At 40.5% G+C, this 69,843-nt stretch overlaps 7 protein-coding genes and 1 pseudogene across 12 annotated transcripts; 6 read left to right on the top strand and 2 right to left on the bottom strand.

Annotated features, from left to right (window-relative positions):
* The first annotated feature begins 19,053 nt into the window (after positions 1–19,053).
* Positions 19,054–22,428, top strand: LOC141657851 (ADP,ATP carrier protein 1, mitochondrial-like). The gene is made up of 4 exons (XM_074465226.1): positions 19,054–19,144; positions 20,059–20,548; positions 20,883–21,254; positions 21,831–22,428. The coding sequence occupies exons 2-4, from the start codon at positions 20,072–20,074 to the stop codon at positions 22,125–22,127; spliced, it is 1,146 nt and encodes a 381-aa protein (XP_074321327.1). The 5' UTR covers positions 19,054–19,144; positions 20,059–20,071; the 3' UTR covers positions 22,128–22,428.
* A 4,891-nt stretch (positions 22,429–27,319) lies between these two features.
* Positions 27,320–31,023, top strand: LOC141657849 (pentatricopeptide repeat-containing protein At2g22410, mitochondrial-like). 2 transcript variants are annotated; one of them, XM_074465224.1, is made up of 6 exons: positions 27,320–29,655; positions 29,822–29,857; positions 30,008–30,083; positions 30,245–30,304; positions 30,408–30,474; positions 30,568–31,023. In XM_074465224.1, the coding sequence occupies exon 1, from the start codon at positions 27,663–27,665 to the stop codon at positions 29,634–29,636; it is 1,974 nt and encodes a 657-aa protein (XP_074321325.1). In that variant the 5' UTR covers positions 27,320–27,662; the 3' UTR covers positions 29,637–29,655; positions 29,822–29,857; positions 30,008–30,083; positions 30,245–30,304; positions 30,408–30,474; positions 30,568–31,023. The 2 variants fall into 2 exon arrangements, with proteins under 2 accessions (XP_074321325.1, XP_074321326.1); XM_074465225.1 differs by lacking the exon at positions 30,008–30,083.
* On the top strand, positions 29,993–32,049 carry LOC141655745 (pentatricopeptide repeat-containing protein At2g22410, mitochondrial-like). Its single transcript, XM_074462808.1, has 5 exons — positions 29,993–30,007; positions 30,245–30,304; positions 30,408–30,431; positions 30,568–30,707; positions 31,611–32,049. Exons 1-5 carry the CDS (start codon positions 29,993–29,995, stop codon positions 32,047–32,049), a joined length of 678 nt encoding a protein of 225 aa, XP_074318909.1.
* On the top strand, positions 31,961–33,806 carry LOC141657850 (pentatricopeptide repeat-containing protein At2g22410, mitochondrial-like; annotated as a pseudogene).
* Positions 33,807–34,399: 593 nt separating this feature from the next.
* LOC141657848 (pentatricopeptide repeat-containing protein At2g22410, mitochondrial-like) lies at positions 34,400–37,330 on the top strand. The gene has a single exon (XM_074465223.1). It carries the CDS (start codon positions 34,669–34,671, stop codon positions 36,805–36,807), a length of 2,139 nt encoding a protein of 712 aa, XP_074321324.1. The 5' UTR covers positions 34,400–34,668; the 3' UTR covers positions 36,808–37,330.
* Positions 37,331–39,161: 1,831 nt separating this feature from the next.
* LOC141657847 (1-acyl-sn-glycerol-3-phosphate acyltransferase PLS1-like) lies at positions 39,162–43,457 on the bottom strand. 2 transcript variants are annotated; one of them, XM_074465220.1, is made up of 11 exons: positions 43,163–43,457; positions 41,864–41,986; positions 41,659–41,698; positions 41,424–41,497; positions 41,191–41,250; positions 41,003–41,080; positions 40,762–40,920; positions 40,322–40,447; positions 40,024–40,116; positions 39,836–39,922; positions 39,162–39,726 (listed from the first exon to the last, which is right to left on the bottom strand). In XM_074465220.1, the coding sequence occupies exons 1-11, from the start codon at positions 43,241–43,243 to the stop codon at positions 39,496–39,498; spliced, it is 1,152 nt and encodes a 383-aa protein (XP_074321321.1). In that variant the 5' UTR covers positions 43,244–43,457; the 3' UTR covers positions 39,162–39,495. The 2 variants fall into 2 exon arrangements, with proteins under 2 accessions (XP_074321321.1, XP_074321322.1); XM_074465221.1 differs by having other exon boundaries at positions 41,864–41,967; positions 43,163–43,252.
* Positions 43,458–47,489: 4,032 nt separating this feature from the next.
* On the top strand, positions 47,490–52,449 carry LOC141657845 (polyadenylate-binding protein RBP47B'-like). Of its 4 annotated transcripts, none has more exons than XM_074465218.1 (8): positions 47,490–47,791; positions 49,571–50,054; positions 50,388–50,464; positions 50,837–50,967; positions 51,200–51,296; positions 51,413–51,568; positions 51,820–51,917; positions 52,137–52,449. In XM_074465218.1, the coding sequence occupies exons 1-8, from the start codon at positions 47,636–47,638 to the stop codon at positions 52,228–52,230; spliced, it is 1,293 nt and encodes a 430-aa protein (XP_074321319.1). In that variant the 5' UTR covers positions 47,490–47,635; the 3' UTR covers positions 52,231–52,449. The 4 variants fall into 4 exon arrangements, with proteins under 4 accessions (XP_074321319.1, XP_074321320.1, XP_074321318.1 ...); XM_074465219.1 differs by having other exon boundaries at positions 47,536–47,791; positions 51,823–51,917; XM_074465217.1 differs by having other exon boundaries at positions 47,544–47,791; positions 51,386–51,568; positions 51,823–51,917.
* A 614-nt stretch (positions 52,450–53,063) lies between these two features.
* LOC141657841 (aldehyde dehydrogenase family 3 member F1-like) lies at positions 53,064–57,417 on the bottom strand. Its single transcript, XM_074465189.1, has 9 exons — positions 57,139–57,417; positions 56,965–57,033; positions 56,232–56,328; positions 55,928–56,134; positions 55,533–55,660; positions 54,483–54,757; positions 54,272–54,362; positions 53,672–53,821; positions 53,064–53,500 (listed from the first exon to the last, which is right to left on the bottom strand). The coding sequence occupies exons 1-9, from the start codon at positions 57,316–57,318 to the stop codon at positions 53,240–53,242; spliced, it is 1,458 nt and encodes a 485-aa protein (XP_074321290.1). The 5' UTR covers positions 57,319–57,417; the 3' UTR covers positions 53,064–53,239.
* Between the last annotated feature and the right edge of the window lie 12,426 nt (positions 57,418–69,843).

The raw sequence follows: 69,843 nt of genomic DNA, 5'->3' as shown, positions 1-69,843 counted from the left end.
AAATAAAGCAATTATCTAACTTCGATCTTCGTTTTCGACCCTCTTACTGTTTCGGCCAAATCGATGGACCTTAGGACCCGTTGTATGTTAGTTTAACTTCTGATTGTTAACCTATGACGTAATTAGATGACTTTAAATCAATTCAATAATCTAATTAGACACTTTAGGTGGCTTCGACGTAAGTTATAAAATCAATCGACGATTTCTGTAAATAATTGAATGCATCTCCTTCTTTCACCTAATTTCTCGCTAGTATAAGAGTGCGTGATTAGCACCTTCTTATTGACACTCGATGAGTTAAATTAATTAGCGAATTTAACCTAAATTGGACCCTTTAGGCCGTGTAGAATGCACCCTTGCGCGACAATCAATCGACATCGTGTTTTTACTCGTTTTCTAACTTGTTTTCGATCCCTTTTCGCAATCATTCGATCTAATCAATGAATCTAACTTAGGAACTAGGTTAACCTTATCTTGGCCGTTGGTTAGGGCCGTGTGGTGGCCGTTTTCTGTACCTTTCTCGTTTTGTTTTATGCCGTTTGTTTTCTCGTTGTTTCATTGTTTGTAATTTATTGTTGGTTTATCGAGTTGTAATATTTCAAGTTTGTTTTCTTTTATCGAGTCAAATGATTTCTAAAAACCTTAGTCTTGTTTGATTAGACGGTTGTTCCCAATGCTTGTAGAGGCGTAGTAAACCGCGTGTTGTCTAAAGCAACATGGCCCGGTTTATGCTAATGCATGCTTTGGTGCGTAGCCCTATGTCTAATTCGATGAGATTAAGCGCGAGCACGCAATACGAGGATGACCCAAGGACCGTGGGTCATGTGAGCCATGGGCCACCCTCATGTGCACGGTTTTCAAGGCCAATTGGCCGTGTGTTTTGTGTCGTGTATTGTTTCGTTTGTAGCAATTGTATTTAGATCGAGTTGTATCTTTAATTTGTTGTTGTGTCGGCATGAAATGCCTGGTTTGTAATAGGTAGATCCCAACGGCTCCCCATTCCCCCTTAAGCCTTGTTTGCTTTGTTTACATGTTGCTAGATCAATCAACCCACATGCTAAATTACAACTTTGACAAAGTTAGTTTAGTTGCATCTAAAACGACATAGAAATTGTTGTCACATGATAGGGTTAAAACAACGTTTGCATTACATACATCGCAGTAGCTATGACCTTGTTTGAAATCCGACACTTGACTTAGTAGAGGCCGTTATTGACGGGCGGGGTTGGGTGTCCTTATGGGCTTCCCAACACGTACCCTCACCCCTTACTCAAGATCTATGGTTTGTGGATCCGTCTAAATACCATTGGATTACGAGAGTCATTCAAATCGAGTGATATAGGGTACAAGTCTTTATCTTTAATCACTCGTAGTCGATTGGCTTTATGCTTTTCGATGAAAGGTGTAAAGTTGACTTGAACGGTTCCAAGTTCCCAAAAAACTTGGTGGCGACTCTAATATGTCTTAATTCGATTCGAAAGAACCTCGAGTCGATTATGTCAGGTGTGGATCCCCCGGACGCAGTTCCCGAGGGCCTTGTCCCGATTTGGCGACTACATTTGGGGAAAAGAGGACTAGTTACACTTTGTGTTTCTAGGGTCTTTTCCTCCGAGGTGAAACTTGAAAAGAAAGTGTTGGAAAAGTAAAACATTACTCATAGTGCTACGATTCATGCATAAACCCTTAAGGACTTGCCCGGGCCGTCCCAGCGTTTCTTCGTGATGCGTGGGGGGCGACGTCCCACTATGCCAGGAAGCTGCACATTGCTCGCTTCCACTTCGCCTCGCGTGGTTCTTGGGAATGGGGACGATCTTCTAGGTACTTTACCTTAAGACACCTCGCTTTATAAGACCGCAAAAGGATGGAGGGCATAGACCTTCTTGTAGAAGACTTGCCGAGACTTAGAGATGTCTAAGAGCATACATCCTTATAACATGAGAATGACAATGTGCAATATGTTTTCCGAGTCCTTTTTTGAAAATTCCAAGTCCTTTTCAAAACCGAACTTTTGAACAACTTACTTTCAAACCTAGCATGATTTTCAAAACGCGGAATGCTGCCCAAATAGGACTAGAATTTTGGCCCAAAACAAGCTTTTATAGCCAAGATGTCGCCCATTTCAAATCTCATTTTCAAATTAATCCTTCATTTTTCAAAATCAATCCAAAATGTTTCTCGAACCTCAACCAAGCATGAAATGCGTCGAGTCGTGTCCAGGTCATGGCCGTGTTAGGCCGGGTTTGTTTCAAGAGTCTAGAACACGACCTTGTCGGGTCACCCAAACTCACCTCTTGGGCTTTGAGTCATGTTGGTCGACCTTTTGGTCTAGAATAGTCCACAAAAAACGTCCAAGCTAGGCCTTATGGACGTTTCACTCGAACCCCTGGGCTGTGTTAGCCCAATCACGGGTTTAGTCACACCAAGTCCAGTTTAGAATCGAGTTATGACAGTTTGAGTCATGTCGTTTTGTCGAGTCTAAAATGAACCGATGTCTAAATCAAACCGTGAGTTGAACCTTTGGTTATTCAATCTCAAGTCAAGTCTTTGTTTGAGTCAAGTTGAGGTCGTGTCCTTAGGTGTGCAGGGGCTCTTACTTTAAATATTGACTCAGTACGGGGTTTTCTTGTAGAAAGGCCGCCAAAAACCCGACGTCAAGCAATGGAAGATGCTGTTAACAAGCTCACTGAGGCCGTGAACCTCATGATGACCCGAATGGATGTGATCGAGTCTAAGTTGGTTGAAGATTCCTCTTCATCTACCCCACCTCTGACTGATTTGGAGAAACGGTTCAAGTTCATCGAGGACCGTTTGAAGCTCTCCCAGGGGAAGAACATTCACTATGAGAATGCTAGGGCCTATGCCCCAGTTCAGGACAAATTGCCCACGAACATGGTACTCACTGACATCCCCAAGTTCAAGGGCACTGAAGATCCAGTCCACCATGTTAAGGCCTATAAAGGGTACTTAGCACTAAAGGGAGTACCTGCTGATATGCTCTCTGAAATCTTCGCCCAATCTCTGGGTGAACACCCAAAGGCTTGGTTCTACAATCTTGACCTCAAGAACTTCCCCACTTTCGAAGATATTACGGTGGAGTTCTGTAAGCACTATGCTGACAATGTCGAGATCCAAACCAACATAAGAACTTTGGAGGTTATGACGCAAAGGGAGAAAGAGGGCTTTACTGAATTCCTCGCAAGATGGCGCGCTGAAAGCGTGAAATTAGCTAAGAAGCCTGATGAAGTTGAAATGGTAGATAAGTTCGTAAAGAATCTACGACCCATTTACCGTAATGCTCTGAAATACCAGAATTTTGGCTCTTTCAAAGAATTGATAAGAATCGGGATAAAGGTAGAAGATGATGTCATAAGGGCAGAGGCTGAAAAGCCGAAAGGATACCAAGGGGCCTCGTCGTCTAAGGCCAAGGCCCCCGCAACGACCCATATTGATGAAGGCATCAATCTCTTAGAAGGGCAATCGAAGAAGTCGCAGCGCCAAACACCTAGGGCATTCACCGATATCGGATGCACTTATACATATGCTCTCCAAAGGCTCATAGCCCAAGGAAAGCTGAAGCCTATTGGTCCAACTCCGGACCCTCCCGCTGATCAACAAGGTAAATGGTATAAACCAAATGCCTACTGTGCCTTTCATCAAGGGAAAGGCCATGATACTGAAAGGTGTTATCGACTGAAGCACGAAATCCAAGACATGATTGAGAATGGAACACTCCCAATCCCAACTGTTAAACCCAATAACATCACCAATCCATTTGGTGATCACACCAATTTTGTTTCTGTCGAAGACAATGTCGATTATTCCCATCTTATCCGCCCATGTCACTTGAAAGGGGCGTTTATCGGGAAAATATTTGTGGATTGCTTTGAATTCTTGCCAAACCCGAAGAATGAAATTCAAGTCGGGAGTCTTGCTCTAGAATGTACTCCTCTCATTAACGAAGTTAATAAAAGACAATTCGATTCACCAACCTCCATCACTAGCGTAGATCCTCAGAGGACTGCCTCAGGATGGAGGCCGACCATCAAAGGGATCAAAGACAAGAGCCGAGCATCTAAGCTGACAGCTGAACAAGAGAAAGCTCATGACCAGATTTGAAATTATGAGTCGGGATCTGTTTTCTTATTTTAGTCGAGTCGAGTCTAGGACTTTCTTTTCTTGAAGTTGAGTCGTTTGTTCCGCGATGACCTAGGGTGTGTCCTAGGAATCGTTCCTTCGAGTCTTTTAAGCATTTGTCATCCCAATAAAAGTTGCAGTTTCGTTTCCAAATATGCCTTGTTTCCAATCCTCAATCATTCCGAAACACGATAAAACGCACAACACACTCAAAGGCATCCCTGGGGTAGAAATATGTCCCGTTTCAAAATGTAAGGTACAATAGGATTCCGTGTTTGATTCCTTTACCTATTCCATGTCTGGCGGTAGAAAACCTCCATCTGAACCAATGTTTGTGATAAGCTTTTAGATGATTCTATGACAAACCCGGACTAGCTCCTTGTTTCCCCTACCGATGATGGAAGGCAAGCCTTTTCCCCAACAAAATCATCCAATCTCGAAGAGAGAAGACATCAACCCGTTCTAACAAGGAATAGTTAGTTCTTACCCAAATTAGTTGGCGAAGCCCATTTTTCAAGGTGTATCCATTTTTGACTAAGAGAATGAATCGAAGATCATTTTCAAAGAGAAAAAAAAAAAGAAAAAGAATGAAAAAATGAGAAAAAGAGAAAAATTGGAAAAATGAAAAAAATGAAAAAATGAAAAAAGAAAAAAGATGAAAGAAAAAGAAAAAAGAAAAAAGAAAAAAATGTTGAAGTTATTGCGGAATGTTTTTTGGTTGAATGTCGAAGTTACGGAAGCCAGAAGTCAAGTCAAGTACCCATAGTTGAAGTTCAATGGGCGAAGCCCAAAAGCTTAAGTAGCAACCTCTTTACCCTCTAAGTCCTTCCTGAGACAGTTACAAGGGGATAGTCGGGAATTTTGAGAATCATTCCGCTTGTGTTGTTACACCCAACCTTTAGGGTCCAGACATGGAAATTTGAACCCACATCATTTTTCAACCCATTTGCACTCGTGGTTCATCAAACCCGAGACACCCATTCCAACCACATCAGCAGCCATAACCCTTGGCCTTAGCACCACAAAACAAACCTTCAGAATGATGGTTAACCATTCCAACTTGTTATTACCAAGCTCCACATCCCAAAAGATCCAAGCCTTTTACACCTAACCCCAGACACGGGATTTAACGGTACCTTACAGGCTGGAATGGGATACGACATGATACCTTAGGTGAAACCTTCGGGTGTGTACACACAATCAAAATGCCATGTTTATGCACCATGATCGAACTACGTCGGATTTGATTTCGCTCCACGCGAATACGTAGGCAGTCCTTCAGAATAAGGGATTCAATCCATCCATCATCCAAGTTGTCATCTTGTCGGTTTCTTACGGGTCTTAACCAAGTCCAAATGAAGCCACCTTTGTTTGAGTCGGTCTTAGCACTCGATGTAGGCTAGGATAAGGATATAGGTTCAGATGAATAGTATCAAGTCTCGAAATGAGCTTTATCTAGCGGTTTAGGCAAAGATCGAGTCATATAGATGTAGGTTTGTGTTGGGAACAGAAAATATGAAAAACCCATTGAAAAGAAAGAAGGCGTGGAAGAAAAATAATAAAAGCCCGCTGAAAAGAAAGAAGGCGGTGGCAAGAAATGATGAAAACCCATTTGAAAAGAAAGAAGGCGAGGAGAAGAGTGACAGAATGTTCCCAACAAGAGTGATGTGTGATGTCTAAGTGTTCTCATAAAATGAGTCCGTGTTTAGTGTCTGAGCGAAGCCAACGTTGTTGCTCCGTGAGTTTAATCCACCTTGTCAATGTCAAGTGATCTTGATTCCCATGTGCCCTCGGGAGCACGCCCATGCCATACGATACCTCCGTCCCAAGTTCGACGACCTTGTGATTCCCATTTGCCATCTTTTGGCACCAGAACGGCCAATTTACATTTCTACCCCCAGCAAGTCCATAATTGAATTAAAACCCGTGCACACTTAGGGTTTTATTTTCTTTTTTTGTTTTACGGTAGCGGGCTACGCCCACGTTTGTTTACGGGTCATACAGAGTGTCCGAGTCGTATTTCATGCTCACCCATCAAGGTTCAATTTCAAAAGTTCAAAATTCCGAAATTTCAAAAACTTTTTATGATTCATTTCAAATTCAAATTTCGGGTCGATGGCCCAATTATTCAAAATCTTCAACATGTTCAAATTTTGGGTTGATGACCCAATTTTTTTTCAAACTCAATTTCGAAGGGTCGATGGCCCAACATATTTTCGGGTCGATGACCCAATCATTCAAAATTTTCAAATTCAATGTTCGGGTCGGTGGCCCAATCTTTCAAATAATCCAATTTCGAGATCGATGATCCAAATGTGCTTATGTGATGATTATTGCTAGTACGTTTTTGTGTTTCAAATGTAGCAGGTTATGCTTCAACTGGGGGCTCTAAAGTCTTCGACTTTAGAGCCATTGCAAACTGGGGGCTCTGAAGCCGTTGGCTTCAGAGACCATTATCAAGATGTAAAGGATGATATCCACCAAGAATTCAATTCAATACAAGAGTATGAAATGGAAGAATTCCGTAGCTGAAAGCAAATGATGAAAGCGGCGGCAACCTCCTTGGAAAGTCCCGTCCCGTTTGGACAAATGCCAGCAGATGATAAATTTTGGGCAAATGTCAGCAGATGATGAATTTTGGACAAACGCCAGCAGATGATAAACTTTGGGCAAGTGTCAGCAGTTGCCGAACTACGACGCGGGTTTGATTCCGTCAGAAACGGATACGTAGGCGCCCGAGGATAAGGCTCAACCCACCATTTATGCAATTTATTGGGTCGATGACCAACGATGATAATTCGACACAACAGAAGCAAGAGTCAATCCCCAACGAAGTTTCAGGTATGGTCTCTTCTTATGGCTGGCGAGCTTATGTACGCAAGTCTAATGGACTATAAACGACCCGAAGAATCCTCAGGTCGAAAGGGACCTGGGGTATACTTTGACTTTCGCCTTGTCCAAGCCTCAGTCAAAGTGGGGGCTCTGTAGATACCCGTATCCGTCGATATTGGAATTTATAGAGAACCCGACAAACACCCGATGATGATAGGACACATGTATTCTTTAGTTGTCATTGTCATTATTTGGAGCTCGTTTACGAGGTAGAATGGGCGTCGTCGATGAAGTAATTTATTAATTTAAATGATATTTAAATTAATGTTTTTAAGTGAGTTCATTTTATTAATTTAAATGATATTTAAATTAAAGTTTGTTTTTTAAAGTAATTTCAAGTTAATTTATCTTATTTTGAATTTATTTTTTCCAAGTTTATTTTATTGAAAATAAAATAAATAATTGATTTGAAAAATCATTTTATGAACATATTTGATTTGAAAAGTCATTTATTTTAATTTATTAATTGATTTGAAAAATCGATTTTAAAAGCGAAGAACTCGTTTTTAACCGTGTGTTTTGAGCTCGATTTTAGCTCGGTTTTTAAGCCCGTTTCCTTTGCGAATTGGCACGAATCTCGAGTACATTAACCCACCTAGACCAATACCCATCAACCCATGTTCGAACCCCCTCACAAGCAGCCCAAATTCTCGTCCCAAACCCCCTCACAAGCAGCCCACGCATAAACCGAGCCCCCTGTTTTGCAGCTCAATTCCCAAGCCCAAACCCGCTCCAAACACTACCAAGACCCGTACCCATTAACCCTAACCCATACCCTAGTATCCTACCCATATTATCCTAGCTTGATCACCAAGAAATCCTCCAAAACGAACCCTAGAAACCCCTCCCAAAGCTGCTGGACAGCAGCTATTCCCAGCTAGCCCGATTGCTCCCTACTCCCTTTTAACCTATTTTAAACCCTTATAAATACCCACCCTTCACCATACATTCATTCCTCTAAGTTCTCCATACATCCAACCATCACATAGAAGCTTTAAACCTCAGAAACAAACCCTAAACATCCTTCAAAAACCCTAAACCAAACCGACACACAAACTGAAACTGTTTGTGTGTCCCCTTCGAAAACCCTTTCGTTCCTCCATCAAATCACCATAAAAATTCGAGTTTCTTGTTCCTAATTAACCATATAACATCCATATACACATTAGATAAAGAATTACGAGCCAAATTGCCCTTGAGAGTACACGAAATTCCTCGAAAAACAGAGTGAAATAACACTCTGTTTTCGCGGTTTTTCCTTGTCTGTCCAGTTCTGTTTGTGCTCGTTTTTCGTGCCCAATAACCCAAAACGAGCAGGGGTTGCTTTAAGATCCCTGTTCTCCTCTCTTTCTAGTTTCCAAAACATCTTTCGGATCGAATTTTCGTCGTGAAACGAGGGAGATATCACTGTTTTAAAACTGCTGTCCAGAAACTTTCCAAAACGCGCGTGTGCTTTGTTCTTCGTCGACGACGGCCTCTCGAGATAAAATCTACCTTCGATTACGACCCAAGACGGTGTCAACGATACATGTAGGTTGAGGGTGCATCAAATCCCCTTCTCTTTCCTTTTTTGTTTCGTTTTTTTTTATGCTTTTTTTTTTAGTTTTTTTTTTTGTTTGTTTTTGTTTGTTTTTCGATTGTTTTAATTTTAACTATGAAACTAGTTAGTCCGAGTATGAGTTAAAGTACCACTATGAACACCCGCGTTTACTTGAGATGGGAAAAGAAACCGCTCCTTCTGTCGGTCGTACACCCTCGTCTCATTTACATATCCTCGTGTTCAAAGTAGGGCATAAATAAAGCAATTATCTAACTTCGATCTTCGTTTTCGACCCTCTTACTGTTTCGGCCAAATCGATGGACCTTAGGACCCGTTGTATGTTAGTTTAACTTCTGATTGTTAACCTATGACGTAATTAGATGACTTTAAATCAATTCAATAATCTAATTAGACACTTTAGGTGGCTTCGACGTAAGTTATAAAATCAATCGACGATTTCTGTAAATAATTGAATGCATCTCCTTCTTTCACCTAATTTCTCGCTAGTATAAGAGTGCGTGATTAGCACCTTCTTATTGACACTCGATGAGTTAAATTAATTAGCGAATTTAACCTAAATTGGACCCTTTAGGCCGTGTAGAATGCACCCTTGCGCGACAATCAATCGACATCGTGTTTTTACTCGTTTTCTAACTTGTTTTCGATCCCTTTTCGCAATCATTCGATCTAATCAATGAATCTAACTTAGGAACTAGGTTAACCTTATCTTGGCCGTTGGTTAGGGCCGTGTGGTGGCCGTTTTCTGTACCTTTCTCGTTTTGTTTTATGCCGTTTGTTTTCTCGTTGTTTCATTGTTTGTAATTTATTGTTGGTTTATCGAGTTGTAATATTTCAAGTTTGTTTTCTTTTATCGAGTCAAATGATTTCTAAAAACCTTAGTCTTGTTTGATTAGACGGTTGTTCCCAATGCTTGTAGAGGCGTAGTAAACCGCGTGTTGTCTAAAGCAACATGGCCCGGTTTATGCTAATGCATGCTTTGGTGCGTAGCCCTATGTCTAATTCGATGAGATTAAGCGCGAGCACGCAATACGAGGATGACCCAAGGACCGTGGGTCATGTGAGCCATGGGCCACCCTCATGTGCACGGTTTTCAAGGCCAATTGGTCGTGTGTTTTGTGTCGTGTATTGTTTCGTTTGTAGCAATTGTATTTAGATCGAGTTGTATCTTTAATTTGTTGTTGTGTCGGCATGAAATGCCTGGTTTGTAATAGGTAGATCCCAACGGCTCCCCCATTCCCCCTTAAGCCTTGTTTGCTTTGTTTACATGTTGCTAGATCAATCAACCCACATGCTAAATTACAACTTTGACAAAGTTAGTTTAGTTGCATCTAAAACGACATAGAAATTGTTGTCACATGATAGGGTTAAAACAACGTTTGCATTACATACATCGCAGTAGCTATGACCTTGTTTGAAATCCGACACTTGACTTAGTAGAGGCCGTTATTGACGGGCGGGGTTGGGTGTCCTTATGGGCTTCCCAACACGTACCCTCACCCCTTACTCAAGATCTATGGTTTGTGGATCCGTCTAAATACCATTGGATTACGAGAGTCATTCAAATCGAGTGATATAGGGTACAAGTCTTTATCTTTAATCACTCGTAGTCGATTGGCTTTATGCTTTTCGATGAAAGGTGTAAAGTTGACTTGAACGGTTCCAAGTTCCCAAAAAACTTGGTGGCGACTCTAATATGTCTTAATTCGATTCGAAAGAACCTCGAGTCGATTATGTCAGGTGTGGATCCCTCGGACGCAGTTCCCGAGGGCCTTGTCCACAGGACATAACCCATTTGTGGCAGCTTTTCAAGTCGATCAAGTTTGTTATGCTCCTTATCCAACCATTAAGAAAGGTAATCAAGGTATTCAGTGGTCCGCGGTTTTTAAAACCAAGGCAAGATCACAAGTTGATGCTCCTATTGAAGAAAGTGTCTTTCAAGAAGATGTGGTTGTGAATGATCACTCAATTTCACCGATTTTGTTGGAAGATACAGATGATGAAGATGTATACGAAGTGACAGTGGAAAGAGGTCAAGGGGAATATGACAGAGACGTCGAAGAAGAAGGGGATGAAGATGAAGTTGAAGAACTTATTAGATACGAAAATGAGGAATCAGAGGAAGAAGTGGGAGTGCTTTTTTCAGATGATGAACCTGTTTTGATTTGTAGTGATAGTGATAGTGAGGAGGACTAGTTGTAATTGTACAATTATTAAACATTCAATAAAATATGCCCTCCGTTTTTTATTACTTGTCGTTCTAAGCTATTTGGTTTTTTGTTTTATACATGTCGTTTTAGCTTAACATCAATAGTGTGTTTCAATTTTCAAGATTTGGTTATAAGAAACCTCTCAATTCACCCAATAAAATGCATTAGAGGCAAGTGGTAATTAGTTCACAGTTTTCCATAGTGTTTTTTTCAATTGTTTATATATACCCTGCAGAAATGGTTGTTTTGAACTAACGATTTGAATTGTTAACATGCAGTGATTATGCCGAACATTTTTCGCCGTATGATTGGGAGCAATAGTAAGGCAAATGCATCTCAACGGAATCGGGAGGACGACGAGGTTGAGGATGAGGAAAATCCTGAATTTCCATCAAATAGACAGGAGAACATGCAGGTGATTCTCTCAGAGGCCCGTGCTCGGCGGATCATTTTTGGTAAGTTTATGTTAATTTTTCTTAAGTTTAAAAAAACTTAACATTTCTGATTTAATTTCAAATATTTATGTGTTTTTCAGGTGGGATGACGAACCAATCAAGAAATATGTTACTTGGTCATTCACCTGTAACACAGGAGATGAGTACTTCACTAGGTGGGGTGAAGCGAGTAACGCACAACGTCGGAAGATGTGGAATTACTTTGCGGTAATTATGTTTTTCAATAATAATTTTCTTAAGTTTATAATAATTTTCTTAAGTTTATAAGAATTTTCCAAAGTTTTATATAACTAATTTCACACTTGTTTTTGAAACAGACTCATGTAAGATCCATCGATCCTGGGTATGATCCTATTCCTGAGTGGCAGGCGAGGGTAACGAGGCGGATTACCACTCTTATCAATGGAATAAAATATAACAAGAAACCGCCAAAGTGGGTGCCTGTTTCTTGGTTGGAGAACCTTAGGAATAGGCCAAATGATGCTACTTTTGCCAAACATTCGAAAATCAACACGGCAAATAGGAAGTCGGGTGGGAAAGATGGGAAAGCATTGGGCACCCACACTCTTGGTCGGAAGAGTTGCTCCGATGCTTTCAAGGAATTGGTAAGTATTGTTTATATTGCTTTTAAAAAGTGGTTAATATATATGATTGACAAAAATATACTTGATTTTACTTGTTTCCATAATAATTTCGTGGTCAAGAGGCCACCCCCCACAAGATGTTCATGAAGACGAAGAAAAATAAGAAGGGCGAGTGGGTTAACCCTCGAGCGGCTGATGTTGAGGTAAATTCTTGAATTTAATTTAATATTTATTTTTATTACAAAGAACGATAATCTCTTTCTTATAAAGATAGGTATATATATATCATTTCTGACGATTTTCTATTTTTTCAGCGTGATTTCCAAGAGGAGATGAGGCAGCCATTGCCACACTGGACAGTCTCCGACGAGATTCGGGCCTACTATAAGGTGTAGGAGGATTTGACGAGAAGAACCGGATGTTTGGGACAGGACCTACCGGGGCCCAAATATGGTATGATCTTCCTCCTAACAAAGCTGGCCGACGGTCTTTATCTTATGCTCTAGCATAATTTCACGACTTTCCACCCAAATGAATGATGAGCGATCCGCTCGAGTTGCTCTTGAAAGACAGGTTCGTGAACAGGCTGAAGAAATGGCGGCAATGAGAAAGGCTTGGGCTGATTTGCAAGCATCTCAACCCCCAAACACGTGTTCACAATTTACTCCACATAGACGGGATGAGTTTGGGGGTGGTGATGACGGGTTTGGAGGTATTGGTGGTAGTTTTATTGACCCTATAAACACTTAGAGCCTTTAAGTTAGAGCCTTTAGGTTAGAGCCTTTAGGTTAGAACTTTAGTTTAGTTAGTATTGTCGTCTAGTAAGTATGAAAGACATGGTAAAACAATTCTCTGTTTAATTTGTAAGACAATGTACAAATTTGACTATGTTTTTATGTAAAACAATTTGCGTCCCCTTCTCTTTTGTTGTCTATTGATTCCCGCATTAGCGGTCGACGTGAAAATGGATTCCGCTTGGCGGTCGCGATTGGATGTGTTTTGCGGGTTTTGTTTATATTGGAAACGATGCAAATAGGCATCGTGGTTGGTGAAGTGTATTTGAAACGATGCAAAAACGCATCGTGGTCGGGCAGGCGAGTCTTCTTTGTTTCCGAGGCCTGTTATTTAATATATCTGACGGAAATTCCGTCAGTAATTTCAAAATACCGACGGAATTTCCGTCACTGCTTTCCCTCTCCATTTTTCCAGATTCAAGAGGAAAGTGCCACGTGTCCCTGGAACTGACGGAATTTCCGTCAGTAAAGTGATAAAACTGACGGAATTTCCGTCAGTGATTTCCTCAATCATATCCCCAGAATTAAAATAAATGTGCCACGTGTCTAGCCCTTGACGGAATTTCCGTCAGTAAAATCAAAAAACTGACGGAAATTCCGTCACTACCCCCTGCTATTTTGATTTCAGAATCTTACGTGAAATGCCACGTGTCAGCGACAACTGACGGAAATTCCGTCAGTAAAATTAAAAAACTGACGGAAATTCCGTCACTATTGACCTATAAATAAGGACGGATTTTCCGTCAAATATCCGTCAGTTTTTTGGAAGACTGACGGAAATTCCGTCGATGCATGTATTTTCTTGACGAAATAAGCGACCCACGATTCGACGGAATTTCCGTCAGGAAAGGGAAATACCGACGGAAATGCCGTCAGTATGGGCTTTATTTTTCCGTCAGTTTCCCGCGTTTTTCCTGTAGTGCCCTTACCTCCTCCTTGGCCTTCTCCTCCGCGGCTTTCTCCTTAACTTCGAGCTTATCATCAAACAGCTCGTCAAATTTGTCCCACGGAAAGGAGCCATCAAGAGGGAAGAGCTCCCCAATCACTTCCCTGGCGGCTTCTTCGGCCAGGTCCCGGTATTGGGCGCACATGTTAGGGAGGATAACGGTTTGGAGCGTCTCAATGTCCTCCTCCCTTTGGGTGATGATAGCATCCTTGTTCCGAACCACTTTCCCCTGGACCTGGAACAAGCCCCTAAATTCGTCCCTCTGCGTACGGTAAAGGTCGGCGTGCTTTTGAACGAGGTCACGCATCTCCAGCAGCTTAGCAGCTTCCGCCGCCGCAGCCTCGGCCTTGGCCCTCTCTCAAAGAAGGACTTCCTTTTCAGCGTCCTCCCGAGTTTTCTCTCAAAGCACGGACTGCCTCTTGACCTCGGCCTTGGCCCTCTTAGCCTCCTTGTTCGCCGCGTCGAGTTCCAGCCTTAGCCGCTCGGCGTGGGGGCTTGAGCCATGGTCTTCTCTTGCTCCATAATGTGGGAGCCGGCTAGCTGAGTCCATTTCGCTAGCCTCTTGTATATTCTCATCCCCTCTGCCACAAGCTCGGTGGGGGAAACCTTCTGGAGTAAGGAGTCGACGGTGACATTTCTATCACCCGCCTTCTCAGGCTGCTTCTCTAATTGCCGCACAGTGAGAACGGCGGCTGCCGACGGTTGATCTACAAAAATTCAATTAAAACATCCATGTCAGTATACATGGACATATCGAGAGCTTGTCATCGAAACGCCTAATGAACCGGCTAAGTCGAGCCACGGGATATATCTCGTACCATGCTTGGCCTTCTTGCTCGGAGGACGCATCTCCTCGCCCGGCAGCGATTGCGGCGATAGCAGCGGAAGCATCGGCGGCGCAGGGTGGGCTCTTTCCTTTACGGACAAGGGGAGACCCCTCCGCATCGGAGTCCTCCCCATTGGTAATATCAACGATCACCACCGTCTCCTTCCGGACGGGTGAAGGGATGGGAGGCGGAAGCGATGTCGGCGACGCCGTCGCCGCCGAAGATTTTGTTTTCGCGTTCGGCGCGGCATGTTACTAGCAACCTTCGCCAGGCCACCTCCACATTCAGGCCTTTCATTGCGATCCATCGGATCATTCGGCGACGTCCTGCGATCACGGGCCAGAGCCTTAGGGTGCAAATCGGCAACGGTCTTATCCTTGTGCGGCCCCATTTCTCGAAGGATATACTCGACAGTCCGGTCCAAAGTGGGTGCAAAGGAAACAAAGTAAGAGTTAAGTGGAAGTAAATCGAAATTCAAGAAACAGAAACATTGAGAGCCAAGATGGGCCTCACACCGACCCCACTCACCCTGTGCTAGGGCCGGTATGAGGCCGACGTGTGAGCGGACTCATCGAAGAATGATCTGCGTTGGGGGAATCCATCTTTTCGGCACCCCACTCTTGTCCGCCTCAAAAGCCTCATCGTGACCTCTCATCCTCATTAAGAGGGACCTTGCGGCGTCCATCTTAAGCTTATTCCGGGTGACCCATTTGTCATGCTCCGCCTTAGTCTCGCACCGCAAATTAACTTCGTCTTTGAAAGGACCGGGGCGCGGATAGTCATCCAAGCACCTCAACGTACACCCACCGATCTTTCCAGTCTTTGCAAGAAGTAAGCTTATCGACGGAGACGTAACCCGGCTCCATTTGCACGCTGTACCATCCGACGCGACCAGGGAATGACGGTCGAAGGTGGTGAAGCCGACGAAATAAATTAACCGTTGGAACCTCCCCCTTGAAGAGACAGAGCGGACAAAGCCGACTATGGTCCTAATAGCCAACGGGTGCGGTTAGCAACGGCGACATTCATGGCTCTAATGATGGCCATAACATAGTCATTCAGCGGAAACCGGAGCCCGTACTCCAAGTGCCGGATGTATACGCCGGTGCAACCCGGTGGAGGGCACAAACGGCCTGACCCTCCTCAGGGATAACAATTTTGTATCCCCTGCCAAAGTAGAAATGGCCCTCGAAAAATGTCTCGCCGGAACAACTGGCAAACTTATGGGTCCAAGCACGGTCAAGGCGGACCTTACAGGCCTCACCGTGATCCATGATGAACTGCCTCTCAATACCAGAAGGAATCCTTTCCTCACCGTCATCATCAAAGTCTTCATCAGCTTCATCGTCATCCTCCCAACCCTCCGAACTTTCGGGTCAACCGGGAGAAGGCGACCTAGGACCCGGACCTTAGCGGGACGGCGGCCAGTGCCTCCTCTTCATCAAGATGCGACGGGGAATCCCCCGGCGCACGGTTACTAGGACCGGCATCAGCAGAAGACATGATTCACAGCGAAAACTTAACAATGAAAAAGTTAAAAATTTGTTTGTTTACCTTGAAGAAAAGTGTTACGCCGGAGTAATGATTCTGAAAGCTAGAGAGAAGTTTCGTCAAAGAGGGCTAGAAAGAAGAAATTTTTTGAGAAAATGAAATTAGTGGCCAATTTCAGGGATTAAGCGCCTATTTATAAGGGAAAGCCCATGAAGAAGAACCAATCAGGCACTGACCCATGAAACGTCGACCAATCGGCGAACGGACACGTGTCGGACATGCAACCACGGAATGTCAATCGTTGCAACAGTTGAACGTCAATCAATGCAACAGTGACCAAGCGTCTTCAACACGCCCCTTCATATCTCTCTGCCTATTCATCTTCCTCAACAAATTCCTAAGTATCTGTTCTCCGCCGGCCACATGATCAACCAAGCGAGAAAGCAAGCCGGGGGCAATCGAAACAACCGGCACTCTCCACCCTGGTCTCAGCCAGCGTCATTGCCTTTTCCACATCGGATGTCCATTACACAACCATGTGGAGAGGGGATATGGTACGGCCATAATACGATCAAGCCGAAGAAGAAGAAGAAGTCGGGCGGGGAAATTTTTACTTGCGCGAGAATATACGCTCAACATACATCGGAGCCCATACCACGGCATGAGACTACTGGCTGGGGCAAATTGATGGGGCATATTCTCGCACCCGTGCCGACCAAGTCAACATCGAGCAAGGTCAAGGATAACTACAACAAGTCAACGACTTAACTGCCCTAACAAGCGCTTGCACTGTCGGCTGTCTCTTGTGCCTCGGCTGAGACAACTAGCCAGCCGGGGCACATATCCGCGAACTCATTTCCAAGGCCCCTCGGCGGCGAGTCAACAAGGCCCGCCGGCCTGCCATGGGTCCCTCGGCCTAGGGCAGATCAGTCTTTCCACCTGCTAGCCACTTGGCCACTTGGTCACTACGTGACAAAAGGTGAAAGTCTATAAATACTCCTCAACTCTCATTGAGGAGAAAATCCACAATTGAACCTAAGAATCACTATTCATCTGGTAATATCTTCCTTATCTCTCTACAATATATACTTCGCCAAGTAACAACAACTTATCTCTCTAAGTTTACTGACTTGAGCGTCGGAGTGAGTTCGCTCGGTCCAAAGCCGAGCCCTCAGTTTGTTCATCGTTTCAGGAGACCGCAAGGAGGATTCAACCAAAGACGTCATTCTACAAGCATGGGTGGTAACAAATAACTGCTCTGGAATTACACCCGGAACAGTTTTCTTTTTACCAAGAAATTAATGATATTATTTTTAGAATATTTTTACTATTTAACATTTTTGTGCTACTTCTTATCATTAAAAGTAAATGAATTTTCATCATGCAATTATTTAAAAAAATAAGTATACAGTTTGTTTATCATATAATAATGGAGATAAATTTTTGTATAATGTGAAATAATATAGAATGTTTTAAATATTAAATTTATTAAAAAATTGTGTCATTTAACCACCTACCATACCTATAATATATGCTAAAAAACTACACTTTATTTTACAAAATATGATTTAGGCGGAAAAAATAAAAGTTTCATATATTCATTTAGTAGATAGGATATTTACCTTAAAGGTTATTCAAAATGTCACTACCTATATAGCGACATTAACTTCTCTCCCTACTTTCTCTCACCCCTTTTTCTCTCTAAAAACCCTAGCCTCCAACAATCAGATTCGGGGCTTCCATCGACCATTAATCGATGGTAAGCCCCATAAAAGTTTTATTTATCAATTCTTAGTATGAAAATTTATGAATCCATTAATAAAAGTCTATCTTTTGATGAGATCCGTTTGTCTGTCTCCAATTTCGGAGTTTTTTCCGTCCTTTATATTATTTTAGGGTTTTGTTTTTTTGGAAATATAGATAAGAGCAATTTGTTGATGATTTGTCATACGACTCTACAATTGATACGCATTATTCGTCGACGATCTATGGTGCCGATAAAAGGTAAATTTTCTCCATCAATGAATCAAACGAAGGATCCCCTTAAAAGCTACATGAAGAGAGCGATATAAGGACGAGCCGAATTGTCATATCATGTTTTGAGATCCCTAGTTTTACGAGAGGAATTTGTCCTTTGGCTTCTATTAAATTTGTTGTTTTCGATTATACCTATCTCTTGTAAGTGTCATTCGGCGATTTATTAATGAATTGATCTTTTCCTTCAAAAAAAAAAATGTCACTATATATTTTCTATTTTACCACTTCGCAATCATTTTCAACTTTTTTTTTATCCCACTAAACTATTTCTCTTGGTTTTTCAAATTATTTGAGTCCAACCAATCAAAGGTTAACACCTATTAGATCACCAAATGAGTTAAGTTCGTCAAAGTAGAACATCACTTACCTCCGTTTAAAAAAAGGCCAATGCTGTTTACATTCTTAGTTGTTTAATTAAAATGATTGTTTACCATCAGCACCACCACCACCACCACCACTGTCACCCCCTATCAATCACCCACCATCTGAAACCGCCATTGATCACCACCGCCTCTCTTGTGTCGTCATTGATTGCCACTATAACTGTTCTTTCTTGCTTAATTTAAGCTCGACTCTATTCAGTTACAGTTTACAGCTTTATTCAATTTAGTTCAACTCATCTCTTCGTAAATTAACTTTTACTTCAACTTCATTTAGTTCAATTCAGCTCCATTTCAATTTAGTTTAGTTCAACTATTTTCAACAAAAAAAATACTCCCTCTTATTCTATATGATTTTCCACATTACTTTTGGACCAATATTTAGTAAGGTGGTAGTATGTAGAGGAAAATAAAAGTAGGAGAGAGAATGTAGGGTCAGACATTAAAATAAGAAAAGTGAAAGATCATTATTTCCGATTTAGGAAATGTGAAAGATGTCAGTGAATAGTAGGGAATACGTAATTTACTTCAGCTCCATTCAATTTATTTCAATTCTATCAAATTCATTTCACAAATTTTTCATCAAAAAATATCCGTAAAATGAATTGAGCAGAATCCAAATTACGAAGGGACAACCGAATGGTTAACCCAAAGTGTGAAAGGCCCAACCAGTAATATGAGAATCGACACGAAAAATATCCAAAGAAATGGGAGAGTATAGTATAGTTCAGCAGTAATATAAAAGAGAGACTCAAGTCAAATCGCACAAACCCTCGAAATTGGTTGGCATTCCGCAGCACTACTCTCTTCCTTCATTTCAACCTCCTATTTCTCTGGTTTCTCTCTTTACTTTTTCTTTTATTTTATTTATTTATCATTTATTATTTATATATTATTAGTCATACATTTTACGCATCCATAATTCTACTCAATTTGATCATTTCGATTTTAATCCTGTTGTTTTAGATCGGTAATTTATTGTTATTTAGTTATTCAATTTTGTGATGTGAATTTTGACGAATCTTTGTTGATTTATGTTATTGGATCTGGAGAGTGGAGATTCAATGTTTCTTATGATATCGGAATTTTCATTTTCATTTGTATATTAGAGATTCACAACAATCGCTCCGTCCTGATCATTTGTTTACTTTTTTTGTCGATTGTGTTTTAAATTTAAACAAATGATCGGAACGGAAGATAATTATTTTTTCGAACATAGATTTGTTGAATTTAGTTTAAGGTTTCTGTTTACTTCTTTTACATATTGTATAGTAGTAGTTTTTACATTTTGAGATTCTAACTGTTAATCGTAATTTTTTCTCAAAATTAACGAGATTCATAACAGTTATTATAAATCTCTTTGTTTTTCCGAAGATTGCGGAATGGGTGAATGTTGTTTTATCGGCAAATTTAGATCGTTTTTAAGGGATTGATTTCAGTCTTTTTAAACTGGTGTAAATTTTTTAACTGTATAACTTCATAGTCAAACTGTATTTGGTTTTAGTATGATCTCCGATTGTTGTTGGGATTTTGAATGTTGAATGTCCAACTGTTAGTTGACTCTGATTGATCTATGGACGCTCGAATTACTTCGTGTATAGCATTGGATTATATTTATTGTTTCTGTGCTATGTCCCAACTCGGAATTACTTCATGATTATGATTTACAGAAGTTCTACGTTATGGACTGTTGTATTGCTCTTTGATGCGTTAAGTTTCATCCCTAATAATGGATTTGTACACAATCCAGGAAAATAGTCGCGATGGCTGAGATAAACAAGAAGACAGCTGGCCAACTTTACTTTCCCAATGGCTTATCACAAGTGACACAATCTCGCTTTGGGGCATTCCAAAACCCAGCTTTGCATCAAAGGCGCGCTTTTGGAAACTACACAAATGCTGCTTTCCAGTTCCCAACCCGTGCAACCCAAGATTTGTCATTTGTTAACAACATGACCAGCCCTGTTGTTGCTCATGCTCCTCAAGAGAAAGGAGTCGGTGCTTTTGCCATTGATTTTCTTATGGGAGGAGTTTCAGCTGCTGTCTCCAAAACTGCTGCAGCTCCAATTGAGCGTGTCAAACTTTTGATTCAGAACCAAGATGAAATGCTCAAGGCTGGTCGTCTCTCTGAGCCCTACAAGGGCATTGGTGACTGCTTCAAGAGAACAATGGCTGATGAGGGTATGGTAGCCTTGTGGAGAGGGAACACCGCTAACGTCATCCGTTACTTCCCTACTCAGGTAGGTTTGATGGCATTTTTTTTGGCGGCTTTATTTCTACTTTTAATGGAACTAGTGACTCACCCTTCTTTGGTTTTGGGGATGATGGAATAAAATTAGGTGACTCACAAATCACAATACCCGATGCATTTATGTCTATTGTGAAGTAGTGTAGTTGTTCACGTCGATGCAATTATCATATTTGGTAATCTAGAGACGTCCTTTTCGTTTGTTTGTTACATAGGAGACCAACAAAGGGGAAAGACAGTAAGACTACATAAAATGTCATTGAATGTTACTGCGTTCATTGTAGATATGTTCTATATGTGCCTGACCCTTTCTAATCCCGTGCCAGGCATTGAACTTTGCCTTCAAAGATTACTTCAAGAGAATGTTCAACTTCAAGAAGGACAAGGACGGTTACTGGAAGTGGTTTGCTGGTAATTTGGCATCTGGTGGTGCTGCTGGTGCATCTTCTTTGTTCTTTGTGTACTCCCTTGACTATGCTCGTACACGTCTGGCAAATGATTCCAAGGCCTCCAAGAAGGGAGGAGAGAGGCAATTCAATGGTCTTGTTGATGTCTACCGTAAGACCTGGGCATCAGATGGTCTAGCTGGATTGTACCGTGGTTTCAATATCTCGTGTGTTGGTATCATTGTCTACCGTGGTCTCTACTTTGGACTGTACGATTCAGTTAAGCCTGTCATCTTGACCGGAAAGTTGGAGGTAAATTTCTGTTTTTAGTAGTTCTGCATTCAAGATCTTGTTTTTTTTATGTCCGTCTTGCTAGACTGACACGTAGGAACGTTTTTAAGCTTGATGTTTTAGCTCTCCGCCTCTTAAGGTTTATATTCTGGCCAATGTAGATTCGATAATGCTAGAATTTCACCTGTGTTATTGTAATTTTTGATCTTATAGTTTGCTGAGTTTCTCTTCTATTCAATTGATCCTTTAAACGGGCTGTTCTTATATTCTGAGGAGTTATCAGTGCAGTTCTCGACTTTATTAACATTACGTGTGAACCGCTTCTGTTTTCAACACTATTGTCAGACTGCATAACTCCAAACCCCTGTTACCCGGCCATCCGCCATAGTTAGGAGCCTCAGAGGTTTATGTTTAATGCTGCTGTGTTCATACGTTGATGTTCTGTATCACGCTTTTATTATGAATTGACATGTTCTATCCCAAATTTAAATATTCATATGTGAAAGACATTAGGTTTTACGGTAATAGTAAAAATATGTATTGTAAGATGTGATTGTAAAGGGGGTTTAACATGCAGTTTGGTTATAATGATTGCAGGATAGCTTTTTTGCTAGTTTTGCTCTTGGATGGGTGATCACCAATGGTGCCGGACTTGCTTCATACCCTATTGATACAGTCCGTAGAAGAATGATGATGACCTCCGGTGAGGCCGTCAAGTACAAGGGTTCATGGGACTGCTTTGCTCAGATCTTGAAAAACGAGGGTGCTAAGTCTCTCTTCAAGGGTGCTGGTGCCAACATTCTTCGTGCTGTTGCTGGTGCTGGAGTCTTGGCTGGTTACGACAAACTCCAGGTCCTTGTCTTCGGAAAGAAGTATGGATCTGGCGGTGCTTAATTGGTTAGCTCAATACCTTGTTGGCGGGTGGCTCGATGGTGATGAAAATTCTTTTTGGGGTCGGGGAAGGCGTTAGAAAGGTTGAATAATGTAGCTTTTTATGTTATTTAGAGGGACTAACTAACCCCCACAATTTTCCGGGACAATACTTTGCTCGTAGATCATAAAACTGTTAAATCTGTGGAGCTTGGTTTCAATCTGATAGCTCCATTTTGATACATGAGTTTAAATTTCTTATATTCGAACTATTGTTGCCTTCCATTGTAATGGAAATGGAATGATTTGATTCTTTTTTGGTTAATCACAGTTTGCATTTGTGCATATGTGATTTATGTTACCTTGATGCATGATTTACAGGATTTAGGACGTTTTGGCATCAACAGCGAATAGGCCGAACACTGATTTATGACTAGGGGGTCGGGTATAGAAATGATTCTGTTTCATCTGGTTTGGCAACACCTCAAGGCTCAAACCTGAACTGAACCTTTTTAGCGGTTTGATGACTCGAGTCAGTAAGATAAGAGGCAAACTCTTTTTTTTTTTTTTTTTTTTTTTTTTTGACAGCTGTAAAGAAAGGTGCTACATTCTAAAGGCTTGCCTAGCCAAGCCGTGCGCTACACTATTAAGCTGTCTTGGAATAAAAGTAAAACATAAACAATGAAAAGAACTTGCGAGTCCATGTATATCTTCCATTACGCTGGCAATCAGATGATCCACTTTGTCGACCCCTTCGATCGCATTTATGAGTTGTAGACAGTCTGACGAAATATCTAAATGCAACCACCCCTCAGATTTCGCCCACATGAGCACATCCCGTACCCCCAACGTTTCTGCCTGTAAAGCTGATTCAGCTCTAGATTTAACCTGCCTTTGCCTACATTCTCGCCCCCAGCTATTGTAAGCCACCCATCCAAAGGCCGCCTTAAAAGTCCGGTCCCACGCAGCATCCACTTTCACTCGAATGGTATCGCACCTGTCCGGCTCACCAATAAGTTGGACTGGACATCCACTTCGTATCTCCCCTCTTCTTTGTTCAGGCATTTCCCCCAGGTCCCTTCCAACACATCTCTTCATGCCCTTTCCTTCTGACTGATCCGTCAAAATGCGTACCCTGTCTCTAACCAATCCGAACAAAAAATCCGCTAGGACATGGGGGTTCTTAGTCATTCCGTCAAACTTGACCTTGTTTCTAACAGTCCATAAACCCCATATTATAGCAATGAAGTTTATGACTCTCGTTTGGCCATCCTCCTGACGCTCAAGATAACGAACCCAGTCAATGAGCCAGTCAGTCATGTTTGCAGTAGTGGCACCAACCACCCTAATGCCTAAGCCTGAACTTGCCCAAATCCTGGCCGATACCTCGCAGTCCCGAAATAGATGTTCAACTGTCTCCATACATGCTTTGTTCTCACCACACAAACCACAGAGAATATCAATCTCCATGTGTCGCCTAGAGAACTCTTTTCCTACCGAAAGTGTGCTTGTGATGATTCTCCATAGCAGAATTTTCCACGTGTTAGAAATTGGGAGAGTCCATAATTGCTTACGGCAGAACATCTTTCCCCGATCCCCAATCCTTGTTCTATCTTTGGCCGTGCCCTTCCTATTTATATACTCGTCGAAGATCAATCCATATCCACTCTTGACCGTGAAAACCCCATCCTTTGTAAATGGCCAGTAAATCTCATCAGTCCTATGCGTATCCCGCAGCCGAATGGCCAAAATTCTCACCGCATGTTCCTCTTTGAACAAAGCCCGGACAAAATGTTCGTTCCACTCACCATTAGTAAGTAAGAGGTTTCTTACCTGTAAATTCGCCAAGTGGACATCATTGAGCCCCAACCAATGCTCCTTTGGATCCGGACGATTACCGCCAACCCATCTCATCGCCCAAACATTTAGGCTTGAATCTCTGCTCGGTTTCCACCCCATGTATTCCTTGATAAATCGAAACCCATGAAGAATACTTCGGACCCCCCACGAGCAACCTGTCCCCTGAACCGGTTTTCTGTTAGGATCAACTGTACCACTCCCAAAGACTTTTTGCCTAAAAACTCTGCTAAATAAAGACATGTCACCAGAGACCAATCGCCATCCATGCTTTGCCAATAGCGCTTGGTTCAAGCATTCGATGTTGCGAATCCCAACTCCGCCCCTACTCTTTGGGAGACTTAGAAAATTTTTACTACACCAGTGAACATTCTTTCCCAATTTACATCCTGTCCACCAAAATTGTGCCAAGAGAGAATTGATCTTTCTTGCCACACTTACCGGTATTTTAAACACCGATAGAAAGTAATTTGAAAGATTGGATAGGACCGATGAAATGAGAGTTAAACGTCCCGCTGGTGATAGGAAGATGCCATTCCATGAGGAGATGCGCTTTGCAATATGGTCCACTAGAGATTGGAAAACACCTTTCTTAGTCTCCTGGAATTCAGCTGGGATCCCTAGATACTTCCCAATACCTCTATTAGATCTAACATTATACACCCTGAGGATTTGTTGTGCCTTTGCAAGAGTTGTACTCGGACTAAAAATGATGCCAGATTTTGTCGGGTTGATCCTTTGTCCTGAGGCTTGACAATAATCATCAATTATGTTCTTTAGGTGAGAAGCAGTTTGGCCTTTGTCCTTGAAAAAGAACACCGCATCATCAGCAAAAAATAAGTGTGTCATAGGCCGTAACCCTCTGCATAAAGGAAAGCCATCAATCCTTCCAATCTCCTGAGCATGATCTATATTGGCAGAAAGAACCTCCATACAGAGTATAAAAAGATACGGAGAGAGGGGGTCTCCCTGCCTTAAACCACACTCTTCTTGTCCGAATTGCGGTAAAGGCTTCCCATTGTAGAGAATTTCATAACTCACTGAGGTGACACAATTCATAATAAGTTGTACCAATTTCACAGGGAATCCAAACCTAGCCAGAGTCCGCTCCAAGAAGTCCCATTTAATCCTATCATACGCCTTGCTCATATCAGCTTTAAAAGCATATCTTCCATGCATTCCAGCTCTGTGCCTTGTTATAGAGTGGATTGCCTCATGTGCCAATAGAATATTGTCACTGATGTTTCGACCCGGGAGAAAGGCATTTTGTGACTCACTAACAATAGACCCCATAACCCTTGCAAGCCTATTAGCAATGCACTTGGTCACCACCCTCATGATCACATTACAGAGACTTATGGGTCTGTAATCCGAGACTCCTTCCGGAGCGTCATTCTTAGGAATGAGCGTAATAAAGGTTCTATTAAGTTCCTTCAAAACTCGCCCCGAGTTTAAAATGGATAAGACCCCAGTAGTAAAGTCACGCTTAACTAGAGACCAGCACCTCTGAAAGAAACACGCGGGGATACCATCCGGGCCTGGCGCCTTAAAAGCCCCCATTTGAAAAACTGCACCACGTACCTCTTTTGCCGTAAAAGGTCGATTTAACCGATCCGCCTCATCCTGAGTCACCCGCTTTTTCAAATGTCCCAGCATTAGATCAATTCCCGCCGTATCCCTCCCATTTCCGCCATCTCTTGAAGACTGATACAGGTCCATATAATACCGTTGGAATTCACTGCTTACGAGGTCGTCCTCATATCTCCACTGTCCATCCTCCCCTTTTATCCCATGAATAAGGTTCCTACCTGCCCTACCCTTAACCCAATTGAAGAAAAACTTTGTACACGTATCTCCGTCCACCGTCCACTTGACCTTTGCCCGTTGCTTCCAGTAAACCGCCGCGGCCACGGCGAAATCACGTAGCTCTTCATGCACTCTAGTATATTCCTCCTCACCACCCCCCATACAAGCGATATTCATTCCATGCTCTAATTTCTGATCAAACTCGTCCCACTTTCCTTGCCATTCCGCCTTTTTATCCAGTGTCCATTTTTTAACACTTCCCCGTACCCTTGCCAATTTCCTAGTGACGCGATAAGCCGGAGACCCATGTTCCACTGTATTCCACGCAATACGAATTCTCTCCAAACACTCCTCAAATCCTAAGGCCCAAGCATCAAGCTTGAAAGGTCGGTTCCCTTCTGTTTTAGTTAAATGCAAGTCCACCTCAATAGGAGCATGATCGGAAATCTGAATTGGGTAGTGTTTGATCCTGGTATCCGGAAATAATGACAACCAGTCCTTGGACCCCAAAGCCTTGTCCAGCCTCTCATACACCCTTTTGTCCCCCTTTCTATTATTGCACCATGTAAACCTCGGTCCCTTGAACGGAATTTCCATAAGCTCATGGGTCTCCGGCTATCTGTCATGAATTTTTATTGGTTGATGACGGCTCAAGGTTCACCCACCCGGACTTGTTCCACTGTCATCCCTTCCCTCGTCTATTCTTTAGATGGCTCAGTGACCCCTTGACTCACCGTCCAGAGGTGACAATTTCGGTCAGGCCTAGTCGGGCGGCACGGTCACCTGTCTGACCCGCCCTGAGTGAACAATGCGACATGGCACAATGCTAAAAAATGGGAAAAAGCGTGCCATGAGACGCGCCACAACAGAATTTTGGGCAACAAGCCTGGCCAGACACCCACCACCTATGCTTGGGTGTCGTGCCAGGTTGGCGGCTAGGCACGACGGGCCGGCACGACCCGACTCGCTGAACTGCCACCTCTACCCTTAAGGAGTGCTAGACATAATATTCTATTTTGACTTAAATTTTTTTAATAATAAAAAATAAAATTATTTTCTTTTTCTCCTCAAAAAATTTTCGTTTTATTTTTTAAAACTATTTCATCTACACTGTATACTCAAATAAAATTAAAGAATACTCGTATTAACGTGGCCCCATTGATATATTTTTTTTCCTTTAACTAGTTCCATTTTACGTATTTTGTACATAATACGGTAGAACTGTTTCATATAAGAGTTTCCTTAAATACAGTATAAACTTCACAAAATTGATTCGACTGTATAACCCAAAGTTGACTAGAAAACCGAGAATGATTCGACCCAAAATGTTATTCTATCAACAAAGCGTCTTGCTTGTGACGGGCTAATCCCGTCACAAGCTGAAGACCTCTCACAAAAAGGGAGAGGGGACATGGTGGGACATCCCCATGTGCTTCCCCACTTGCCTCTCATAGGTATTTTGTGAGAGGAAATGGTATCCGTCCTCAGCTTGTGACGTATATCGCCGTTTTCAATGAGATTTTGTGTTCTATCAAATAGCCCAAAACGGCTAATTTGAAACAAAATCATAATCAAAGGAAAAACTGAAGAGTAAAATGAGGAGTGTGTATGCCAAATTCCGCCATTAATAATAACTTGGAACAATCTGCAGAACTCTCACTCATCTGCCATCATCCAGGTCTCCTCCTTTTTCCCCTTAATTTATCTTCTTCCTAGCAACATCTCAAATTCTTACTTGCGGCCATCTTAAGTTATGACGACGCTCACAATCTTAAAATAATGTCAAAATTGAAGAGATTGCGAGACGTCTTAGCTTGTGACGGTCACAATCAAGACTTGTTTTAAGTCGTAACAACATAATCTAGCATTTAACAGCATCAAACTACATTTAATCTAATGATTAACAACATAATTAACAATCCTAAATCCAAATTACTCTCTTTAACAATCGTTAATTACATCCACACTCGCTCTCTTGCGCCATACAAATCCAAACCCAACAATTGGAACACTAAACACACCTTTGTTAAATCCAACCCACTTCTTAATCTCCTTGAAAAATGTACTTGTATGTCTCAATTGTACCAAATTCAAGCCCAAATGATCACAACTGGGTTGTTCTTAGACGGGTTCGCTTCGAGTCGTTTGATTGCATTTTGTGCAGTTTCAGAAGCTGGTGATCTTAGTTATTGTGATAGAATTTTGAGGGTTGTTCAAAACCCTAATGTGTTTTCTTGGAATGTTGCAATTAGAGGGTACTCTGAGAGTTTGATTCCTGTTAAAGCTATGGTTTTGTATAGGGAAATGTTAGTTAGTGGCTTGTGTCGGCCCGATAATTTTACTTATCCTATGTTGTTTAAGGCATGCGCGCGGTTGTGTTCGTGTTTGATGGGGTATATGGTATTTGGGCATGTTTTGAAATTGGGTTTTGAGTGTGATGTTTTTGTGCATAATGGGGTTGTGCATATGTTGGTTTCTTGTGGGAGATTGGAGGATGCGCGCCGGGTGTTTGATGAAAGTTGTGTGAGGGATTTGGTAACTTGGAATTCTTTAATCAATGGGTATGTGCATTGTGGGAAGCCTTGCGAGGCGTTGAATCTTTTTGAGGAAATGAAGTTGAATGGTGTTAAGCCGGATGAGGTTACAATGATTGGGATGGTTGCATCGTGCGCACAACTCATGGATTTGGACCGAGGGGTGGAGTTTCATCAGTTGATTTGGGAGTATGGATTAGATTTCACTGTCCCGCTCTGTAATACGCTGATGGACATGTATAGTAAATGTGGGGATGCTAAGGCGGCAAAAGTCATTTTTGATAGCATGAGGAAGAAAACCTCGGTGTCTTGGACCACAATGGTTTTGGGATATGCTAAAGTTGGCATGCTAGATGAGGCAAGGAAGCTTTTTGATGAGATGGATAATAAAGATACGGTGCCATGGAATGCCATGATTGGAGCGTATGTTGAAGCCATGCGTAGTAAGGAGGCTTTGATTTTGTTTAAGAATATGTTGGGAGCAAATATTTTGCCTGATAAGGTGACCATGCTTCATTGTCTAACGGCTTGCTCACAGCTAGGAGCGCTTGATGCTGGCATTTGGATTCATGGGTACATCAACAATGCGATGCTACCTCTCAATGTTTCACTAGGCACTGCTTTGGTTGATATGTATGCTAAATGTGGCAATATAGAAAAGGCACTCAAAGTGTTTCAGGAACTCCCAGTGAAAAATTCCCTGACTTGGACTTCTATTATCGGAGGCCTAGCATTTCACGGATTTGCAAATGACGCTTTATCACACTTTGAGAAAATGGTTGAGTCTGGACTCAAGCCAGATGAAATCACATTCCTTGGCGTGCTAGCTGCTTGTTGTCACGGCGGATTGGTCAACGAGGGTCGTAATTATTTTGATCAAATGACCTCCACATACAATCTCACCCCAAAAACTAAGCACTATTCTAGTATGGTTGATCTACTGGGTAGGGCTGGCAAATTGGAAGAAGCAGAAGCGCTTATAATGAGTATGCCTATGGAGCCAGGTGCTATTGTATGGGGTGCTTTATTTTTTGCTTGTCGTATGCATGGAAACGTGAAAATGGGAGAAAAAGCAGCCCTGAAACTGCTTGAACTCGATCCTGAAGACAGTGGAATATATGTTATGCTGGCTAGTATGTATGGGGATGCAGGAATGTGGGATGAAGCTCGGAAAGTGAGGAAAATGATGAAACAAAGAGGGGTTGATAAGACACTAGGGTGTAGTTCAATAGAGATTAATGGGATCGTAAGTGAATTCACAGTAAGAGATGAAACACATCCTCCGTCAGAACAAATACATGAATGTGTTGCTCTGTTGACTAAACAGCTGGAGTGATTGGTGGGCAGGCGTTAAGGTGTGAAATCAATCCCCATTGTTCTCAGTTACTTTAAGCGTTGTTACATCCCTTCGCTGTTACTCTCTATGCAAAGTAGTTTAATTTTGAATGATATGGAGTTTATTTGAAGAGACGGCATTTTACTTTTTCGTAATTCATTTATTTGTAATTTGGGATTTTGCAGATCTACACACTGATAATGAGACATTTCATTTGATGGGTAAGATACGACTCTAAGGACATATTTCCATCCCGTCTTTTTTTGGATGAATAGGTCACTTTTATCTTAAAATTGGTGTCCTGTAGATTGATGCCGTTATTAGAACTTAACTGAAGTAATGGACTTGTGTAATTCATGGCATCATTTCAGGTAAGGAACGCGCCCTTATCTCAAACCACAGAAGTAGATTGGCTCATTTGATGGGTCTTAGAGGCTCTTAGCTAAGGTTCTCTTTCAATTTTAGAACTCATGTTTCTTTTATAGAACGCTCCCTTTTATGCGACTTTGATAGCATTACATTACACCTGTCAAATTTCATCAATCTCCAGCTTCCTGCTTCATTGTGGTATTTGAATCACTGACAACTTAAACATTTGTTTGAATCAGAGAACGGGTTGCCTCGGTTACTCTACTGCTATAATGAAGAATGTCTTAAAATATCTTTCGGTGAGTATAGGCTGGTAGTATTGACATCACTTACTCTTAGCTTGTCCGTGATTTGCTTGTTGTAGCTGTACGTATTGATGAATCACTAAGTGGAATTCTGCAGGTTATAGGTTGGTTGATGTGGAATGTTTGTCAAAAGAAGTTGGGCCAAAGATGAACACGCTCTCAAGGTACTCATCTTTTCTTTTTTTCGGTCACTTAAAGGTAGTCATCAATATGCACAGTTATGCATAATAATCTTTGAATGGGTATATCTTGTACAGTCAGGTTTTGTGAACTTGAAGGATTTTCCTGTTCCATTATGGTTGGCTCTTTTGGTTAAAGGAACTCGCTTCACTCAACAAAAGCTGTTAGATGCTCAGCAATATATGCTATCTCTAAAGGGTTGCCTGTCCCCAAGCAGGTTTTGCTTCCTCGTACAAAGGTTCCTTTTTCTAATCTTTCGAAGAAAGCTTTTTTTTATTCTTCGGCTTTGGAACATGATGATATAAAGCAAATGGCCTGCTAAATTGTGCGAGCTTCTGGTATTGTGAAGTATCAGTTGGTCAGTGGAATATTTGAGTCTGTGACACGTTTTTTTAGCGACTTTTTGTTTCCAGTTTTAACAGAAGCTAAAGACAGTCTTTTTTTTTGGTATTAATATTATTCTCCGATTTTTGTTAGGGGTGATCAAATTTAGGTCCGGACTGAAAAATGCACCAAATTTTTATTTTCCGGTTTGGTCCGATGCTTAGCCCTAATTTTTGTATGGTAGGATCGTGTGGTGGTTCGGGCGAATGTCGATGGTCGGAAAACATAGTCGAGCCAAAACCAAAAACTGCCTAATCTTGTTTGGTTCAGCAAGTTGGAATGGAATGAAATGGACTTTGATAGTATAGTAGTATGGGTTCTAAATCCATACTTGCCTAATCTTGTTTGGTTCACCATAATTTATAGAAGGGGGGAATGGAGTTTGAATCCAAGGTAAGAGGGTGGGTATGTGATTCCAAGGGGTTTGGGTGGAGTTAGAATCCATTGGGTATCTAACTCCATTCCAAATCACCCCAACCAAACACTAGAATGGATTGAATCCATTCCAATCCATTCCAAAAGCTCCAACCAAACACCCCCTAAAAGTGTGACTGCCACTGAATCCGAGACTCAAGTTCTTTTGTTAAATTAGTTTATTTTTATTAATTATTAAATATAAAGTAACCTCATTTAAAGACAATTATAAAAAAAAGCAAATCCCCTCTTTACTAAATGAATAGGCAATGCAATCAAAAATTACTATCCCGCTTTGTATTGCGCTGATGGACATGTATAGTAAATGTGGGGATGTTCAGTCGGCAAGAGTCATTTTTGATAGCATGACGAACAAAACCTGGGCGCTTTCTTGGAATTATGTGATTAGAGGGTACTCTGAGAGTTGGATTCCTGTTGAAGCTGTTGTTTTGTACAAGGAAATGTTAGTTAGTGGCGTGTGTCGACCCGATAATTATACTTTTTTTATGTTGTTTAAGGCGTGTGCACAGCTGTGTTCGTGTTTGATGGGGTATATGGTTTTAGGGCTTGTTTTGAAACTGGGTTTTGGGTGTGATGTTATTCTGCATAATGGGGTTGTGCATATGCTGGTATCTTGTGGGAAACTGGAGGATGCGCGTCAGGTGTTTGATGATAGTTGCGTGAGGGATTTTCTTACTTGGACTTCTTTGATCAATGGGTATGTGGATTGTGGGAAAGCTTGCGAGGCGTTAACTTTTTAAGGAAATGAGGGCGAGTGGTGATAAGCCGAATGAGGCTACGATGATTGGGATGATTAAATTGTGTGCACAACTCAAGGATTTGGATTTAGGGGTGGAGTTTCATCAGTTGATTAGGGAGTATGGATTGGAGTTTACTATCCCGCTTTGTAATGCGCTGATGGACATGTATATTAAATGTGGGGATATTGAGGGAGCAAGAGTCATTTTTGATAGCATGAGGAATAAAACCTCGATGTCTTGGAACATAATGGTTGAGGGATATGCTGAAGTTGGCATGCTAGATGAGGCGAGGAAGCTTTTTGATGAGACGGATGATAAAGATTGCGCGGCTTGGAATTCTATTATCGGAATCCTAGCAATTAACGGATTTGCATATGATGCTTTGACACACTTTACTAAAATGGTCAGTGTTGGACTCAGGCCAGACGAAATCACATTTCTCGGCGTGCTAGTTGCTTGTTGTCATGCAGGACTGGTGATTGAGGGTTGTAATTATTTTGACCAAATGACCTCTACATACAATCTCACGCCAAATCTTAGGCACTATTCTAGTATGGTTGATTTACTGGGTAGGGCCGGCAAATTGGAAGAAGCAGAAGCGCTTATAATGAGTATGCCTATGAAGCCCAGCGCTAATGTGTGGGGGTGCTTTGTATTCTGCTTGTCGTATGCATGGAAACGTGAAAATGCGAGAAAAAGCAGGCTAGAAATGGCTTGAACTTGATCCTGAAGTCGTTGGAGGACATGTTACGTCAGGAATGTGGGATGAGGGTCAACAAGTGTGGTACATGATGAAAATAAGTGGGGTTGATAAGACACCCCCCGGGGGTAGTTCAAATATATTCAATATAGATCAATGGGATTGTAAGTGAATTCACGATACTAGACGGAAAACATTCTCAGTCAGACAAGAACAAATACATGACTGTCTTGTTCTGTTGACTAAACAGCCGCAGTTACTTGAACTTGTTTCTAGTATCAGCGCTTAGTGTACAGCGAGTTTTGACCAGCATTGTAGCTGATAAGTCTCAGGTTCGAATTCAGTGTTCAATTGCGGTTATATCTTATAAACTTTAACGAAATTCAGCGATAGAATCTTGACCCTGTGGTTGAAATCAAGGACGCTTGTGGATGTTAATCTCAGGTTCGAATTTCATATCCCTTGTAATTTCACTGTACTTATGTTCCGTTCATTCACATGAAGCTAATCCATGGCGAGTTGGTTAGATTATCCGGCGCTTTATCTGCTTAACAAATCTTTTCTTTTCTTCATTCGTCTGCTGCACGGTTGGTCGACCATCGCAGCAAGTTATGCCTGAAAGGTTTTTCTGATGATGGTTCACGTAGTGGTGTTGGAGGTTCAGGTAAGACAGAAGCTGTGAAGCAGGGAAGAAAGTGAATTTGGGTTGAAGAATAAATGGAGTGTGTAGGGGTAGATTGGTCAATTAACTAAATTTCTAACAAAAATGAAGGAAACTAAATGAGAAATATATAGGAGAGGGGAGAAATCAGGTAAATTAATTAAATGGAGCTAAATTGCACCAAATGCTAGATGCACGGGGTTAATTTGCACATATTAAAAGTTGTGGGGGGTGATTTTGCACATATGATTAAACATATGGGGCTTATTTGCCACTTCTCTATCATTCAAGATCCATCCTTGTCATCATCTTGGTTGACGTTGACCCACCATAATCAACGTGATGTCAGGAATGGTTGTTTTCAATGTACTTGTATAGTGTTCTGATATTTTGTGAAGGAAGGGAGGAAAGATTTTGTTGTTTTTGTTTATTGTTACATTTACTAAATTTGATAATAATAAACCTAAATGTATATTTTCGATTAAAAATGCTGTTTTAAATTAAACGAGATCTACTCTAGACCCCATAGACATACATGGCAAAACAGGTCAACGGGCCGGGTTCGGGTCTGGGCAATTCTGATCGAGTCAGCTCGGGTTTGTCACATTATCGGGTTAGTTCGGGGCGGGTTGGATCCTTTTGGGTTCCGCGTTGTTTAGGGTATGTTTTTCGGGCAAGTGGGTCGGGTTGTTTTGGGCCGGGTCATTTCCGGTCAATGATTAAAAGAAAAAAAAAGGCATTTCAAGTCTTTTGAGATCAATTAAACTTATGTTTTGTCGGGTCATTTTCGGGTTGGTTGGTTTCAGATCGGGTAATTTCGGGTCGGGTCCATTACGAGTGCATGAAAGCTCGGGTCAGGTCAGGTCAATTTGGACTTCGGGTGTCATTTGAAGTGCGCCAGTTCGGCTCGATTTCGAGTCTCCCAACATCTTCGGATCGGGTCAATCAGGTCATAGTTCATAGTTCATAGATAAACTCATACAGTCCTATTCACTCCTACCCATACATACCATCGCTCCAGTAGTGTCGGTTATGGATCTACGAATTTCAGACCGTAATGCGTATGGGTCCATTGATCGGGTATGTGAGTAAATCACGGAAACACAGGTACGGTTAAAAGTCTTATTGAACCCTAAGCTTAACCCCTCCTTAAACCCCAGAATTGTTCATGAATTCTTCATTTCCCACCATTTTTACAGTGACAAAAAACCAAGTACAAACTACTAAATATTAACAGCATCAATCTGCACTTAATCTAATGATAAGCAACATAATTAAAACTCAAAAATGCAAATTACGCTCTTTAACAATCCTTAATTACATCCACTCACACGCTGTTTGTCCTTACGAACACACCTTTGTTACACCAAACCCACTTCTTAATCTCCTTGAACAATGCACCTCCATGTCTCAATTGTTCCAAATTCAATCCCAAATGATCACAACTGGGTTATTCCTAGACGACGTCGCTTCGAGTCGTTTAATTGCATTTTGTGCACTTTCAGATACTGGTGATCCTTGTTATAGTCATAGAATTTTGAGAGATCTCGACAACCCAATTGTGCATTCTTGGAATTATGTGATTAAAGGATATTCTGAGAGTTTGAATCCTGTTAAAGCTATTGATTTGTATAGGGAAATGTTAGTTAATAGCTCGTGTCGACCCGATAATTATACTTATCCTATTTTGTTTCAGGTGTGTGCGCGGTTGTGTTCGTGTTTGATGGGGAATATGGTATTTGGGCATGTTTTGAAATTGGGTTTTGAGAGTGATGTGTTTGTGCAAAATGGGGTTGTGCATATGATGGCATCTTGTGGGAAGTTGGAGCATGCACGCCATATGTTTGATGAAATGTGTGAGAGGGATTTGGTTACTTGGAATTCATTGATCAATGGGTATGTGGATTATGGGAACGCTTGCGAGGCGTTGAAACTTTTTGAGGAAATGATGTTGAATGGTGTTATGCCGGATGAGGTTACGATGATTGGGATGCTTGAATCGTGCGCACAACTCAAGGATTTAAACCGAGGGGTGGAGTTTCATAAGTTGATTTGGAAGTATGGATTGGAGTTTTCTATCCTGCTTTGTAATGCGCTGATACACATGTATAGCAAATGTGGGGATCTTCAGTCAGCAAGAGTCATTTTTGATAGCATGACGAACAAAACCTCGGTGCTTTCTTGGGATTATGTGATTAGAGGGTACTCTGAGAGTTGGATTCCTGTTGAAGCTATTGTTTTGTATAAGGAAATGTTAGTTAGTGGCTTGTGTCGACCCGACTATTATACTTGTCGTATGTTGTTTAATGCCTGTGAACGGCTGTGTTCGTGTTTAATGGGGTATTTGGTTTTTGGGCATGTTTTGAAACTGGGTTTTGAGAGTGATGTATTTGTGCTTAATGGTGTTGTGCATATGCTGGTATCTTGTGGGAAACTGGAGGATGCGCGCCGGGTGTTTGATGACAGTTGTGTGAGGGATGTTTTCACTTGGATTTCATTGATCGATGGGTATGTGCATTTTGGGAAAACTGGCGAGGCATTGAAACTTTTTGAGGAAATGAGGGCAAGTGGTGTTAAGCCCGACGAGGTTACGATGATTGGGATGATTGAATTGTGTGCACAACTCAAGGATTTGGATCGAGGGGTGGAGTTTCATCAGTTGATTAGGGAGTATGGATTGGAGTTTACTATCCCGCTTTGTAATGCGCTGATGGACATGTATATTAAATGTGGAGATATTGAGGAAGCAAGAGTCATTTTTGATAGCATGAGGAAAAAAACCTCGATGTCTTGGAACATAATGATTGAGGGATATGCTGAAGTTGGCATGCTAGACGAGGCGAGGAAGCTTTTTGATGAGACGGATAATAAAGATTGCGCGGCTTGGAATTCTATTATCGGAATCCTAGCAATTAGCGGATTTGCATATGATGCTTTGACACACTTTACTAAAATGGTCACCATTGGACTCAGGCCAGATGAAATCACATTCCTCGGCGTGCTAGTTGCTTGTTGTCATGCAGGACTGGTGATTGAGGGTTACGATTATTTTTACCAACTGACGTCTATATACAATCTCACCCCAAATCCTAGGCACTATTCTAGTATGGTTTATCTATTTGGTAGAGCCGGCAAATTGAAAGAAGCAGAAGCGCTTATAATGAGTATGCCTATGAAGCCCGGCGCTGATGTGTGGGGTACTTTGTATTTTGCTTGTCGTATACATGGAAACATGGAAATGGAAGAAAAAGCAGCCCGAAAACTGCTTGAATTTGATCCTGAAGGCCGAGGAATATATGTTATGCTGTCAGGAATGTGGAATGAGGCTCAAGAAGTGTGGAACATGATGAGTATAAGCGGGATTGATAAGACACCCTGGTATGATGATGATGATTGAGGGACTACTAAGCCAATCAAACCGGTATACCATTGAAAATGGGGGGGGTTGCTTGCTTTTGAATGCAGGGATTGTGTTTGAGTCGCTTAATAGCGAAATGAATGTATCTGTAAATATTTACGTTTAGCTAGTATTCGGCTTTGAATTGAGAACTGTATTAAATGACCGTTATCTAGGGTTGCTCACCGGTCCGGACCGAAATCGGAATGACGAAAAGTGACGGACAAGAGACCGGATTGGAAAATTCCGGTCCAAGACGGAACCGGACCGGAATTCCGGTTCTGATTAGGTCGATTCTGGTCCGGTCCAGTCTAGTTTTTCAGTCCAAACCGGATTATAAACACCCTTATCTACGAGAAAAGAAGCACATCCACTTTATTAGTCTTCTTTGAGACGAATGTATCAGTCGTAACATTTGTGTAAAAAATAGTTGCACCAGTATAGCAGTGTACTATACCATCACATTGTTCATTAATCATTATTAGGTGAATGTAATGAATGAATGAGGTTAAGTTTCTTAATATAGTATGCCTGTTTCTTCAGTATATTCTGCATTAAGAAACTTCTTCATTAGTCGAGAAAAGAATACGCGCAAAGCCAGCCAAAGGGCACTACTACACCAATACACATACCTACTCCACAATATTATGTTTCCTTTAGTTTTGCTCATGCATGGAATGGGCACTAAATCATAAACATCCACTAATTTGCAACTTGCTTCTATATATTATGTTTGATTTCTAATACAAATGTTTCAAATTATGATCTTTGTGTTTAAGTTTTTCCGGTCAATAGTTTACGTATTTGATTTCTATGTTTAAATTGATTGTCATTATATTTCTGCTTTGTTTTAGTCGAGATATCTTGTGTGATGTAGAATAAATATGAGATTCTCTATCTAGCCTACTTATATGTGTACTTAGAAATTAAAACAGAATCAAATCTAAGTTACAAGGACGGGCAAAGAGCACATGTTTCTCAGTTCAATTATCCATGTTCTGATCTCTTTAAAACATAAACATTTTTTCAGACTAACGTTTCTCTTATTAAAAATTGAAAAAAGTCAGTCCGTATTTATATACCATTTAAAATATGATGACGATATATAATTATAAATTTAATAAATATTTATCTTTCTTAATTTGATCCTGCTTATTTTAGACTCGAGGGAGATAGCTCTACTTAATTTAGATTTGAGTGAGATTTGACTACTAATAATGTACTAAGTACATGCTAATCACATCACATGTAATTAATTAAAAAGTGCATTATTGATAACATATCTAGCTCACTATATATAGGATTGTATTGTGCATACATTTTATTCATCAAATCACAAAAAAAACCAAGTATCAACAAAATGAGGAGTGAAGGAGTTGGTAGCCCTTGGCCTTGGCTAGTATACATGTTAGCATTCTTCTCCCTAGCAACCGGCCATGTTTTAGCTTCGGTTCCTTATATCTATGCCTCCCCACCACCACCACCACCACCGGCAAGTGCGCCTCCTCCTCCTCCTCCTCCTCCTTATGTTTACTTGTCTCCTCCCCCACTGGTGCACTCACCACCACCTCCTTATGTTTACAAGTCTCCACCAGCACCTCCTTACATTTACAAGTCTCCGCCACCAGCAGTACACTCACCACCTCCTCCTTACATTTACAAGTCTCCGCCACCAGCAGTACACTCACCGCCACCCCCATACATTTACAAGTCTCCACCACCTCCTCTGCCGGTTCATTCTCAACCTCCTCCTTATATTTACAAGTCTCCACCTCCACCGGTTCACTCACCACCTCCTCCTTACATTTACAAGTCTCCACCGCCACCACTATACTCACCCCCTCCTCCTTACGTTTACAAGTCTCCACCACCACCAGTACACTCACCACCGCCTCCATATAAATACAAGTCACCACCACCACAAGTGCAATCACCTCCTCCACTCACATACAAGTCTCCACCACCACCAGTCCACTCACCGCCACCTCCATACATATACAAGTCTCCACCACCACCGGTCCACTCACCGAGGATTCCGGTGATTCCTTACTATTACTCTTCACCACCTCCTCCAACACCCTACTGATCCATGCATTACTCCATCACAAGATTCTTCCATTTATTTTTTTCTAAAAAAAAAGATTGTTAATTAGGGCTATACATGAATGAACTCATGAAGCCAAGTAAAATCAAGCATTTGCTTGTAATATGGAGTATGAGATTTTAATGTATTTATAATGAATTGAAAAGAAAAGAAATAAAAATAATTCGCAATAATGCATTTATACTTTTTATCCCCTTCAAGAGCATTAGAAACAATTTTGTAAAAAAAAAAAAAAAAAAAAAAAAGCAAGAAAAGAATGTGTAATTCTCATTTTCATTATACCGTGAATCGTATAAAGAATTCAGATGAAAATGTGTACATAGTTATAGTTCCTAAGATATAACAACATTACCATAATATAGCAAAGGCGAAGCATTCGCCTTTGTCAAAAAAAGGAACGCAAAATATATACAAGTGTCGTTCCAAACTATTCTCATCAAATTCTACAAAGTACAGAATGTGTGTCCTTCACCTTTTGTGTGTATGTAAATGGAGCTATACAGACGAGTTTTGAAGCCACGTCATGGAAAGTACCAGATCTACCAGTGCTCACTATCTAGCTAGCTGAGATCTGCATCTTTCGATCATCTTTTAATAAGTATCTCCCTCATCGGATCATTAGGGAGCATCTTGATGGGTACAGAATCGATGTTAGGCTCTGACTGTGTGAACAATATAAGGATTTGCATTATAACAGTTACGAAAACTAACAGAACAGTTGAAATAATGATTCCTTTCATTGTCGAAAACAGTTTGGTCCATAGCAAGAACTCTATAGTAGCTAGGCTGAGTAAACATGACCAAACAATCATCACCTGTCCTCCCAAAAAAAAAGGGCAAAATCGAGTCAGTTATACATCACATATAGTATAAGCCATTGAAATAATCTTTGTAAATATTGTTCTGCTGCAAATAATGTCTTACAATTAAAGATTGCTTTGGTCGACCAATATCTTGAATTTGTTCGCTGCCAAAACTGCCACCGGAGTAGTATTTTTCCAAAAATATGTCCTGCGTATGTAAAAGCTCAAAGAATAATAATTACGCGATTCAAAATAGTCTTTGCTAGGATTTTACTGAGTTTTGATTACATAACTTCATCATTGATCTACCTTGTCTGTAAATACGTCTTTACACCACTGCGCAATTGCATCATCTGTTTCTGGCAATTCATGCATCAAATGTCTCTTCAGATGCACCTTTACCTGTTACAATGGCCAATTTTGTAGGTTGAAGAAGCTCGAGAAACTCAAAAGTCGGTCTATGCTAGTAAGTAGTCTAGTACAATGCAGGATATCACCAATGCCAATTGTTTTCTATGAAGAAAAGAAACTAGGCGAATTCTCTAGTGCAAGACCAGCTTATCTCGTCTTTTCAGACAAATAAAGATGTGAAGAAACACTTGCTTACCACTGCAGATTTCCCCTTGAATATTGTCAGCATTGAAGGTGGAGACTCGTCTTTAGCTATGCTAAGTGTAATGTTATATACAGCCGGAGTAAATGATCGCATATGTTTTACAGCTAAAGTAAGACCCTGAGATCAACCAAAGAAAAGACTGTTATTGTGAGTTTGTGGGTAGCTAGTAAGGCACATAACAAAATATTCTTGATTACAACAACATTACCCCGTTGTCTTAAAAGGTTCCTTCGGTCTTTCCCATGACAAGACAAGGGGGTCTGGATATACACACAGAGGCTGTTTCCGGATGACCCATAATCAAAAAAATGTGTCGCAGACTCGCATATTGGAGTGACGGAACGCAATTTGCTTTGTTTCATCATGTTTGGATGTTCCAAAGTAAAAAAAGAGGCATACTCAGAATGATTAGAAAGATTTGTTAGTAGAACCTTTGTACGAGGAAGCAAAACATGCTTGGGGACAGGCAACCCTTTAGAGATAGCATATTGCTGAGCATCTAACAGCTTTGATTGAGTGAAGCGAGTTCCTTCAACGAAAAGAGCCAACCAAAATGGAACAGGAGAATCCTTCAAGTGCTCAAACCCTGACTGTGTACAAGATATATACCCATTTAATGATTATTATGCGTATAGGATCAAGACGAGAACATAACCATTAAAAGATGAGTACCTTTAGTGTGTGTTCATCTTTGGCCCATCTTCTTTTGACAAAGATATACTCGGAAAACCACATCGACCAACCTATAACCTGCAGAATTCCACTTGGTGATTCATCAATACGTAAAGCTACAACAAGCAAACCACAGACAAGCTAAGAGTAAGTGATGTGAATAGTGAATAGTACCAGCCTATACTCACCGGAAGATATTTTAAGACATCCTTCAGTATAGCAATAGTGCAACCCAGGCAACCCGTTCTCTGATTCAAACAAATGTTTAAGTTGTCAGTGATTCAAAGACCACAATATAGCAGGAAGCTCGGTTTAATGATAAATGTTATTAAAGCTGCATCGAGTGGAAACTTCACTGACTCAATGTAGAAAATTAGAAACTACTACAGAAGAAATAGCGGTTGTGAAATTGAAAGACAACCTGAGCTAAGACCCATCCAATGAGCCAATCAATGTCACTTCTATGGTTGCAGATAAGCAGCGCACGTTCTTTACCTGAAATGACCATGAATTACACAATTGTACTAAATTGATGAGTCCAAAATTCTTACAATAACATCAATCTAGAGCTAACTAGTGCTAAAAAGGACCAATTTACCCAAAAAAAAAAAGACGCGATGAAAATATGTCCTTGTAGTCATAGACGAATACCTTACCCATCAAACGAAATGTCTCAGTATCCGTATGCAGCTCAATCTGCAAAATCCCAAATTACAAATAAATGAAATGCGAAAGAGAAAAATGCTGACACTTCAAATAAAGTCCGTCTCATTCATAACTAAACTGTTTTGCATAGAGAACAATAGGGAAGGGACTTCAGACAAAGCTTGTAATTGAGAGCGATGAGGACTGATCTCACACCTTCATGCCTGCCCACCAATCAAAAAGCCAAACAACCTCCAACCATAATAGTTCTGCTATCTCTTTGTTAAGTCTCCTTTGCATACTCTTTGAAAATGGACGAACTGTAATATAAAGAATAGCCTGAAGGTAAAAATTGCACAAAGAAGTTATAAGAAACACAAACGAAATCGACAATAGCAGCATCAGTTCACTCAATTCAGACAAATGAGCAACAAATGACCAAAATCAGAAGCCAACTAGCCAAGCAACATTAACATGAACTTTCTATCCGAGAAAACATTAGTTTACATGAATGCCAATAATGTACATGTCACAAATTCATGATAAATCACAAGCTAATATGCTCATACTACCTAAGACAAAGTGTCGAGTGTCCGCATCCATGTCTGAGAGTCGAGTGTCTAATACTGATATTTTTAAAAAAATGATAAGAAGTCTAATCATTGATAGATTCATAAACTTCACCAATATCAAACGTCCTGAATCCCCCCCCCAAAAAATTGACCTTGATCATATATATAGGTTTGCCCAATGGTATATGACCCATAAAACAGAACAGTCCCTCTCATTAAAGACGGTCACTATCCGACACAAGCTGAAGACGGATAGTGGCCCTCTCACAAAATGCAAGTGGGAGGGCAATTAGGGGTATCCGTCTCATTTTGTGAGAGGGACACTATCCGTCTTCAGCTTGTGACGGATAGTGTCCGTCTTCAATGAGAATTTGTGAAAAACGAATTACAACAACATTACCCCAGTGCCTCAATGGCTTCCGCAAATTACAGGGTAAGGGAGAGGTCGGATGTACAAAGCCAAACCCTTTTGTTCGTTAGACACAAGGAGGCTGTTTCCAAATGACCCCAAATGAAAATTTCCCCTAAAGCAGAAAATGTAATATTTTATAAATCACTCTTAATTGTAAAATAAAACATTGATTTATGTCAAAATTCTAGGCATATAGCAATATAGCATTGCTCAAAATTACTCACTGTTTTAGAAATAAAATTGTGAGGCCTTGACCCACATCAACCTTTTTATTTATATCATATCATCATTTGTGCCTAGACCAACAGAGATAAAATCACCATAATGCTATCCTAATTCCTAATAATAACTTCAAAAATCATTTCTTTCAAAATAAAACAAATTAATAACTTGGATCATAGATGCAAATGTTATGTGTATCCTAATAATGACAAGTAAAATACCTTATTTTAATCGTAGGTAAACCAATGATTACGACGGAGACAACAACAATGATAAGGAGATACAATAACAATGATTAGCAAATGTTACCTGAATGATGTTAACCATGAGACCTGACAAAAGAAAAATGAATCCCACAGGAATAATCACAATAATTACTGGGATTTCCATTATTTTAATAATAAAAAAATTATAATTAGAATTATGTAAGAATAATGATATTTATTAGCTGATGATGAATGAATAAAGAGAGATAAAAAAATGGGAGGGAAATAAATAAATATGAGGCTTGTTCAATAATGAAACAAGGAAATATTGGTTCGTTTATTTTGTATGACGTATGAACAACGACCCAACGACCAAGAATAGTTTTGGATCTTTTGACTTTTTGTTGAAGAACATGAACATGATGAAGAAAATGGGGTAAATCATGTTGAGGTCAATATCTTTTCTTTTGGGCTATTTTTAGTAAAGATATTAAAGTTAATTAATAGGGTTTTTCTAACGTGTGCCCTAAAGGTACACATTAAGAAGTCATGAAAGGAAAAATTCTCATGATAATCATTAAAAATGACAATAATGAGTTTATCTCTAAATTTATCATGAAATTATCCTGTGAATCTTTTCTTTTATGACTTCTTAATGTGTGCCCTTAGGTCACACGTTAGAAAAACCCTAATATTAAAACACCACACACGTAACTTAAAAACAACTACTCATGATGTCGATTACGAATACCAATGTCAACTGACGCGATGACAAAGATGGATCTTGAGTGAGAGAAAGATGATTGATAGAAAAAAAATAATGTAAATCAACTTAAAAGTATATACTTTAACTCAAAAGATTAAGCCAAATAGATTTGTATTCTTTTTCTAAGGGTATGGGTATGGGTCTGATCTCCGATCCATACTTATACCCATTTTTTTTATTCATAGACCCATATCCATAAGGGTAGGGTTCAAAATAAGAAGACTCGTATAATACCCGTATATTTTGGGACCCACAAAGGAACATTGGGATGTGTGAGAGCACCCACAAACTTGAAGAGAGACTACTCGGGAGTAAGGGTTAGCCGTACACTAGACCAAATATGACCTAGTCTAGACCTAGTACGTGTGCAGTGGACCGAGTAGAGTGCTCAGGGGATCGAATAGCTGACACTCGGCCGAGTACGACGAGTACTCAACAAAGTGGGTGTCACTCGGCCGAGTACGACGAGTACTCGACCGAGTGGGTGCAACTCGACCGAGTGCAGCTCAACAATACGCGATAATACCTATGACGAGATCTTATATCCTCTTACCCTAACTCATTTACCCTTATCTCTTTTCAACTCCAAATCATCTCCCTTCTCTCTAAAACCATCCTAAACTCCTTCTAATGGGATTTAAGTTTGGATTAGAAGAATGCTCACCTTTACCTTCATTCCTTCCACTTTGTAAGTTGAGATCTACCCTTTTATGTTTAGTATGAACCCTAACTTTTGGGGTTTTCTTATGGGTAATTAGTTAAGTAATTAGTATGATTAATAGGGGTAGTTATTGAGTAATAATAAGAGATTTTGAAATAAATCATAGTGTAGGATGTATTGTGATAGTATTGTATGATTTGTACAAGATAAGACGGTCTTATGAGACGAAATCGGGTTGGATTCGAGTAGCTTATGGATGTTGTTAAAAGGTAGGTTTATCCTACTCGGTTTTGATAATGTATAAACTTGGTAGCGTGTTATTTATCATTGTTTTCATCGTTTGAGTCGTATTGCATATCATATCGGTATTTGTGGATTTTGATAAGTCTCACAAGTTGTCGAAAATGCATTATAACATGTTATTTGTTTGTGACGACTCGAGGTGTCGGGGTATTTGAGGAAATTGATATCCATGGCATGTTGGGATTGAACCTCATGATGAGTCACATATGTACTATCGTGATTCATATTGCATATATGGATGTTGCATTGTATTGGAGATTGTTGGTGGTGGTATTATGGTTGTTGTGGAGAGGTAAGGAAGTTGAGAGACCGTCTTACGCTTGGGTTACCTCTTGGAGCTTCCTACTCCAAGAGGGATTGCACATTAATGACTTGAGGATGGAGGGGCTCGTGTGGTGTTACAACGCCTAGTAGGGGATCTGGTTGGCTTTCGGGCCTGGTATCACAAGTGTGTCTCGAGTATCTTATTATGAACTGCGGTCCGGCCGTTTGGTGGGCGGTGATGCGGTGTCGTCGCCGGGTTGTGGGTACGTCTGGGTATGTCACGGTACCGGTGTGTTATTCTATCATAGTGTCTCACACATTTCATTGGCATGTTGCATATTTACATATTGTGCTGTGTCTTACGTCTTTATTATCGAAACTGACATGTTTGAGTTGTGTGTAAATTGTCACCTATTTCCGGGGTTGACTGTGTTGATCCATATGATATTTCCGATCATATAGGGAGCAGCTGAACACAGGTTTTACCGATTGACATGATCAGGGTTTGGGCCGCACTTTGGACTTGGAGTCGAGTTGCCTAATTAGATGATAGATGGTAGTCAAGTTGTATGGTTCACATTTGTATTCATTCATTTATTTATCCCTTATTTACTAAATGAATAGGTGAAACTCTTATTCTTCCCGCCTAAATGATATTTCCTAAAATAAAGTGTAGTATTTTTAGCATATATTATAGGTATGGTAGATGATAAATGGCACAATCTTTTAATAAATTTAATATTCAAAACATTCTATATTATTTCACATTATACATAAATTTATCTCCAAATGATAAAAAAAATTGTATAATTTTTTTTTTTTAAAAATTGTACGATAAAAATTCATTGACTTTTAATGATAAAAAGTTGCACAAAAAATGTTAATAGTCAAAATATTCTAAAAAGAACATCATTAATTTCTCGATAAAAATAAAACTTTCATTAAAATACTCATTTCATGACTTTTTACAATTTTAATTTTTATTGCTCAAATTAAAATAAAGTGATAAGAAACATAAACAATAAGTGAATTATCAATTTAAAATCCATAGATAATTATGTAGTACACTAATAGGTAAAATTTTATAAATATCGGGCATATATTGCACGGTATCTAAGCTAGTTTGTTATGTAATTCACTAAACTTATCATTTATATAAAACGTTTCTTAATTCATATTTCACTGACTCGCGAAACTGAGACGGTAACATCTCCCGATTACCCTGGCCGGTAAGAAGGGGGTGTTATAGTACCCGACCCATTAGGGTAAGACCCAAAGAATCTGGGTAAGGTTCTAGACCCACTGTCATCCCTACTCCTCATCTATTGATCCAAATGATAGATTAGTACTCCGTATCTAATATCTTTATTATCCTGCTAACGGCAATCAATCGTGGGTTGATGCCTTCCACTAAAAATTATCTTGTAGGATGTGAGCCCTTTTGCCATATACATAGAGGTGCTTATGAGGCGGGCAAGATCATCTTTAAACGAGGCTCTATAAAAAAAAATAGACAAATACGTAGATCAAACCGAATTAAAATTACAGGCTTATTTACCCAAACCCGACCAACCCAACCATATCAGGTCTAGCAGGCTTTCTAAGCTAACACATACTTTTTGACACATAAGTTTTTTTTTGTCTAACAAAGTGCGCACACTTAACCGCATTACGCATAAATTTCTAACAACTAATAAAAAGAACTTTGGTAGAGCTGATGAGAATCCTATCGACCCTATTCGGTTTTTGAATCATCAGTTTGATATGTCAAAAAAAGCTTTTGATCCATACTCTATTTTTATCCCGAGCCCAGGTACTTCAATGGAGGAACGATACATTCGTTGGAACGCTCCTCCTCACGGATGGGTTTTACTCAATACGGATGGGACATCTAAGGGAAACCCGGGTTTAGCGGGTTGTGGTGGATTAATACGGGATGATACGGGAAATTTCATTATAGGATTTCAATTTTCCTCGGGAATCTGCACTTCCATGAGGGCGGAAATGAGAGCTTTGCTTACGGGTCTGGAGATGGCTAGAACGATGGGTTTCACCAAGGTGCTTGTTCACATGGACAATAAAAATTGTGTTGACTTCATCCGAGAGAATCACATCTTAAGTAATAGCCTCCGTCCACTGGTTCGAAGGTGCAAAGATCTTATCGGATTAGCAGGATGGACGGTGCGAGTAGAGCATGTGTTTAGAGAAGCAAATAGAGTTGCGGATTGGCTAGCCAATGCGGGAGTGCATTCTTCAGTGACCAAAACTACAGTTGACGTTCCTCCGGAGGGACTTTGCACCATTCTTAGTGAAGACATTTTGGGAGTTGCTCTACCTCGTTTAGTAGCTATTTAGTTTAGTAATTTTTATCGGGGCTTTGGCCCTCTTATGTACCAAAAAAAAATAAAAAGAACTTTTTACTCAGGTTAGGTTCGGAAAATCAAACGGAACATGAACAACCGCGACATTAGTAAAAGGACCCAATTTAGGCATACGGGGGCTTATTCAGTTGGGCTCAAACGTGAAACAGAAATTTAAATTGAGAAGAAGAATACCCACCGAACTACGGCAGCGAATCCGCGATGATAGTGGCGCAACCGCAACCACAACCACAACCGCAACCGCAACCGCAACACCACCCGCAAACCCTAGAAGAAGTGCGTACTTTATGGATTGGTGACCTTCAAATATGGGTTGATGAAGCTTATCTTCACTCTTGCTTTGTCCACACTCATGAGGTATCCCTTTTTTCCAACTTCCGTCTCGTTCATTTGTTTACTTTTGCTTTTGGCATGACGACAACCTATTAGAGAGGATGCGACACCTATTTTAGTTAGGTAAATAAATGACGGAGACTTAGGTGGCGTCCGAGGTAGAGGGTTTTGGAGATTAATACTAGATTATTGCAAATAACTATAAATCCTATTAATTTAGATTCTTAAGAATACTATGATTAGGTTATAACATTTTAAGCTGAGCTGATTCTGTAAGACTACAGTGATATTTTTTGGTTTTATTTTAGATTGTTGTAATCTTTATGAGCATATCAAAGCTGAAGCTAATTGTTGAACTTGGGAGTTCGGAGTCGTAGTAGTAGTAGTATCAGTAATGACAGTCTTGAGTGGAATAGTCCTTAGTTTTGAGCTGGAGAAAAGGATGGATAGGATTAACTGGGGAAAAGTAATGGTCGAAAAATGAGGATTATTGTTTGTGGTATACATGTTGTTGGATTTTGAAACGGAAGATTGAGGGCTTGTTATGTGGTCTGTTACGGACCAAAGGCGAAGGTGGATGCTGTAAATCTGTAATGCTATATAAAACAGTTTGGCCATATACCATTTATAGACGTGGTTCTCGTAGCTGTCTATCTAGTCAATTATTTTGTGTGGGTTCTGTTATCAGCTTGCTCTGATCTTAGTTTAAGTAAGCTGCCTGAGTTGCCATCTAGATCGCCTCGTAGTTTCTGTAACACATGAGACCCAAAAGGCGCGCTACTAGTGAGGTACTGAGGTACACCTCAGGGGAATTACTATCCAATTCCATAGTTTATGTTTTCCAAATTCCTATATATTTTACCTTCTCTTCTCCCCTTTATTCTTAATTTTCACTTGGTTACATATTAGCCTTTTTTTTTTTTTTTTTTTAAAAAAAGGACTAGCTGTACCAACTGTTACTCCCTACGCCCCTTTTTAAATTTAGTAAGTATTTACTCTTCAAATCACTCCTCCTTCCCATTTTATTAGTTTTTCTTAAATCCACCCAAAATAAAAAGTAGAACAATATAAATGGGATGGAGGGAGTATTTTACAATATACATGGTCCTTTGAAAAATCAGTGCGCTTGTGTCCATAAGTCGTTCCTTTGCTTTGTGCCTCATCGACTTGGGATCCTATTGCCGCAGTATGTCTTACGCCCTGGTCGCCCTCTCAAACTAGTTGTGATTTAGTAAAGCAACATGCATATGATGTTGGTATGTTTATATTCGTGACATCCAGCTGTAAATTTGAAAAAAAAAGGCATGATTTTGAGCAGGTTAAGCCTGACTACCTAGCTGTGTGAATGAGTATTCAGTATTGTACTGTTGGATGTATTGAATGAGGTTAAAATGAGTGTGCCGAAGAGAGTGTTGTCTTTAGTTTTTAGTGAACTTATTTACCCTCCCCAAACCGATCCACCCCAGCACCGCCTTTTCCAAAATGGGAGTTGTTTTCCCCTCGGGCTTCTTTGAGTTATCGGGGTAGGGATCAAATCTAGTGTGGTTTGCTGTAGTTAGGTTCGAAAAAAAGATAAAATGGACTATTCTTGGTCTGTCTCTATTAGGCTTCATTCGAATTTAAGTGTCTAAACTAAACAGCTATAGCGACGAGCACTTTTTGCAGCATGCATATGAACACATAATTTATTATTTAATGTGCTTGGTCCTTCCTGTAAAATTTGTATTGATCTCACTAAACTTCGATCCAAGTCATGAAAAATACTTGGATATTACGATAACAAATGTTTGATTTCTTGCATAGGTTGTTTCTGTGAAAGTTATACGCAGCAAGATAACTGGCCACCCGGAGGGTTATGGGTTTATCGAATTTGTGTCACATGCAGCTGCTGAACGCATCTTACAAATGTTTAATGGAACTTTAATGCCTGGAACCGAACAACCTTTCAGATTAAACTGGGCTTCTTTTGGTATTGGAGAAAAAAGACCCGATGCATACCCTGAGCATTCTATTTTTGTAGGGGATTTGGCACCAGATGTTTCAGATTACTTGCTGCAAGAAACCTTTAGGGCTCACTATCCATCAGTGAGGGGTGCAAAGGTCGTCACAGATCCAAGTACAGGTTGCTCAAAGGGATATGGATTTGTAAAATTTGCTGATGAGATGGAGAGAAATAGGGCTATGACTGAAATGAATGGTCAATATTGTCTATCTAGGCCAATGCGTATAAGTACCGCTACCCCAAAAAAGACATCTGGGTTCCAGCAGCCGTATGCTGCTGCCAAAGGTAATCTCATATTAGTTAAGTTATTAAATGTAATTTTTTTTGCTATTGTCATTGTATATTAGTAATCATTCAATGTAGTTGTCAACGCAATTTTCATCTCGGGTCATTTGGAAACAGCCTCTTTGTGTTGCGAACACAAGAAGTGAGGCTGCGTATTTCCTGTCCCCACTTACCTCGCAGTTTGCGGGAGCCATTGAGCATTGGGGTAATGTTGTTGTATTGTCATTTGTCATTGTATATTAGGCTTTTCGATTATTGTGTTCATGAGCATGAATACCTCTCATTTTCAATTCTACGCTATTCCGATAACCAGCTCAATTTTATTCTTGACAGCCCTTTATCCTGCTCCTACATATATAGCACAACCACCTCAATCCTTGCCAATGGAGAATGATCCAAACAATACAACGGTAAGACAAAAGAGGAGGCTCATGGAACAATTCACAGTTGGCATTTTGCCGTCTTACTACTCCCTCCATCCCATTTATATTGTCATCTGGTGACTAAAGGTCATATCTAATATCTGGCAGTGAAATATCATATTTACACTTGACTTAGAATTTACTTGTAGAAATGTCACTTCCTCCTCACTAGGAGTGTCAATGGAATGTGAGGAGTATTACTTGACGAGGGATAAAATTAAAAATTAAATCTTTTATTTTACCTCTTATATTTACTCGGTATAGAAAGGGAACAAGACCAAAAACAAGATTGAGAGTTGAGACTATATAAATGAGATGAAGGGGGTTATTTATCTTATATATGGCTATTTGTTCCTGCAGATCTATGTAGGTAATTTGGACCCAAATGTGACGGAAGAGGAATTGAGGCAGCATTGTTTGCAGTTTGGAGAGATTGGCTATGTAAAAATCCCTACCAGCAAGGGTTGTGGCTTTGTGCAGTTTGCTGCTAGGTAAATGTGTTTGTCTGCTCATGCTTTTGAGTGCTAGTTGCGACCGAATTAACTTTTTTTTTCTTTGCTTCTGGTACTAATTCTACTTTATTCTCTTTTTAAGAACATTCCTTCAGTTGCGACCGTAAATGCAAGGACACGTGAGTGTAGTCTAGAACAAGCCTGACATTCTCTCTGTTACAGTCATAGTTGCTAGCTCTGTTTGTTGATCAATGAAGAATATGGTTTGCAGGGCATCTGCTGAAAGTGCTATACAGAATCTCCAAGGAGCAGTGATTGGTCAGCAAGGTGTTCGTGTTTCATGGGGTAAAAGCCCAACCGCAAAACAGGTAAAACAGTCTTTTGGGAAGTTCACAAATTTCCATAGTGGTCGAAAACCATGAGTTTAATAAGTTCATGCTGTTTGATTTTCCATCAGACCATCATCACTCAAAATTATGTGCAGGAGGCTAGTGCCTGGGGTCAGCAAGTGGATCCTAGTCAGTGGAATGCATACTATGGATATGGGCAGGGTTATGATGGCTATGCATACGGTGCTGTTCAGGATCCATCGTCGTATGCATATGGTGCATATGCTGGTTATGCTCCACACCCTCAACAGGTGAGCTTAATTAATTGCAGTAGGGTGAATACTAAGGTAGTAGTTAGGTTTGTGTAATGCACCCCCACCAGAATACCCGAGAATTTGAAGATGATTTGTTGTTAAATATCACACCACCACAGGAAACACGTGTGGTACACACTCCTCATACTTTCAAGTACCGCATTACAACGGTGGCAATGTCATTTGCCTAGTTTTGTTGCCTCTTCTCTTTGAAATTGTTTTACCTGTTACAATTTTGTTTATTACAGCAGGAAGTCGTGCAAGAAATGGCTGCAGCAGCTAGTGCTGCTTCAGGAATAGAGCAAAAGGATTCCTTTGATCCTCTGGCTACCCCCGATGTTGATAGGTACTCACTATTCTCTCTTTGTATTTATGGGTGGATCTTAAAAGGGGTGGATCGGCCCCTGCTAACATCTCAGGAAAATGTCAATATATCGTATATCGTACCCATATACAATGTATATCGTAAAAATTAGTTTGGCCGCTGCCCCCCCTCTAATTGGCATATCTATGATTCAAAAATCCTGAAGCTGAAAACTTATCCTTGTCTCCGTATTGTGGTCAGGCTTAATGCGGCCTACCTGGCTGTCCATGGAACTGCAATTCTGGGACGTCCTATGTGGTTAACGACTTCCATGCCTGCAAAACAAGTTGTATAAATTTCAGCGTTCCCACTAGTAATTTTGCAACAGGCTGCAAATGAGCCATGTAAAATCGAATCCTAGATTCATCGTTGCACCTTTTTTTTTTGTTTATTTTCAGATATTGGAAGAAGGTGAATTAGTCATGTAAAATTGAATGTAATCTAAAGAAACGAGTGAGTATTGTTTGATCATGTTTGTTCAAGTTGGCAGCATAATACAATTTTGTTTACCAAAGCTTTGCCTCGTCCTCGGTTTGAAACGTTAATCTCCAAGATCGGACTTTTCAATGGACAGTCCGTCTCGCGGGGGAATATTAAGGAAACAAATCAAGTTACCCATCCTTCAAGCAATGAATAATTCATATGATCTTCCTTCAAAACCGACTTTGACAATTGGTATATTTTTGGTCACAGTTGAAACACAACCCTTTGTCTAATTTTTCTTGTCTTTCAGCTCGAGTCAGACGTTTAATTGGGAGACTAGTGCGATTCTGGGCCGTTCTATGTGGTTAACAATTTTGAGATATTATTGGAAAGCATTCAGTCATGTGAACTCGAATGTAATCTATAAAAAAATATGAGTGAGCATTGTTTGATCATGTCGTTCAAGTTCGCACTATAATACAATTCTGTTCACTTCATTATATCCTGTTCGTTTTATACATTGTAAGACTTTTTTACCTTGATTTTACAAATAGAGGTGAAAACAGGAGTTCAAAACAAGTCGAGAGATGTTAGGTCGAGCACACTCTTTCGTTTTGAAAGCCGCAAGGCAACCCTCATTCAGGGAATGCAGCTGCAGCTGCTGCAGAGAATGAAGTAGCTGCGGCTGCATTACCAAATATAGGGGAAACAATATCATTAGTACATTTTAATTAAGTATAAAATGTCTTGAATAGCGTGTACATAAATAAATGCTGCAACAAACAGTATGGGGCAGATAATTACATATTGTTCGCTGTTTGCGATTTTTTACATATACGTATATATATATAATACTCCGTAGTTTTCATGAGGAAAGAAAACTAGATATCGTTGGGTAATGGTCGAGGTTTCTTCAACCCTAAAACGATGAGGACAACCAAGACGTAATTGAAAACATAAACAGCTCGGAAGATTTCCATCTTCTTGGGATCCCATGGAGGGTATCTGAACCAAAAATCAGGGAATAGGCTTCTCTTCAATATTGTCTTTTCATGGCTGAATGTATCAAATGTGAATTTCCCATGGTATCTCCCAAACCCGCTCTCTCCGACTCCTCCAAATGGTACCGTATCAGCAGCATACTGCATCAAAAGAACAAAAACATGAATCTTTGCATTCTGATCTTGCTGACAGAATGCATGTGACTGATGGACCCGATTATTATTGCATTCTAATCTAATCTTTATAGATAATTGTATCTTGTTAGCAGACGCTTGCATTAAATATCAACTGTAAACTTGCTGACAGCATACCTGAATAACAGTATCATTGAATACCAGCGTTCCGGATGATGTTTCTGATGCTAGTCTCTTACTGAGTTTATCATTGTTAGTGAAACAATATATTGACAGTGGTTTCGGCCTCGAGTTTATGAATTTGATGCTATCTTCAATGTGCTCCAACTGTAACCATAAAACATTCAAGTTCAGTCAGTCAGTCATGTTCTATTCTGTCATGCTTGCTTCATTTCTGACTGTCAGTAGTCAGTCTACGAAAAAAAATTCCAAACTCGCTAATTTCTTATACTTAGAGCTGGCCATCAGCACGGGCTGACCCGGACCGACCCGGTCTTGGCCCGCCGTTGTCCGTGGCCTGGGCCGGGTCCTAAAATTCCAGCTCGACCCGCCTTGGCCCGCCATTTTAGCAAAAATAAATAAATAAATAAATAAGTAAATTGGTAGGCCTGCCAGCCCGGCCCGCCTCGGGCCCTTGCCTGGGTCAAGCATACACAGACACGGCCCGCACAAGCCCGACCCGCACTGCCTGGTCCGGGTCTAACCAGATGAACCCAACCCGCTCCCTAGCCAGCCCGGCCCGAGTACAGGTCTACTTATACTAATTCCGATACTCACTGTAATCACCGGGAGAAGTGGACCGAAAATTTCTTCTGTCATGATTTCAGCATCAAGAGGAGGATTTACTAAGATTGTCGGCTCAATGTACCTGCGTAAAAATTTTCCCTTTTCATCAACACACGATTATTATTGCAGAATAAAGAAAAAAGACTCGCGATACTTATTTGTGCTTTCTTTATGTGAAATAAATGTGATTATGTTAACTCACAATTTATCCTCATCCATTACAGAACCGCCATAGACGATAGAGCTTTTCACGCGAGGTTCATCAAGAAGAACCTTCAATCTCGTAAAATGGTGTTTGTTCACTATCTTTGCAACACACTCTTCTGGTTTGCTTCCTAAGGTTTTCTTGATTGTTTTCTCCAATGAGCTCACCAATTCTGAGTAGAGTTTCTTTTCTACAAGGATGTAATCCACCCCAAGGCATACTTGACCGTTGCATGTTCCGAATTTTCCTGCTATTATTCGCTTCATTGCAACCTTGTCACAGAAATTGTGCCAACATAAGTGAAAACCAAATGATTCACCGTGTTACTTACTTAATAACTCGTATCTTTATCTATTTAATCGAATAACTAGTTTAAATCGTAAGAAATAATAAAATGAGTATTTTTTTTGAATTTTTTTTTGTTTTTTTACTGATAAATTAATGATGTTAATTTACAAATATTTACTAATAACATATTTTTTAGCTGCAAATTTTTATTATAAAAAGTCAATGAATTTTAACAAATATTTACTAATATCATATTTTTTTAGCCGCAAGTTCTTATCATAAAAAGTCAACAAATTTTTATCAATAAGTTCTTTAAAAAAAAAAAGAATTTCCTTATCTTAAAAAGATCGGAGATAAATTTGTGCAGGGTAAGAAAAAGTGAATATTAAATGTTATAAATATTTAAATACAAAAAATTATACCCATTTATAACTTATCATATCTACACTTATAGTATATGCTAAAAAGGCAAAATCTCACTTATGACGGAGATACCCGTCGCAAACTTGCGACGGGTACCATTTTGTGAGACAAAATGCCCATGGGAAGGAGAGAGAGAGCACATGGGGTGGGACACCACCTTGTCCCCCCTATTCGTTTTGTGAGACAAAATACCCGTTGCAAGGATTCGACCCGTCGCAAGGGAGAGTAGCTGTGCTAAAAATAACAAGCACTATTCTAGGAAATATGTTTTACGCGGAAAAAGTTGGAGTTTCGCCTATTCATTTATTTAGGATTAATCAGAATATCATCATTTACCTCCCTAAGCCATGAGTTTCCAGGCAGTGAATCCAAAACTAGAGGGCATTTTCCACCTAATTCCAGAGTTACTGGTGTCAAATGTTTCGCGGCAGCAGTCATTACCAACTGTCCAACTCGAGGACTACCTGTTGCCAAATAAGAGTATGTCAATTCATCTGGTCCACAGTTGTCTCGAGTCTCGACACTTTGACACGCACTTGTGTCTGATTTGCCCCATCTGACCTTATCTGTAACTCTTAACTAGAAAATTACCGAGTTTGAAAATGACCCGATTTGACACGTTATCACCGACTAATTTCAAATTACTCTAAATTTATCGACTTACAACAACCTTAGTAATTACTCCGTATGACTTAAAATTAATAATACTGCGGAAAACAAATGTTAGATACCTGTGAAGAAGATCTTGTCCCAATTATACTGCAATAATCGATCACAAACATCAGCACCGCCTTCAATGACCTTAATTGCATTTTCATCCAAGTACTTTGGAAGCGCCTCCGCAAGGAGTGCAGAAGTCGCAGGGGCTAACTCCGATGGTTTTAACACTGCTACGTTCCCGGCTGCTATTGCTCCTATCAACGGCTCCAAAGACAGTCCTGCTCCAAACACAAATAATTGTTATGTTTTCGCAAATCTTATCATAAAAAAAAAAAAAAAACATTTGTTTCTAATTTAGTTAGGCTCACGGCTCACCAATCGGGAAATTCCATGACGAAATTATGAGGACTAGACCTAGTGGTTCCGATACTAGCGATGTTGATGTCGGAAATGCAGCAATTGGCAATTTCACCTGCCAAATTATCATACAACACACACTTACAGACTTACTGCAGTTCAGGCCGCTGAACGCACTTGCTGCACTAGGTTAAATTACGTATTTTAAACAAAAATTAATATTATTCATAATATAAACGGGAACGATTTTTTTAAAATAATGGTCAAAAATAAAATATTTGTTGTTTTGGGTCGGTTTTGAAAATATTTGTCAAAATGGTGTCCACGTATGCTCGGGTTTTCAAAACCTAAAATACGGAACAAACATGTCATTACCAATTGCGCGTTTTATGAAGGAAACACGTCATTAGCATTGGGTATCTTTACAGTTTTTTCCCAACTGACATACTCCAATGAACTTAAAAAAAAAAAAAAAAGAAAAAAAAAAAGCCATTGGGATTTGGGAGTGGCGTGTTTCCTCCCCGAAACCCGCCATTCCCAATGGCGTGTTTCCTTTAGTCCATTTTATAGAAGTTTTTTTCCCTACTCACTATAAACACGCCACTAGTAATGGCGTGTCTGTTCCGTGTTTCAGGTTTTGAAAACCCGAGTCTACGTGGATACCATTTTGACAAATATTTTCAAAACCGACCCAAAACGACAAATATTTTATTTTTAAGCATTATTTTAAAAATGGATTCTATAAACGGACCTTCTTCCCACGCATCCAGCTTGCTAAATTATCCATTGCTACATTTATGTCTTTCGTCAATGGTCCAACCTATCAAGAACCACACACTCGAAGAATTACTTGCTACTCCGTATCAAAGATTTCTTAGTTACGATAAAACGACCTTATGCAAGACGTAAATTCATGAAGTCATACCTCATCTCGATATGATTCCACAGGATGCTTGCCAATATCAAGCTTAAGAGCTTTAAATATATCCGTCTCTCTTTCTTTCGCGAATTTTAGCAACCCTTTTAGCTGCGATATCCTCCAAGATGCATCTTTCGTTTTTCCTGACATAAAGTACTCTTTCACCTCATCTAAAGTTTTCTCCATTATTTTCTGAAGAAATTAATTGTGTTGTTCAACTACAATGCACCTCTTCCATCGTCTAAGCATTAAAATCGCGCTATATATATAATACGGTGCATGGCTAAAGCAAACGTTTAAAAATTGATATCATAAATACATTCAAGTACACAACTGCTCCGAAAATGACTAGTTAACCTTCAATCTTCACAATTGTCCAAATAAATTAAATATTTTTAAATATTTTTACCACCTACAATAATGTTATACTCCTTGTTGTCCTTTTCTATTTCTAGGTGTCTTAGTCGTTAGTTGTTATCCTTTCTATTTTATGAATGAATTTGAAAAACAATTTTATCATTCACACTCAATTTAGTTTACTTGTCATTTAGTAATTGACCCCTTCCACTTTTTTTGATATTTGTGCCAAAATCAAAGGACAACAATTGACCGGAGAGGGAGTAATCAGCAATCAGTCTCTTCTAGGACGACATCATCCTAGACATTTTTCTTTGGTCTCATTTACTATATATATATTGAATGAGTTTCAAGTTTAAAACGAATATTGACATGTTAAAACAAGGATTTGTGTTTTAGAGTACGGAATAGCTCACAAGATCTAGTAAACCTGGCAGAATTGACCCGACCCGACACCCGAACGCAAGTCCCGAACCCAAATTGACCCGACCAGTATAGCTCGGCCCAAATTTGATAATACCTGCTTGAAAATGGCTCAAACCCGAACCGATTGACCCATTTGACAGATCTAGCACATAGATCCTTTTTTACCGAAAAGTGACTGTTCATTTAAGAGATTGAAGTTATATTTTTTTTTTTTTTTTGGTCTAAACCATCCGGTAATCCGAACCACATTGGGCCGACTAATCCGGATTTCGGGGCGTGTCCAAGGATTACGGTATTTAAACCCCTCCCAATCGCATTGTGCCAGTGATCGATCCCATGACCTCCCTACTAAGTCAGCATCTCACGCTATCACGTGCGCCAACCAACAATTGGTAGAGATTGAAGTTATATCAAGTGTCAATTGTCATCCTTCAACTGTATCGTCATTATTTCAAAATTTACAATAATGCGATGGTTTTATCGATTGTGTGGTTTTATAGGCCCATGCATATAAATGTGGTATATTTGATTAATGATAAGTAGGGATGATAAGTAGGGATGGATAAGGTGTCGTTATTCTTCTGGTCTCCTTGAGTATATGATCACTGGAATAATCCGTAATTCCGTATGTTACAACTTGCAACTAGGGCTCATCAAGTTCAGGTCCGGACTAAAAAAATGGATCAGACTTATTTTATTTAGCTCCGATTTTCGGCCTACACTTTTTAAACTTTTGGTTTTCGGTCTGGTTTAGTTTAAGACCGGTTAATTGCAGTCCCGATTGAATAGACTAAAATTGAAAAGTTTTGTGAGTAATTTTTGCAACTTTATAAAGTAATCAAGTATTAGAAAAAAAAAAAAAAGTAATCATGTAATTTATCTTTGAAGCAATATTAAAAGTTCGGTTTTTCTAATCTGTAATGGCCACATGTTAAGGTGTTAATTAGAAAAAGATTTATATCCATAATTCTCTAAGTATGGCAAATTTGAGACCATATTTCAATTTCTCATGATATATTTATATAAATCGTTCTCTAATTAGCACCTTAATATGTGCCCACTGGGCACAAGTTAAAAAAAAAAAACTTAAAAGTTAACCCTAAATACCTTTCAAATTTGGTATTGATTTTGAATTAAGAATCAAACTAGTATTGGTGCCCGGCTTTGCTCGGGTTACCTCTACTAACCATTAATTTTTTTTCATTAAATAAAATTACTTAAAGTTGCATAACCCATAAATTTATCATTAATATATTTTTCTATGATATATACTAAAATTACGATAAATAAATTTTGAGACAAATTCACTACTCCTGCTATTAATATTTTACTCTTATTAATGAAACAATAGCAATAACATTTCACTACTTGCCTGTAATCATTGTTACTTTCAGTACTCCCGCCATAACTATTGTTATTGTCACTATTGCCGCATTAATATTGATAATTTCACTACTCTCGCTGTAATTATTGTTACTTTCACTATTGCAGCATTAATATTGATTATTTCACTACTCTCGTTGTTGTTTCTACCACTTTCACTAATCTCGCTGATAATATTGTTACTTTTACTATTCAAATGAGTGATTACTATCATATAACTATATCCAATGTTACTACAATTCTTTTCTTTCTTGTGAAATTACTTTTACTACTTAGGCATGCAATTTTAAGAGGATTATATATTTATATAAATATATTACATATATGCATTAAATCAAATCGAAAGAATTATGCAATATTATATATTATGGAATCTAACTTGAATTATTTATAACTTACTTATATTATATTTTTGTATGTTAAATAATTAACATCTCTATACTTCTAATAAACTATAAAATTTAATAAAATTGCATAGATTTTAAATTTAATATATAATTTTATGATGATAATAATTAATACCATAAGTGTGCATGTTTATACTAATTAATTATTTTATTTTAAGGAAATTGACCATCTTCTAGTCTTTTATAAATATTTAGGAAAATTACCAAGCATCTTCTTTCTTTTAGTCTCCTTGAAATTGACCATCTTAATTAAGTATTTTATTTTAAGGAAATTGATCATCTTAATTAATTATTTTATTTTAAGGAAATTAACCATGTTTTAGTCTCTTACAAATGTTTAGAAAAATTACCAAGTTTCTATATAATTTAATTTTAACCCAAACTGCTATATAATATTTGCATTGAGATCCCTTAATCGGGTCCATCACACGGTGCTAGTAATTTAAAACTATATAGTATAGTTAATTTGTATAACTTTCTTTAATTACATTAAAGCCCCTTGATTTCTGGATTTAATATATAATATTGATTACGCATTCACCAATGCAATTAATGTATATATTAAGTACTCCCTCCGTTTCATATTGTATGACGTTTTTGTTTTTTTTAAGGTGAGCCTTTAACTTTCATTTTACAAAAATATACTACTCTAAAAATTATAAAAATTATACCATAAAATTCTTTATGAAAAGACTTTTCAAATGAGTATACATTTCATTATGTTTACTCTTATATTTTGAGAGATATTGAAGAGAGAATGGAGTATCTCGAAAAGTGAGAATGACATATAAAAAAAACAAATGCAGTATTTGTTTCCTCTTTTAGTTTCTTAAATACAGCTTTAAGGGTTGTATTTATTATTTTCGTAATGTTAATGGTTATTTATGCTAAAGATACTTTACTCAACTAGTTTATTTGATTTAATGAAATTAAATTCTAATTATCATATACTTAAAAATGAAATATTCCATTTTGTTTCAAGACCGGATCGGACCGGACCAAAAAAATACGGATTCGTCCGGTCCAAGACCAAATTATTTAGGTCCGGTCTTTGGTCCACAAAATTTTTTTTCGTTTTCGGTCCGGTTTTGAACCGATGCTCAGCTCTAGTTACAACATAGTGTAATTCCACAATCAAGTTAAAGGACAATAGATATTGAATACGGTTCGTTTTGCACGCAGTTCGGTTTGGTCAAATTTCGAACCTAGACCGCATCGTTTCTAATAACGTTGGTTTGATTAACGGCATTAAACGGTGTTGGGAAAGTAACCCCAGCATGACATTGATGTATCTTAAGTTATGAATTTTATTAGTAGCATTAAGATGAGATGTTATTTATGTTAGATGTAAATAAGGGTAAATATAAGAAGTTCGATTTAGGATGATGTTAACGAGTCTTAATGTTACTAGGCAAGTTAGGACTTAAGATCTTATAGATAGAGATCATTAGTCATTGTTGGAAAGTAAGAGTGTATGCTTAATATCTCGAGTTAAGCATAGATTAAAATCTTAGCTAGTACCTAAGTGTTGGAGGATAAATTGTATTACTGTTAGTGTTTAAATAATAATAATACAAGGTTGGGTTGTGGGTTAATCCCGGAACAAAAATATTGTGTCTTTGCATCTTTATGTTATTTGTACCAAAACCCCCAACAAACGGTTATAGGTTGTTCAGTTAACGATTAACTGATAATCGGTTACATATACTTTTTTTTCTGCATTTCCATTTATTTTTTTCTAGTAATTTAATTAAATTTTCATTACATATATACTCGACAATAAAGTGAGATTTTGAGTTTTGGCGCATTAGGAAAATGAAACAAAAGAACAAGATTTTTTATATAATATTTTAATTCTTTGTTTAGTTTTTCTGTGAAACGGTTCAATTAACCGGTTTTCTATTATAGTGAACCCGAACTAAACTGTTTCCGTGACAAAGTTAATGTTCGGTTCACTGAAACGATTTGTTGAAACATTTTGGTTAACCACACCTAAAAAATGTACTATTTTCAGTTTAGTTTATTCTGAACACCCCTACGTAACAATAGTTATTGTGCTATTATTGTATGGTGCGATTGAGAAAAAATGACAATTTTGTTATAAACTATGATTATTTTACGTTAGAAAAGGGATTACATTTAAAAATGTTCATTTTCATAATAAAAGGTGGTCATCTTTTAACATAAAATGATCACTTTTAAATGACCACGTTTTCTACCGTTGCACCATATGACAGTGGTATAGTATAATTTGTGGATATGAAATATTCCTAGTATATTTAAAGCGGTCTGGATTCTCTCCATTACTTGAAAATAAATAGACGTTTTGTGAATAATTTTCGTATTTGCTAAATTCCGCGCACCATTTTACTAAATCTCGCGCACTTTGTCCTATTATTTCAATCTTGCCCTTCCTTCTAAAAAAAATGAAAAAAACTCTCCTTCCTCTCAACACTAATAATTCGTTAATAATTTTACCATTATAGATCTTAATTCGACATATCACAAGTAATTAGATAATGTAGCCCGATTTATCAACATTTTTTTTTTAATACACTCGACTTTTAATCGATTGATTGTTTTTTTATATAAAAAATCAATTTTAGAATTAGGGTTTTGATTTTTTTTTTTGGATATTGGTTGTTGCATGTGGTGGTGGTCGTTTTGGATGGAGTCGGGTGATCGTCGGAGATGTAGATGGCCTTATGTAGTTGACGCGGTAGAAGTACGATGCGGTGGCTACCGGATTTAAAGGTTAGTGTACGGCAGGTGGTGGTTGCCGTCGACTGGGGGTGAGGGAGCGGTTAGGTGGTGGTTGGCGTAGGTAGGACCGGGGGAAGGTGTTGCCAGCGGAGGGAGGGGGCGAGGAAGTGGTGGTTGGCAGGATTGAGATAGGTAGTCGGGAAGAAGGAGATGGAGATTGGGATTGGAAATTTGTTATAGGGATTTGTTTTACTTTTTTTTTTTTTTGGTTTATCTCTCTAGGTATGGTGAGAAATGAAGGGGTAGATTTGGACTAAAACGGAATAAAGTGCGGGATTTAGTAAAATTATGAGCGGGGTTTAGCAACCCCCATAATTTTTGCAACTTTAAAACAATATTAAAGTTAATATTAATGGTTATTTATACTAAAGATACTTTAATCAACTAATTAATTTATTTGATTTACAGAAATTAAATTCTAATCATCATATACATAAAAATGAATTCTTAAATAAATAGAGGTAGCTTGGGCGGGATCGGGCACCAATACTAGTTTTATAAATAATAAGCTAATAAAAATCGTGTAAAATCGTTTTACATAAGAATTCTTAAATAAATAGGATACTGATAAATCAATCCACTAGTCTACTACCGTTTTTATTAATGTCACTCATGTTGTGAGAAATTGAATAATAAAATACCTATGTAATTAGCATGTATTTGAGTGACATTAAACAAACGGTAATGGCGTTATCGTCGTTCAATAAATTATTGAGCATGATACATGCAATGAATCGATAGGGGTGTTCATTCGTTGGTCCGGACCAGAACGGACCATACTTTATTTGGTCTGGTTCACTGTCCACCTAATTATGTTAGTTTGATCTTTGATCCGATCTTGAACCAATTCGAATGGACCGCGGATCGAACCGTAAACTAAACTGTTCCGGGTGTAATTCCGGAGCAGGATTTGTTTACCACGTAAGCTTGGTGAATGACGTCTTCGCTTGACTCTTCCTTTCGGCCTCTCCTGTAAAGATGAACAAACTGAGGGCTCGGCTTGGTACCGAGCGTACTCACTCCGACGCTCAAGTCAGTAAACTTACAGAGATTAAGTTGTGTGTTACTTGGCAAAGTATATTGTAGAGAAATAAGAGAGTTTATACCAGATTAATAGTGAGTTTATGGATGAATTGTGGATCGTTTTCTCAATGAGGATTGAGGAGTATTTATAGACTTTCACCTTTTGTCACGTAGTGGCCAAGTGGCAGAGCAGGTGGAAAGACTGTTCTACCCTCGGCCGAGGGACCCATGGTAGGCCGGCTGGCCTTGTTGATTCCATGCCGAGGGGTCCTGGATATGAGTACGCGGATGTGTCTCCCGGCGGCCTAGTTGCCTAGCCGAGACCCAAGTGACAGGCCGACAGGCTGCGTCGGTTAGGCTGTCTAATACGTTGACTTGTTGTCTTTTGGCTTTGACCTTGCTCAATATGTTGACTCGGTCAACGGGTGCAGAATATGCCCCATCAATTTGCCCCCAGCGTAGTCTATGCCGTGGTATGGACCTTCGATGAGTGTTGAGCGTATTCTGCGCAAGTTGAATTTCTTCCCCGACTTCTTCTTCCTCGGCTTGGTTCTGCTCAGGCCGTATCATATCCCCCCTCCACATGGATGTGTAATGGACATCAAATGTGGAAAAGAAAATGGCGCTGGCTGAGACCGAGGTTGAGAGTGCCGTGTGCTTTTGATTGCCCCCGGCCGGTGCTGCCAAGCTTGGTTGAACAGCGGGCCGTTTGGCAAGTAGATACCAAGGAGCGTGTTGAAGAAGATACGTCGATTGGCATTCTGTCAAGGAGCGTGTTGAAGAAGATACGTCGATTGGCATTCTGTCAAGGAGCGTCTGTGGCTGAAGCTGCCCCTGTGCTTGAACGGCTTAGGCTTGAGCTTGCTGCCTCTAAGCAAGAGGCCGAGAAGGCGAAGAAGGACTTCCAGGCCGCCGAAAATGATTTCCTCGCTAAGCGAAAGCTCAGGGAGGAAGCCGAGAAGGCGGTCCTAGCCGAGAGGGCCAAGGTTGAGGCTGTACTGGCTGATGCCGCTAAGCTGCGGGAGGAGAGAATGAAGCTTCAGGGCGGTTACGATGCTGTGGTTGAGCAGAGGGCCAAATGGAAGTCCCTGCATCTGACCGAGGCGAAGGAGCACAGGAACACAAAGGCCATCCTTGCTCAGAGGGAGAAGGACATTAAGACGCTCCAAACTGTCATCATCCCTAACATGTGTGCCCAGTACCGGGACCAGGCCGAAGATGCCACCAGGGAAGTAATCAAAGAGCTCTTTCCTAAAGACCCCTTCCCGTGGCAGGATTTTGACCGGCTTCTTGATGAGAAGGCGCGGCTGCTGCGGAGGCAAAGGCCGCGGAGAAGGCGAGAGGCGGCAAAGGCCGCCGAGGAGGCCGAGGCCAAGGCGGCCCATCTTTGAAAAGGTGAAGGCGGCCGGGGAGGAAGCGAGAGGGCAAAGGCGGTGAAGCCGCCAAGTCGGCTCGGGTCGCCCATCGATGGTGATCTTTATTCACTCGCTGCGGTGGAGCGAAACAAGCATAGGGGACGGGCGGTCGTCACCGGACTCACTGGCCCTTCGGATACCCACTGTTCGGGGGCCAACTTTTGAGCCTTCTCTCCCTGCCATCCTTTTGGCGCTTCATTGTCTCAATGTGATAATTTTTGTTGTTCCTTCTTCTCTTTTTTTTGTAAAACTTTGGTAGGTTGAGTTTAGGCTATCCTTATTAGGACGGCCGTCGACTTCGTTTTGTATCACCTGTAAACATGTTTAATAAAGTTTGTTTATTTGCCCTTGGCTTGGCCGGGGCTTTGATCACAATCCTTCATTCAGTTGTCTTCTTACGTCTTTAATTGAGCGCTTTTTTTTTCGTTTTTACCTTCGGCTTGGCCGAGGCAGTTAGAATGCGTATCTCAACTGTACTTAAACGTTTTTAAACATGTTGGCATGTCGGTCGCTTCCTCCTTCACTATCGGTCTGGCCGAGGCGTCAGATTTGCGCTTCCCAACCGCCGTTGTGAACATGTTAGCGTATCGGTCGTTGTGTCTCCGTCACTCCCGGCTTTGGCCGAGGCAATCGGGGTTACGGCTCGACAGCGTTCGTATCTATAGACATATTGATCGCTTCCTCTGCCACTCCCGGATTGGCCGAGGCGGTCGATTGCGTTCTCAATTGTACTTATACGTTCCTAAGCATGTTGGTCGCTTTCGCGAGTATCAAGCTGCTTTGTTGGCAAGTCGCGTTTCCCTCGTCACTCCCGGCTTTGGCCGAGGCAATCGAGTTTACGTTTTGACTGCTTTCCGTATCTATAGACATATTGATCGCTTCCTCTGCCACTCCCGGATTGGCCGGGGCAGTCAGATTTACGTCTCAACAGTGCTTATACGCTCTTATACTTTGGTAGTGACTGTCCGGCTTTGGCCTCGGCGTCTACTTTGGTAGTGACTTCGGAGGGGACAAGCATTTTGATGGAAAATTTGGATCATTCTTCATAAGGTATAATCACACGTTGGGGTGTCCACAACGGTCTCGGACACCTCCGCCGCTATATGAAACATTTCCTTAAGTTGTCGGTGTTCCAGTGGCTCATTAGAGGCACTCCCTCCATGTCTGTCAGCCGGTATGTCCCCTGCCTCATTTCTTCAACCACTTTGTAGGGTCCTTCCCAGTTGGCCGTCATTTTACCATGTATGTTTCCTTTGTTTATTGCGGCCGACTTCCTTAGGACTAGATCTCCTACTCTTAAGTCACTTTTGTGGACCCTACGGTTGTATGCTCTTCTCATCCGGTTTTGATATACTGCCAAGTTTAGCCGTGCCGTGTCTCGACTCTCTTCGACCAGGTCTAGGGAGGCTTTCAGGCCTTCCTCATTTTCAACTGGGTCAAAGGTTTGCGTTCTGAATGTCAGCACCGCTGCTTCAATTGGAAGGATGACCTCAGACCCATAGACAAGGTGGAATGGACTGTACCCCGTTGCTTCTTTCTCCGTGGTTCTAAGGGACCACAGGACGTCGGGTAGTTCATCAGCCCACCTTCCCTTTAGATCTTCAACCTTCTTTTTCAACCCGTTCAATATTGTTTTATTGGCTGCCTCCGCCTGCCCGTTGCTCTGAGGGTGGCAGACGGAGGAGTATGCGAACTTGATACCGAGCTCTTCTAGCCAGTTCATCACCATGTCACTCCAAAACTCTCGGTCGTGGTCAAACACCATGACTTGGGGTAACCCAAAACGAGTTATGATGTTCTCCCAGATTACCTTTCTTACGGCCGCCGTGGTCTTGGCAGGTACTGCGACAGCTTCGACCCATTTGGTGAAGTAGTCAACGGCGACGATCAGGTACTTCTTTCCTCCGGAGGCCGTCGGAAAGGGTCCTAGTAAATCCATCCCCCATTGTGCAAATGGAAGGGGACTAAGTCACGGTTGCGAGGTCTCGGGAAGGTGCGTGTATCACGGAGCATGCATCCGACAATTCTTGCACTTCTTGGTCTTAGCTCGGAATCCTCAAGCATGGTAGGCCGAAGTAGCCGGATCGGAGAGCTTTGTGGGCTAGCGTTCTTGCCCCCATGTGATGTCCACAGATGCCTTCGTGAATCTCTGTCAAGTATGAGCTCGCGTCGTCCGTGGCCGACACATTTCAAAAATGGTCTTATCACGGACCTTCTGTATAGTTCTCCTTCGAGCACCAAGTACCTTGCGGCGATCCTTCTTATCTTCTGAGAGAGACTGCGGTCCTCCGGTAACACTTTTGTTAGTTTGTATTTCATTATCGGAGTCATCAACGTCGTCTCGGCTTCTATGTCGCCCACCATGCCGACGGTCTCAGTGATGCTTTTAGCATTCCTGATATCCACCAGCACGGTTCGGCTGACATTCTTGATGGTTGAACTGTCAAGTTTTGAGAGAGCGTCGGCTCGGTTGTTCTCAGACTTGGGGATGCATTGGATTTGGAAAGATTTCAATTTTGCGGTGTCAGCTTTTACCCTTTCCAGGTATCTTACCATCCCGTCGTCTCGAGCCTCATACTCTCCTCTGATTTGATTAGTGACTAAGAGTGAATCTGTTTTCACCACAACATGCTCCGCCCCGGCAGCTCTAGCTAGCTCGACTCCAGTTATCACCGCCTCGTATTCGGATTCGTTGTTTGAGGCCGAGAAGGTAAACTTCAAGGCGTACTCAAACTCGTCCCGTTTGGGGCGATGATAAGGATGCCGGCTCCGAGCCATTCGCCGTGGAGGACCCGTCGGTGTATACTTCCCACACTCCGGGATTTGATTCTTCTTGATATGTGCACTCGGCCGGGAAGTGCGCAAGTGCTGCCCTTTATCGAGGGCCTCGGCTTGTATTGAATCCGGCGGATAGCTCTCTTGCCCATTTGATGAGCTGCCGGATTTTTCGAATTTTTCCAATGCTTTCTCCAATGGATGGTCGATTAGGACCGTCACGGGATGTGCGTCAAAGTAAGGTTTGGTTTCCTTGCGGCAACGACGACGCAAGAAAGGCCTTTTTTCGATCGTGGGTAATTTCTTTCGGCGGCCGGCGGTGTATGGCGATAAAGTAGATTGGGTGTTCTTTGCTTGTCTTCTTCTCTGCCGATTCGATCGACCGTGGCCGAGGTAATCGCTATGTATAGATATAGCGTCTCCCAAAGATCGGCCTGGACGGGGGTCGGGAGAGTTAGAAGATGAGCTTTCGGTTGCACGAAAGCCGTGCTCTGTTCCCCCCAGTGAAGTCTTTATTCCCCTTCAACACTTTGAAGAATGGGGTGCTCTTGTCGGTGACCGAGAGACGAAACGGGCGAGAGCCGCCATCCTCCCGGTCAACATCATAACCTCTTTTCGATTCTTGACTCAGTGGAGGTCCGTGATTGCTTGGACTTTCTCCGGATTGGCATCAATTCCCCTGGCGCTGACAAGCACGCCGAGTAACTTACCTGCCCGGACACCGAAATTGCATTTCATTGGGTTAAGTTTCATCTTGTATTTCCTTAGTGAACAAAATGTTTCGCTCAAGTCGGCCAAGTGCTCGCTGTCAGACTTGCTTTTTACAATAGCATCATCGACGTAAGCCTCGATGTTTCGCCCTTTTTTTATCTTGAAACACTTTGTCCACCAGCCTAGTGTAAGTTGCGCCAACGTTTTTCAAACCGAACGGCATCATTTTATACATGTATGTGCCGTGTATGGTGATGAATGCGCACTTAGACATGTCTTCTTCGGCCATGAATACCTGATGGTACCCTGAGAAGGCGTCTAGCAGGCTTAGCATAGTGTAGCCTGTCGTTGCGTCAATTAAGCTATCTATTCGAGGCAAGGGATAGCAATCTTTAGGGCATGCTTTATTAAGATTTGTAAAATCAACACACATCCTCCACCCCCCTGATGACTTCTTCACCATTACAACATTTGCTAGCCACTCAGGGTAAGTACAAGGCATGATAAAGCCTGCCTCTAACAATTTGTCTACCTCGGCCTTGATGGCCTCGTCTTTCTCGGCCGAGGAGTTCCTCATCTTCGCTGACGGGCGAGCGGTGGAGAGCACGTTCGGCTTGTGAACGATCACCTCTCGGCTCACGCCGGCATCTCGGCGGTGAGTACGCGAAGACGTCTTTGTTCTTCCTCGGCAGTCTAGGAGATCGGCTCGAATTTTGGCTCCAGGCCGACACCACCGATTACGGTGCGTCTGGGTCAATTTCCACTTGCTCGGTCTCGGCTCCTTCGACCATGCCGACGGTGTTCATCGGATCACCCTCCCGTTGTAAGGATGGGCTCTTCCCTTTCTCTGATTTCTTCGCCACTTTGAGGGATTGCATGTTACACCCTCGCGAGATATTTGGACATTGACAATTTCGTCTCTCTCGTCCTTTGAGACGAGCTTTTGTGCCTCCCCTCGGTCCGAGACATACATCAATGTCGGGGCCGGATGGACATTACTGAAGATCGGTCTCGCTCAAAGTAACCCGGCCTATCAGAACATTGTAGGCGGACGAACCATCAATGACCACGAACTCAGATAAAACATTCTTGGCCGCATCCGCCTGGCCGAACATCACCGGCAACCTGATTGACCCTAGGGGTACCAGGCCGGCCCCAGAGAAGCTGTATAGTGGGTTGGTGCAGGGGCTCAGGTCCTCAATCTTCAGACCGAGATTGAGGAAGCATTCCCTGAACATGATGTTCGTGTAGGCGCCTGTATCAATTAGGCACCTCTTAACCAAGTGGTTGGATATGTCCAGGTGGACTACCAGCGGGTCGCTGTGCGGGGCTAGGACTCCTTCGTAGTATTTCTTTCCGATGGTTATATCGGGGACGGTGGAAGCGGGGATCGTTGTGGTGGGCACAAAGTTGATGGCTTGGTAAAGCTCATTTAGGTGCCGTTTGTGCCC

The sequence above is a fragment of the Silene latifolia genome, chromosome 5 (assembly GCF_048544455.1).
Source record: "Silene latifolia isolate original U9 population chromosome 5, ASM4854445v1, whole genome shotgun sequence".
Lineage (NCBI taxonomy): Eukaryota > Viridiplantae > Streptophyta > Magnoliopsida > Caryophyllales > Caryophyllaceae > Silene > Silene latifolia.
The sequence above is the reverse complement of the archived record's forward strand: the minus strand, read 5'-3'. Positions and strand labels throughout refer to the sequence as shown.

Coding starts and splice junctions, on each gene's coding strand:
- LOC141657851 (XM_074465226.1), top strand. CDS start 20,072: ATGGCTGAGATAAACAAGAAGACAGCTGGCCAACTTTACTTTCCCAAT. Junction 20,549..20,882: donor TCCGTTACTTCCCTACTCAG/GTAGGTTTGATG, acceptor ATCCCGTGCCAG/GCATTGAACTTTGCCTTCAA. Junction 21,255..21,830: donor TCTTGACCGGAAAGTTGGAG/GTAAATTTCTGT, acceptor TAATGATTGCAG/GATAGCTTTTTTGCTAGTTT.
- LOC141657849 (XM_074465225.1), top strand. CDS start 27,663: ATGATTAACAACATAATTAACAATCCTAAATCCAAATTACTCTCTTTA.
- LOC141655745 (XM_074462808.1), top strand. Junction 30,305..30,407: donor ATGTCTTAAAATATCTTTCG/GTGAGTATAGGC, acceptor GGAATTCTGCAG/GTTATAGGTTGGTTGATGTG. Junction 30,432..30,567: donor TAGGTTGGTTGATGTGGAAT/GTTTGTCAAAAG, acceptor TATCTTGTACAG/TCAGGTTTTGTGAACTTGAA.
- LOC141657848 (XM_074465223.1), top strand. CDS start 34,669: ATGATAAGCAACATAATTAAAACTCAAAAATGCAAATTACGCTCTTTA.
- LOC141657847 (XM_074465220.1), bottom strand. CDS start 43,243: ATGGAAATCCCAGTAATTATTGTGATTATTCCTGTGGGATTCATTTTT. Junction 41,699..41,863: donor ATTGGTGGGCAGGCATGAAG/GTGTGAGATCAG, acceptor GGGATTTTGCAG/ATTGAGCTGCATACGGATAC. Junction 41,081..41,190: donor ATGTCTTAAAATATCTTCCG/GTGAGTATAGGC, acceptor GGAATTCTGCAG/GTTATAGGTTGGTCGATGTG.
- LOC141657845 (XM_074465216.1), top strand. CDS start 47,636: ATGATAGTGGCGCAACCGCAACCACAACCACAACCGCAACCGCAACCG. Junction 47,792..49,570: donor GCTTTGTCCACACTCATGAG/GTATCCCTTTTT, acceptor TTTCTTGCATAG/GTTGTTTCTGTGAAAGTTAT. Junction 51,569..51,819: donor ATGCTCCACACCCTCAACAG/GTGAGCTTAATT, acceptor TGTTTATTACAG/CAGGAAGTCGTGCAAGAAAT.
- LOC141657841 (XM_074465189.1), bottom strand. CDS start 57,318: ATGGAGAAAACTTTAGATGAGGTGAAAGAGTACTTTATGTCAGGAAAA. Junction 57,034..57,138: donor TGGAATCATATCGAGATGAG/GTATGACTTCAT, acceptor GGTTCTTGATAG/GTTGGACCATTGACGAAAGA. Junction 54,758..55,532: donor GAAACTCATGGCTTAGGGAG/GTAAATGATGAT, acceptor TTCTGTGACAAG/GTTGCAATGAAGCGAATAAT.